Consider the following 72,089-nt stretch of genomic DNA (forward strand, 5'->3'; position numbering starts at 1 on the left):
CAATTTATTATGAGCAATAGGGGCACTTTTGACATAATGGCATAGTCTATGCCCATCAAGCAAACCACTAGGGAAGATATTTGCCTGGATAAGGTGCTGAAATCTGGAAACCTTAGCCTTCAGGGGCTCAAACTTAATCATAGGATTCATGGTGAGTTGACTTCTTTCACTGCATGTTCTGCTTAAAGTGAATCACAATACTGGACAATATTTATACTTGCACATTTTAATAATGCTTTATTTTTTAAAAAATAATTGAATGAAAAAAAAGGACATTTTCAGTTACTATTTTTAGCCTATGAGAAGCTCAAATGAAAACAAAGATAGATACATTATTGGATGACACAGTATGTCTTAATTCCTGCCAAAGTAGTTGGAAGCAAATGTCCTCCCAAGCATTTGCTTTGTAAACCCTAAAATAAAAGTGATTGTGAGGGTCACCCTTTCTTCTCTGCCCATCCCAGGGTAAAAAACACCTTTCTCTTTGGGGGAACAAGATAGGAAAAACAGACATAAAGATAGTTTGAGGATTATGAAAGTCATTAGGATGACAGGGAAGATCAAGACACAAACTCAAGAGGGCAACACCTAAGGGTAAAATCCACAAAAGAAATGGGAAGTGGTCTCAAGCCCAGAAAGAACTCATGAAAGAGGTCAATGAAGGAGCATAAAATCATATGAGAAAAAAGAAAATTGGGAAAAAATGAGTGATTGCAAGACAGTTATGGAAAAAAAAGAATAAGCAGCTTGGAGAAAGGAAAAAAAAACTGCTTACAAAAGTAGAATTGGACAAATGGAAAAGGATATAAAAATCCACTGTGGAAAATAACTCTTTAAAAAGTACAATTGGCAAGCTGGAAAAGGAAGTACAAAAGATAAGGGGGGGAAAACAACTCTTTAGAAATTAGAATTGGGCAAATTCAATCATACAAGTTCAAAAGAAGGAAAAATAGAAGAAAACAAAATACATTATTAAAACACCTGAAACTCATAGCTGGACACTATCTTTCAAGAAATTATCAAGGAAAATTGCCCTGGTGGAATGGGTCATTAAGGGGGCTGAAGCAAGTGCTGTGGGGCACTTAAAGATTGGTTAAAATCAACAATGCTAAGGTTAACCATTATATCTCAAGCCATCTTTATTTTTTCTACTATTGGGGTTAAACCAGATAATTGTGTTGTCATATGAAAGAATTCAGGACTCAGACCATTCCAAATCAAATAAAGGCTTTTATTAAGATTTATTGAGAATCATGTTCTCAGAACAGGATGTGTTCCTTTAAGAAGTTAGCTGCCCAACAAAGCAAGACAAAAATATTTATAAAATGTGATTATATCATATAGATTTTGAAGTTTCAGGAGATGTTTGCTAACATGGGGAGGTTCTAAAACCTTAATGGAAATGCATATGTCATCACCCAGAGTGTACACAGAAAAGACCATGGAGTGTGTGTATGGTAGTATCAAGGTATGGTAATAATATAATTAGCCTGATTTATCATAAATTCATTCACAGGAAAACAAAGAAAGATAGTACCATGTCAGGGAAAGGATAGTAAGATTTGCAGTTCCATGATCCTTGAGATCAAAAACTATTTACTTTTTGTCTTTATACTAAATTCCTAACATTGCTCCTTATAAATAGTGGAAAGTGCTTAATTTTTTAACCATTAATTTTAATTTTTTAAAAAATTTCCCCACACTTTATAGTATTTTATTTTTTCCAATTCCAAAACCAATTAGTTTTCAACATTCAATTGCATAAGATTTTAAGTTCCAATTTTTTTCTCTTTTCTCTCCCACCTCCCTAAGATAGCAAGTAATCAGATATAAATTATATATGTATAATCATATTAAACATTTCCACATTAGTCATGTTGTGAAAGAAGAAATTAGAACAAAAAGGAATGACCACAAGAAAGAAAAACAAAATAAAATAAATTGAAAATTCTATGCTTCACTTTTTATTTGGACTCCATAGTTTTTTCTCTGGATATGGATATTATGAGTCTTTAGGAATTTTCTTAGGTCATTGTATTACTGAAAAGAATTAAACCTATTAAAATTGATCATCACAGAATGTTACTGTGTACAATGTTTTCTTGGTTCTGCTCATTTCATTCAGCATCAGTTTATGTAAGTCTTCCTAGGCTTTTCTGAAATCCTCCTGCTCATTATTTCTTATAGCACAATAGTATTATATACCAAAATTTGTTCAGACATTTCCTAATTGATGAGCATTCCCTCAATTTCTAATTTGTTGTCACCACAGAAAGGGCTGCTATAAATGTTTTTATATGTGGGTTCTTTTCCATTTTTATCAACTCTTTGGAATATAGATCCAGTAGTAATATTGTTGGATCAAAGGTTATGTCCACTTTTATAGCCCTTTAGGTATAGATCCAAATTGATCCCCAGAATAGTTGGATCAGCTCACAACTCCACCAACAATGCATTAGTGTTCCAATGAAAACTGGATGTGGGAAACCCTGTCCTCCCCAACATCTATCATTTTTTCCTTTTCTGTCATATTAGCTAATCTGATAGATGAGAGAAAGTGCCTTAGAGTTATTTTAATAATTTTTTTTTTCCTGAGGAAATTGGGGTTAAGTGATTTGCCCTGCATCGTACAGCTAGGAAGTGTTAAGTGTCTGAGGCCAATTTGAATTCAGGTCCTCCTGACTTCAGGATTGGTGTTCTGGAGTTTTTTTAATTTGTATTTCTCCAGTCAATAGTGATTGAGAGCATTTTTTATATGACTATAGAATGTTTTAAACCATCTATTTGAAAATTTTCTGTTAATATACTATAACCATTTATTAGTTTGGGAAATAAATTTTTATTATTATTATTGTAGCTATGGATAAGTCATGGTCTCTTTTGATGGATTACCCAATTTACAAAATGATAATAATAATAATAATAGCAATACCTACCTTTCAGAAGATGATCAAATGAGAGAGTACATATATATTTTGTTAGCTATAAAATATTATCCTATGTATCTATTTATCCTATCCTATCTATTTTTCTTATGTTATCTATACTTCTGCTCTGGAGCAGCTAGATGGTACAGTGGATAGAAAGCTGGGCTTGGAGTCAGGAAGACCCCAATTTAAATTCAACTTTAGATATCTACTACCTGTGCGATTCTAGGCAAGTCACTTCATTCTTCTATAAAGTGGGGCTAATAACAGTACCAATTTTCCCAGGGTTGTGGTATTGATAAAATAAGATATAATCATAATTCACATGGTAAATTAAATTAAAATTGTGTATATATTAGATTTTTTCCTAGTATTATTATTACCAACCCATTTTTAAAGACTTTCTGCATATGGATTGAGATGCCAGTCCTTGGACTATTGGTATGAATGATTTTCAGGACTTTTTATGTCTTTTCTCTTTCGGGAGTGCTTTCCAGAACAATAGTTCTAGAAAAGGCACAAAATTCTCAAGAAGTATGTGCATAGTTTTCAGATGGTCTATATACTTGGATGTGAAAAATAACATTTTCATTTTCACTAACCTTTAATTGAAATTTAAAATCTCCTTCAGTTATGAAAGCAGTCAACAAACCACTATTCTGAGAAAGATTCCATGGCCTTCACCAGACTGCCAAAGACACCCATAAAAGACAGGAATCCCTTTCTAAAAGAAGTTGGATGAGGATTTTGAAAATGTTTCTACTTCAAGTTACAGTTTATTGCAATGTCATTCCTAGTGAATTATCTAAGGATTAATTTTGACTGGTTTTAATTTATTTATGGAGTATTTGTATTCAAATTAGGTATTTATTATGTATGGTACAAAGGACATTGGTTTTGTACTCAGAAAAATCACTTATAATCTCCATAATCTTGGTCAAATTGGTTAATCTCCCTGAGCTTCAGTTTCCTCATTCATAAAATAAAAATATTCTTAGACCTATAGGTCACTTCCAACTGGAGTTGAATAAATCTATGAATCCCTCTGTTACAAGTTTGACTTGTAAAAACAGCCAGTAATCTCTTGTATATTTTTCATATACCCAGAAAATAGTTGTAATTATTATATGATAATTGTTAAATTCTAATTTTAAAGATCTGAAAGAGCTTATTGAGATAGAAATGTTTCCTGGGAGACTGAAAACTTGGAAATAAAGTCCATATTTAGCTCAGAACTGTATAAACTATAGATAATGATAGTTTAAAACTGGACCTAATCCACAACCTTATGGTATTTCTCTGATGATGAATATGGACAAAGATAGTCTCTGGTTATGTATCAGGCATCATTAGCATAATAGCTTAAGACATCATGCTTGATACATAACCAGAAACTATCTTTGTCCATATTTTGCCATGAGGGAAAAATCTCTTCCTACAAAGAGCTTACAGTTTAATGGGGAGATGACATGCAAATAACTGTGTATATAACTTTGTGTGTGTGTGTGTGTGTGTATATATATATACATATATACATTTATGTGTATGCAAATAATAGTCTTTGATAGCAAATAAATAATAAATTGGAGAAATATACTCATATTGCACATTTTGTATCTTGAGAAATTTTTCTGGTCAATCAAGCTTATAGGAAGTTGCTTTGTGTTAGAACACACGTGATGAGGTATTTTGGGTACCTTTTTATCATTTTGCCTGTTATAATTGATCTGTGACATATTATAGTCTAAAGTTAAATGAGGAATCTTAGAATCCCTGGCTTTCAATGCTAAGGATACATTGAGTTTCCAAGAAAACCACACAGTGATGGGGGAAAAAAAAAGGTCGAGATGCCTTGAAAAAATGGTAGTTTGAATTTTTGCCTTTCTTATTGAAGATAAGGATGACAGAATTATCTTGTTCTGTCCATTATATCCTTCCTAATTTCTAATTTCCTTAAAGTGACTACTATTCTACAGTACAATTTGTCCTTTTATAAGATGCATTTTCCTCATGACTATTATTTTCTTGTTTTTAAAATAGTTTGATTTCCCTTCAAACTATAATTTTTCCATTTTGGGGGAGTGATACTAGAAGTTAAGATAATTTTTGAGATAATTAATTTTGTCCTTTTAAAAAAATATGTCAGATTGTGAGGCAGCTAGGTGGCACAACAAATAGAGAAATAGTCCTGGAGTCAGAAAAACCTGAGTTCAAATCTGGTTTGAGACACTTACTAGCTGTGTGACCCTGAAAAGTCTGTTTAACTCTGTTTGCCTCCAAAAAGAAGAAAAGAAAAAGAAAATTATGCCAAACTGGATTATTTTATCTCTAATTATTTTTTTAGCAGTAACATGAAAATAATGAACAGAAAGTAGATCTTAAATTTAGGAAGATCTAGGTGCAAGTCCTGATTCTTTCTATTGTGTGCTGGTTGTATAGAGGATGGAGTTTTTGTAGTATCCTCACCTAGTATTACGATTCTCTCCATTAAACTATGAATTCCTTGAAAGCAGGGGTTTCTTACATTTCTTAGCATAGTACCTTTTTCATAGTATGTGCTTAATAAAGGTTTATTGAGTGACTACCTGATGCTTTTCAAGTGGAGAAATTATATCTCAGAGCACTAGAGCCTGACTTGAGGTCATAAATCTAATGAGTGATACTAACAAATTTAAACCTGGAAGTACAGAAAAGCTTTATGGACTAGGATAAAGGAAAAGAAAAACACATTTGACTCAAACTTTGATATCTTAACAAGGGTTGTCATTATGGTTTTATCCCTGCCTTTTAGGTATTGAAAAAGAACATTGGAGATCTACAAATGGAATTCTCTGAGATGTTTTTGCATCTGAGGAAAAAGAAAGATAACTCATGTAGTTGTATTTAGTTCCATCACAATTCTTAAATGCGAAGATGTATGCAAAAGATGCATAGTACTTTTAAAATCTAGTTTTAATATTAGTTCATTTTCATTCCAAAAAAAAATCCTAGAACACATACCTTTAATTGAAATGGAAATAAGAAGATTCATTCACTTAAACCAAGCATCAAGAATTTTTAAATTCCTTGTATAATAAACCTAATCCCTCAAATATTCAAGTCTCTTTTATAATAAAACATGAATATCATGAATGGAATACAAGAGCCCAATTTTAATTAAAAAGTCAATTGAGAAGTCTATTCAGACTCATAATCTGGCAGAACATGTAACCTTTGAATTCTTTTTTGAGAAATTTTAATGAGAAGCAAGACATCTGCTGAAGGTTGTTTGTGAATCAATAGGGCACATTAGCTGAAACCAGTTCAGGCTGCCCCAGCAGCAGATGGTTGTGTGAATGCATTCTTATAATGCCTTATTAATGATAGCATGCATGTAGTAGGGAGTAGGGCTCTTGTTTTACAACTAACAAAGATGAAAGAGAGGGAAGTTCTTATTGGTTCAAAAAAATGAGGATCTTTCATAAAATGGAATGGTGATCAAAAAGTAATGATGTAATAGCAAAATAAGGTGTTTTTTTTAATATGAAGAAAGAGTTTCATAAAACAACAAAATGAGAAAAATGCATAAATCCCTAAATTGTCCTTATGACACAGAAGAAGAATTAACTAAATAGGAAAGGGTAATGAAGAATTGAATAAAATTTCATAGCAATTGAAGAACTGTTCATTTTACAATTTAATATATTATATTTTTAACATATATAGTTAATGATTTAATAATTGGCACAGATTAATCATAATGTATTACTTGACTTAGTTCAGTAGTCTAAGGATGGATAGTCTCAATTTTGTTTTAAGGCTATAAAGATGAGTAGCAATCTTTCCCTCCACAGATAATTTCTGAGTGCTTCATTATATTATCTATGATCATTAATCAATTTTGAGAAATTATTTAAACAAATGTGTTAAAATCCCTGAAGGACTCAGCTTTAGAATGTCTAGAATGGTTTGGTAAAATTGCTTTAAAACTATAGTTCTATGAAATCAACTATGATTTATTGACTGCTAATTAAAATTTTCCAAATTAATGTTGTGACATTCTGTGAGTTGACCAGTCTGAGCCATGTTTTCTCATCTAACAAGTAAGGATAGTTCTTGAAGTATCTTCACTCCAGAGTTGTTAAAGACTCAAAGGAGATATACATAAAATGTTTTTCAAATTTAAAAACACTACAGTCTGTTGTTATAATAATTTTATTCTGTTAAAATTGTATGATCACAAAATGCTTACATGGTTTGATTCAGTTCAACAAATATTATTAAAGCAATAAACAAAAAATCCGAATGTATTTTGTCAACATGAATTATAGCAATGTAAAAATCATTGAGCTTTTCTAAATATTACCTCAAAATACATATTTTTATAGTGATAGCTTTTTATTTTTCTAAATACATCCAAAGACAATATTCATCCTTGCAAAATCTTGCGTGGCAAATTATTCTCTGAATCACCTAGACAACAAGTAATCCAATACAGACTAAATATGTGCAATTCTTCTAAATATATTTCGACCTAATTTCATGCTACGCAGGACAAATCAAAAAGGAAAAATGAGAAAGAAAAAACAAGCAAACATCAACAAAAAAGGTAAACATCCTATGTTGTGTTCCACATTTAGAGCCCACAGTCCTCTCTCTGGATGCAGATAGCCCTCTTACAAGTCTATTGGAATTTCCCTGAATCATTTCATTGTTGAAACGAGCCACATATGTCACAGTTGTTCATCACATAATCTTGTTACTGTGCATAATGTTCCACACTTTCTCATCTTGCATATGTACATAGTGTTTCTTCCAATAAAATGTAAATTTCTTGAGAGTATGGTCTGTTCTCTTTTTTTTCTGTATATCACATGCTTAATACAACATCATGGCCCAAAATCTGACCACAGAAACAGTAAAGAAAAGTAGCAAAGATCCAAGATTTATCTCTAAGAATAAATCTCTGCAATTTGGAATCTTGTTACCTCCTGGTATGTGTTCTGCTATAAATGACATGGCTTAGTCTAAATGTTTTTGTATTTAACTATTTCCCTATTAAATAAACATCAGATTTAGGTCAAATCCCCTTTAAGCAAAATATAGCCCAACAAAAATTTGAACCTTGAAAAAATTTCATAGTGGAAAACAACCTCTTATTTGAAATTTTAATGACTTCTGTTCATTCAATGATAAAATGTGGGATCTGAAGATCAAATATGAAGAAAGCAGCAAATCAAATTGTTCCATGGACATTTCCCTAAGCTTTCCCTAACAAAGTAAAACAAAATTCAGAAGGAACCATTATTTCTGCCTAGTTCTCTAAGCCAAACTGCCCAGCTAGTGGGTTCTGAGCACATAGGTACTTCTGAGAAACTAAGGAATTTCCTAAGATCTCTTAGACAACAGTGTCTGGAAGAGCAATTATTGGACTATTGTCTGGTTGTACTTATGGAAAGCACCTGTGCACAGCTGTTGAAGGAAATCACTCTCAATTGGCATTTGTGATAATTACCTTCACAGTCAGCCCTCTCTGGTGGCTAAAATCTGTCTGGTTTTGGTCAAAACTAATTTGAAGAGATGGCACACATTTCTCATTCCAGTATTTGAGTAAATTTTTTTTCCTTCTGTGATGAGTAATAAAAGACAGGACCTAACTAATGAAAGGCTTAATTGAGTCTAAAGGCAGAGAGAGCCCAATTCTTGCCTTAGTTTTTTATTACTCAGCAGCAGTTTTATCTCAATAGAAAAATTCAACCATCTCAGAGTTGAAGCTGACATTTACTTAAATCTGGAAGTAGGAATGAAGGGTGGAGGTCATGCTATAAAGGTATTCCCCATATTCACATCCCTGGAATCAACTATTTGAATAGGGGAAGTAATGAATAAGGAAGACTTGTTAGTCACCATGTGCAAAAATATTTGTAGCAGCCATTCTGGAAACTTGGTGAATGCCCATCAATCGGAGAATAGCTGAATAGGTTACACTATATGAATTATGGAATATTATTGTTCTATTAGAAATGATCAGCCGAATGACTTCAGCTAGTCCTGGAGAGATTCACATGAACTGATACTAAGTGAAATGAGCAGAACATGGCAACAAGAAGATTAAATGATGATCAATTCTGATGGACATGACTCTCTTCAATAAAATAGTTCAGACCAGTTCCAATGATCTTGTGATGAAGAGAGCCATCTACACCCAGATAGAGGACTGTGGGAACTGAATGTGGTCGACAATATAGCTTTTTCAACTTTTTGTTGTTTGCTTGCATTTTTTTTCTTTCTCATTTTTTCTTGTTTGATTTGATTTTTCTTGTGCAGCAAAATAATTGTATAAATATGTAAAATTGTATAAATATATATTGGATTTAACATATATTTTTACTAGGCTTAACATATATTGGATTACTTGCCATCCAAGCGAAGGGGTGAAGGAAGAGGGGGAACTGGAACACAAGGTTTTGCAAGAGTTAATGTTGAAAAATTATCCATGTGTATTTTGAAAATAAAAAAGCTTTAATAAAAAAGTGGGGAAGAATAGTTGGGCACTGTGGTAAGATATAGTGATTAGGAGAATAGAACTCCAGAAATTTCTGCCAATAAAGAATTCAGTAAAACTTTTCCAAAACAGGAGCATTGTAAACCAAGTAAAAAAAACAAACAAAAAAACCCCACATATTTCATTAAACATTTCCTAATTACATGTAAATTTTTAACAATCAATTTTTAAGATTCTAAGTTCTAAATTCTCTCCCTCTCTCTGGTCTTTTCCCTCATCTTGAAAAGAAAAGTAATTTGACATCAATTATACATGTAAAGTTATGTGAAATGTATTTCCATATTAACCATTTTGCAAAAGAAAACATAGAAAGCCAAGAAAAATGAGTAAAGAAAAAAAAAGTATGTTTCATTCTACATCTAGAATTTATTCATTCTCTTTCTCTAGAGGTATATGACATTTTTTTTTCATCAAGGACACTTAAATTGTCTTGGATCATTATCTTGATCAGAGCAACAATGTTTTTCCCAGTTGAACATCTTATAATATTGCTGTTACAGGCTATAATATTCTGGTTCTTCTCACTTCTCTTTGCATCCCTTGGAAAAACTTTCCAAGTTTTTCTATATTCATTCCACTCATCATTTCATATACAACAATGTTTCTGTACAATTTCTGTACAAAATATACAACATGTTTCTGTACAAATAAACTTTTTCTCCCTCTTTCTCTCTCCCTTACTCCCTGCTTTGTTTTGAATTTTTTAGGGATGTAGACCTAAGAGTGGTACAACTGGTCAAAAAGTATGTACAGTTTTATAGCTTTTTCAGTGTATTTTCACATTGTTCTCTACAATGATTGGACTAGTCTTCAATTCTACCAACAGGGTATGACTATCCCAATTTTTCTACATTCTCTTTAGCACTTGTCATTTTTTGGTCATGTTAGCCAATCTCACAGGTGTGAGATAGTATCTCAAAATTGTTTTGATCTTCATTTCTCTAACTAGTAGTAATTTAGAGCATTAAAAATGTGGCTAATTCTCTACTTAATAAATGGTCAAAGGATATGAACAGACAATTTTCAGATGAAGAATTTGAAACTATTTCCAGTCATATGAAAAGGTGCTCCAAATCATTAATGATGAGAGAAATGCAAATTAAGACAACTCTGAGATACCACTACACACCTATTAGATTGGCTAAGATGACAGGAAAAAAATAATGATGAATGTTGAAGGGGATGTGGTAATACTGAGACACTGATGAATTATTGGTGGAGTTGTGAATGGATTCAACCATTCTGGAGAGCAATTTGGAGTTATGCTTAAAAAGTTATCAAACTGTGCATACCATTTGATCCAGAAGTGTTACTACTGCACTTATATCCCAAAGAAATATTAAAGAAGAAAAAGTGACCTGTATGTGCAAAAATGTTTGTGGCAACCCTTTTCATAGTGGCTAGAAACTGGAAATTGAATGGATGCCCATCAGTTAGAGAATGGTTAAGTAATTATGGTATATGAATGTTATGCAATATTATTATTCTGCAAGAAATGACCAGCAGGATGAGTACAGAGAGGCTTGGAGAGACTTTCATGAATTGATGCTAAGTAAAATGAGGAGAACTAGGATATAATTACACACAATACTATATGAGGATCAATTCTGATGGAAGTAGCTATCTTCATCAATGCGAGGATCCAAGTCAGTTCCAGTTGATCAGTGATGAACAGAATCAGCTACACCCAGTGTAAGAACACTGGGAAATGAGTGTGGAGCACAACATAGCATTTGCACTCTTTCTGTTGTTATTTGCTTGCATTTTTGTTTTTCTTCCCAAGTTATTTTTACCTGCTTTCTAAATCTGATTTTTCTTGTGCAACAAGATAACTGTATAAATATGTATACATACATTGTATTTAACTTATACTTTAACATGTTTAACATGTATGGAACTGGCTGCCATCTAGGGAGGGGGAGAGGGAAGGAGGGGAAAGTTGGGAATAGAAGTGTTTATAAGAGTCAATGTTGAAAAATTACCCATGCATATGTTTTGTCAATAAAAAGCTATAATAAAAAATGTGGCTATTGAAAGTTTTAATTTTTTCTCCCCCAAAATGCCTGGTCATATATTTTAAAAAAATATATCAACTGAAAAATGGCTCTTTTTGTTTTTTTTTATAAATTTGATTCAGTTACATTCACATTTGAAAAATGGAGTCTTTGTCAGAGAAACTTGTAAAGGGCTAAAACTCTTAAGAGGTGTGCTTGAATTAGACAACCAAACACTTAAGGCTAATTACCTATTGGACAATAACTCTACTAGAATATGCTTGGAAAAATGACCCTTCTCACTATTGCATGCTGGCTCTATCTTTTGGTGTATACAGATAATCATAGGAGGGATTAGAGGGTGGAGTGAGACGAGCCAGACTCACTTGGTTGCAGGAGGGAGAGGAGAAAAGTGTGGAGATTCTGAACTCTAGATCCTTGGCAAAAGTCCTGGAATTTTTGTCCATCTACTTCACTCCTCCCTCTAAAGACCAAGGACTTTTACTTATCCTGACTCTGGCTGATGCTGAGGCCTCCAAGGTGTTAGAACGGATTTCACAGAAACTTGCTATCCTTTCCCCCAGTTTCCTGTTTTCCTTTTAATTTTTGTTGCATCAGCTTTGCACCAAAGCTTTTTAATTTTAAGTAATCACTATCTATTTTTAATTTTATGTATTCAATATATATTTTATTTCACATACATAGTCCTATCTAGTTCTTATTAGGTTATAAACTCAGATCCAGCATGTGCATTTTTCTATGGTTTCCTAATTTTGAAATCATTCTTTATGTCTAAATAATATCAGTTTTGACTATGTATCTGCTAAACTGTTTTCCAGTTCACCCAGAAATTTTTATCAAATGTTGAATTCTTACCCTCAAAGCTTGTTTTTCTAGATTACTATGATCATTTACTACTATGTATTATATACCTAATCTATCTCACTGATAAACCACTCTATTTTTAAATCAATACCAGATTGTTTTGATGATTACCACTTAGTAATGTGATTTGAAATCTGGAACTATTAGGCCACCATTATTCTCATTTTTAAAAATTCCCATGGTATTCTTGACCTTTTATTCTTCTAGATGAATTGTATTGCTATTTTTTTCAAGTGTATAATATAATTCTTTGGTAGTTTGTTTGGTATGACACTGAATAAGTAAATTACCTTAGGTAGAATATTTTATTATATTGGCTTAGATTAATCATCAGCAATAAAATCTTCAAATGTTTAAACCTGATTTTATTTGTGTGAAAAGTATTTTATAATTATGTTCATATAATTTCCACAGTTGTCTTAGCAAGCAGACTTTCAAGTATTTTATATTATCTATAGATATTTTAAATGGAATTCCTCTTTCCATCTTATTACTTCTAGATAGAAATTGATGATTAGTTTGGCTTTATTTGATATCCTGCAATTTTGTTTTTATGTATTTGATTATGACATCTTATTTTATTTTATTTTATTTTTAATTTAATAGCCTTTTATTTACAGGATATAAACATGGGTAACTTTACAGCATTAACAATTGCCAAACCTCTTGTTCCAATTTTTCACCTCTTACCCCACCCCTCCCTAGATGGCAGGATGACCAGTAGATGTTAAATATATTAAAATATAAATTAGATACACAATAAGTATACCCGACCAAAACGTTATTTTGCTGTAGAAAAAGAATCAGACTCTGAAATATTGTACAATTAGCTTGTGAAGGAAATCAAAAATGCAGGTGTGCATAAATATAGGGATTGGAATTCAATGTAATGGTTTTTAGTCATCTCCCAGAGTTCTTTTTCTGGGCATAGCTAGTTCAGTTCATTACTGCTCCATTAGAAATGATTTGGTTAATTCGTTGCTGAACTAGAGATCATTACTGATCACAAAATAGAAAATTTCAATTATACCAAACTGAAAAGTTTTTGTACAAACAAAACTAATGCAGACAAGATTAGAAGGGAAGCAATAAACTGGGAAAATATTTTTATAGTCAAAGGTTCTGATAAAGGCCTCATTTCCAAAATATATAGAGAATTAACTCTAATTACACACCTGTCAGATTGGCTAAGATGACAGGAAAAAATAATGATGATTGTTGGAGGGGATGCGGGAAAACTGGGACATTGATGCATTGTTGGTGGAGTTGTGAACGAATCCAACCATTTTGGAGAGTAGTTTGGAACTATGCTCAAAAAGTTATCAAACTGTGCATACCCTTTGATCCAGCAGTGTTACTACTGGGATTATATCCCAAAGAGATTATAAAGAAGGGAAAGGGACCTGTATGTGCACGAATGTTTGTGGCAGCCCTTTTTGTAGTGGCTAAAAACTGGAAACTGAATGGATGTCCATCAGTTGGAGAATGGTTGAATAAATTGTGGTATATGAAAATTATGGAATATTACTGTTCTGTAAGAAATGACCAACAGGATAATTTCAGAAAGGCCTGGAGAGACTTACACGAACTGATGCTGAGTGAAATGAGCAGGACCAGGAGATCATTATATACTTCAAGAACAATACTATATGATGACCAGTTCTGATGGATCAGGCCATCCTCAGCAATGATTATGACATTTTAATACCCTAACACATATTCAATCTATGTGAAGGTACCTGATTTAGTTAGGGAAAAAAGGCATATATATTTTTTTTCCTCATTCAATTTCCTACAGAGGTCTATCTCATCTAACTTTTCTGAGATTCTATTCATCTTATTAACTTTTTTCTTTACCTACCTAGGAGAGGAGAAAGTTGAGGTCCCTCACTAATACAACTTTATTGTTTATTTTCTCCTGTAATTAATTTAATTTTTCTTTTAAGAATTTGGATGTTATAACATTTGTTTCATATATGTTTAATATTTATATTACATCATCGTCTCTTGTTTCTTTTAGCAAGATGTAATTTCCCCATATATCACTTTAAATTAAGTTTATTTTTGCTTTTCTTTTGCCTGAGATGATGATTGCTACACCTGCTATTTTTTTTAACTGCAACTGAACCATAATAGATTCTGCTCCAACTACTTATTTTAACTGTTTGTGTCTCTGTTTTTAGGGTGTTTCTTGTAAACAACATATTGTTGAATTTTGGTTTCTAATTCATTCTGCTATCCACTTCTGTTTATTGGTGAATTCATCCTATTCACATTCTTAATTGATTACTAACTATATATTTCCATCCATCCTATTTTCTTCACTTTATTTTTTCTTTATTTTATCCTGTCTCTTCTCAAAAAGTCTATTTTTATTCTAACTACTATATATATATATATTTTTTTTCCTTTCCTTTTATCACCCTATCCTTTGTCTTATCTTCTTCCCCTCCTACTAATAGATTTCTATTAGCAGAGGAGTATTTATATACATACTCATATAATATATGCATACATATGTGTGTATCCAAGACATACTTTGTATACATATATTTTTTTCCTTTTTCTCCTCTCAAGGTTTCCCTGTTTCTCAACCATTCATTTTTTTTTACATTATCTCAACATAATTGATTTCTTCACATACCCTCTTCCTATTTAAAATCCTTCTGTCCTATTAATGATAAAATTTTTAGAAGATACATGTATCATATTCCCTTATAGAAAGATACATGAAGGTTGTAACAGAGATGCACTTTCTCAAGCTTCAGGCTCTTTCTCATGGCTATTTTCAGAGCTAGTTCTGGAGATTGGGAAGTTTTTTTGTTATTCCAATGTGTTGTGATTTGGAGAAAGGTGCAATTACTTACTATCTTCTGCATAGTGATCCTTAATCAGGAAGGGCCTCTGATTCCTTTGGATTACACTCATACTTATCCTCAGCAAAGCATATTTTGTTATCTTGGGAGTAGAAATGATGCTATTCCTCAGGGGCCTTGATCCCTGGTGACTGAAAATAATACTGTTCTTCAGGGTTTTCATACTATCTTGACTTAAATTGTTCCTTTCCACCCCTGAACTGTGATGTAGGAGTGGATATCTGTTGGAATCCTAGTGTTAACAGAACCTGAAACAAGGTACTAAGTACAACTGATAGAAACAATGCTTGGGTTCATATCTTTAGAGAGCTCATATAAGCAAGAAGTATTTAAGTACTCATTGGAGTTCACACATTTGGGAGATTTGGGGGTTTAGTATGAGATATCTGAATTCACACCTCCCTTGAAGCTCTCAGGGCCAGATAGCACTCTGGGAGAAACCCATAATCCCACTCTCTCAGAAGAGATCATATATAAGAAACAGACAGAGGCTCTCTCGGGGATTTGAGCAGAAAACATTGAGAGAGGAGTGTCAAGTCAGTTCAGGAGAAGCCCTCTCTCAGAGGTGCAACCAGATTCACTTCATCTCACATAGCTGTGGTGGCTGGGCTCCTGCACTTCCCCCACTGAGACCAATGCTGGTCTGAAAGGCTCTCCAGAAAGCTGCCCAGGCCCAGGCAAGGAGGTGCTAGCTGGAGGCTGAAGAAAGCAGAGGCAGAAGCAAAGGACTAAGCTGCAAGAGCTCTTGGAACCAAGCAGAGAGATAGGCCTCCAAGAAAACTAACGGGGCTATATTGGAGACAATAAAACATCTGAACTTTTAGCACCCGGCTGCATTTGGGTGATTATTACTTGTAGCTGAAACTAAGGTTGTCTCCAGAAAACTTCCCCAAGAAACCTTCTCCCAGAGAGAACCATTATTATTTTAAAAAAGAAAAACACCACAGATATCAACAATGGAGTTGTCATACAGTACTTGGTTCTACATCCATGTAATCTTTTGACTATTTGCCAAATCCTCTTACTATATCTGTCTTGAGAGTTCCCCAAAATGTTGCTTCTTTTGTCAGCCATCACTTGGTCCCACAAATGATATTTCATCCATGGGAGCTTTGGGTCACCTTCAAGCTTTGTGTCATAGATTTCTGTTTCTAATTTCCTAAATTACTTTGAGGTAGGAGAATGTCTCATTCTGAATTTTTTTTTTGACTCTGCCATTCCAAAGTTTGATTTAAGATGTAATTTTGCATCTTAATGTAAATTTTGGGAGGGGTATATTGGGAAAGTTTAGCTGAATAGTCCATCATCTTTTGCTCATATCCATCAGATATTAGATTCTTCTACACATAGGTGGTTCTCAGTAAATAATATTGTTTAAACTATTGTTTAACAATATTGAAATATTGTTCTCGGGAGGTTAGTTTTGCTTATTCCAGTGAATAGAGTGTTGATGACAGATATAAATGATTATGATTTCAGTGTATTTCATATATTAATCAATCAAAAAGTATAAATTAATCTCATACTATGTACTAGACATTTTGCTAGTCCTCAGCAATTAAAAAATGTCTTTGTCATTATGAAGCTAACCTTCTATAATTAATAAATATTGTCCATTCTAGTGAATGGGGGTCCCTTCTGTGTTGAATTTTTGAGAAGACATGAATAAAAATAAAAATCACATATCATATCAGATAAACATAGATGTGTTGTAATCTGCACTTTGGATGGGGTATTTGGATGGATTTGGATGGAATTTGGATAGAATACTAATGGATTTACATAAATTCATTGTAATTTTGGAGCTTAGGAGATAGGCTATAAGGACATGTGATATGTGGAGAACCCACTGAACTTGGAGTCATGAGAAACAGATTCTGATCCTGGCTTTCTTACTAACCATTATATAATTTATGCTACTATCATATTCTTTCTCTAAAAAGTAAAGCTTTTAGTCTCAGTTTTCTGTGCTTCCCAAGCAAAATGAGAAAACAGTTACAAAATGTCATTATTAGTGATAGCTTCTTCACTTTTTTCTTTAAATTTCTATTACTGATAAATGTCAGAGAGCCCAGTCTACTTCCATATAAAGTCCATATAAAAATATATTCTGACAATGATTTTAAAACACTTCAAAAAGACTATTTTAACCATATCTATTTATGAATCTATTATGTAAAATCAGGAAAGCTGTAAATTTAGAGGTCATTAAGGAGCTATTATTGGTCTCTGAGATTTTACTGGGATAGAGCTTTTGCACATGTCATCAGTTTGGCTGCTGTACACTAGGCAAACATATGACTGTGTTAGCTTCTGATAAGCCAGGTGGTATGTGGGCATTTATTTTGGCAATCCAAATCTATTGGTAATTGAGTTGGTCAGCATGGTTCCAGGCTGGACACTTCTTGACCCATGAGGAAACAAACCCACTGACTTGTCAGCTCACTATAGAGATTTGTTTATTAATCATTACTTCTATGTAAACAACAATAGGTCAACATAAACTTGGCCTTTTTTATTTAGGTTAGCCAATGCCCTCTAACCTTTAATTCTTCTTTAATAGGTCAAGGAGGCAATAAGGATTGAGTTGAGGATCAGGAGAGGAACACAGACAGATGGGCTGTCAACCCTCATACTTAACAACGTATACACAGGCCTAATGGACCTGCCTGCTAGTAAGGGTCATGCTTATAAGTAAATAATTTAGAATTTGCATATTAAAGATGTCTTGGAGATCAGTTAAATTTCCATCTGTGCCATGACAGCTTGTAGATGAACATCCTGTTTTTAAAAACAGTTTACTCATTGCATATGATGCATATCCATGTCTCCTGAAAGATAAAAATCTTTTAGAGTGGTCTCATCATTAGCATAATTGAGAATCCATTTTTATTTTCCTATAATATAGTCAAAAAGGTTTAATCTTTCTTTAAGTAAATGTTAGGAAACCTCTCTCCAATATACGTTTTCTGGCTAAATGAAAAGAAATTTCTGTGGTGCTTCTCTTTCTGAAAAGAAATAATGCTTAATGATCTTTCATAATATGTCAATCTTATTTGTTTAATGAATATGCTTAATAATAATGTTAATAAGCAGGATATAAATTATTTTTAGCTCCTAATGTGCTTACCTTATTTGTGTTTCACATGGGTGCTGAATCAGCATTGTCTTTTCCCTATCATAAAAATGGTTTAAACTAGAATGGGCCTCAAACATCATCTAATCTATTCCTGTTACTTACAATAAAACTGATAATCTAAGAGGTGAAGTGACTTATCTAAAGTCACACAAGAGGCAAATGGTTGAGCCTTAAATCCAGATACACTGACTCCAAATTCAGTATTCTTATTTATCAAAGTCTTCATTTTCCCATTACTCAGGAGATGATGAAATTAAGAGACTGAAGACCAATGCCAGTAATGGGACCAAAAATGAAACAGAAGTCTATTGGCTTCAATCTAGTGTTCTTTCAAAGCCAATACCATATTGGCTAGAAGGTTGGATTTGGAGTTAGGAAAAAAGTGTCTTATTTGAGGCACTTACCTGGACAAAGACAAGCCATTTAGCCTCTTTCTGCTTCAGCTTTCTAATCTATAAAGTAAAGAAAAATGTGCTTAATTCTCAAGATCATTTTGAGGATAAAAATAAAATTATGTAAAAAGCAAACACTAAACCTTTATAAAAATATTGGCTATTTTTATATTTAAATATTATGGATGTATTGGCAACTTAAATCACTGAAAAATAATGGCAACTCACAATGTAATTTATTATAGACTGCAAAGTTGAGATGCATCTGGATAGTTATGAAGTTAAAATTCACCAAAGGAATGTATGAGCTGGATTTTTTTCATCATTGCTGATTTCACAGAATGTCAAGCCTGTTGACTAAAGCAGTGGCAAAAAGAAAAACAAAAACAAAACAAAATATTCAATTTTAAAAGATTAAATTGATTTCCAGAGATTAACATTTCAATTTATAAATGGAATTTATAAATGGTGCTGAATCATATGACAAATCTACTTCAACTTTTAGTATAGAATTTCCTAAACAGTGTCCCTTAAAACCTGGTAAATAAGGGTTCAATTGATCCTATACAATTTTCCTTCTTTCTTTTCTTCCATCTTTTCATTTTTCCTTCTTTTCATTTTTTCCCTTCCTTTCTTCCCCTTTCCTCCTCTGTCCTCCCTTCCCTCCTTTCTTTCTTTCTTGAAAATTGCAATTTCATGCAAGAGGACACAAAACAAAATATTCTTACCATTAGAGCTATTCAAACTAGAATGGTCTTCCTTAGATGATAGTGGGCTTTCCTTGTCACTAGGGCCTTTAAAAAGAGGGTGGACTTATGTTATTTGGGCATCATCTAGATGAGATGGTTGTTAAGGTAAAGGTTAGGATAGATCATCTCTGAGATTGTCTCTAACTTTGAAATTCTGTAATGAAAATCTACCTGGGGTACACTGTATTTGGAAAATTACTATGTGAACTTGAGTGGTTTTTTTTTTTCCCTTCCACTTCCATCGTCTTCATATTCCCTCATGCTTTGCTCTGAAGTTTTCAAAAATCAAATGAAATTGCTAAAAGCAAGGATTTTATCCTCAAATGTGGCTAGTTTGTTTCTATCATTTATGGCTCATCTGTTGCCCATATTTAGAAGTTGAATAATCAGAGCCAGAATAAAAACTCCCAGCTCTTTATGCCAGAATGAATACTTCCAGCTCTTCATTTCAAACATTATGAATCAGATCAGGGGAAAAAATAAGGATATCATTTTTTAAAAGTTGATTCAGAAAATTCAAGAGCAACAAGAGGAGATCTTTTCTAAATCTTTCCATAGTGTGACAGAAGTAAAACTGCATATTAAAAATCTGGACCTTTTAATATCCCATAAAGAGGTGGTATTCCTCTCCCAATAAAAGTTATTGTTATGTAGAATTTCAATTGAAATTCTAAGAACAAAAAATCTTTAATATCATTTTTCTTAATTATTTTTTTTCATGTGGGTAAGCACTTAAATAGATATAAATGGTAACTCTTAAGGCTTTCAATCATTTTAAGTCAATCAATGAATAAGTATTTAAAGAGTGTTTAGTCTTTCCCAAGGACTACTTTTGCCAAGTACTATTGAGGATGTAAAATAATTTAGTTCAATTTGACAAACAAGAACTGATCATTTTTCATGTATAAGGCACCACCAGTAATGTTTCTGTTGTGGGCTGCTTTTCTATCCAACAATCCACAAGGATTCTTATCTCCCTCCAGTGGGACAACTCCCCCTCCCACCCTCTTTTTTTTTTTTTTTAACAGTTCTTCATTATCACTCCTTTGACTCCTTAGTCAATTAGAAGAATTTTTTAAAATCAGATATTACCAGTTTTTTTTTTATAGTGACCATTTTATTTTTTTTACCTTAAATTTATTTATTTTTAATACACAATTTTCTATGAATCATGTTGGGAAAAAATTAGAGCAAAGGGGAAAAACATGGGAGAAATTAAAAGAAAAACAGAAAACAGAAGTGAATATAGCATGTATTGATTTACATTCAGTCTCCTTAGTTCTTTTTCTGGATGCAGATGGCATTTTCTGCCAGTCTATTTGGATTGCTTTGGATCACTGAACCACTGAGAAGAACCAAATCTTTCATTGTTGATCATTGCACATTCTTGCTGTTATTGTGTACAATGTATTCCTGGTTCTTCTTGTTTCCCTCAGCATCAGTGTAAATCTTTCCAGGCCTTTCTAAAATCAGCTTGTTTTATCATTTCTTAGAAAAATAATATACCATTATCTTCCTATATCACAATTTGTTCAGCCATTCCCCAGTTGATGGACATATACTCATTTTCTATTTCTTTGCTATCACAAAAAGAGCTCCTAGAAACATTTTTGGACATGTTGATCCTTTCCCTCTTTTATGATTTCCTTGGGATATAGACCCAGTAATGGCACTGATTGGTCAAAGCACAATTTTATAGCCCTTTGGGCATAGTTCCAAATTGTTCTCCAAAACAGTTGGATCATCACTATCAGTTTCTTAATTATACATGGTTAAGAATGGGCTTCTCCAATTTTTCATTTAGCTTCTTAGAGAAGAAGCTGAGAGTGAAATACCCGTTTATACTTTAAGGACAGTGCACCATTTCCTCATGTGCTCTCTTTTTCTGAAGCTCCAGATTTTTTCTATGTTTCATATCATAGCCGTCAAAACTAGATTATGTTGTCTTCATTTATTAGATTAGGAAGTGCTAGGGAAGTTCTATATCTCATTAAATTTCATGGGGTGAGTGAGGACCACTTTATTTCCCATTATTATCTTTATTCATATGAGGTATTCCACAGTGAAAGGGAAACAAACTAAAAAAAAAAAAACTGTCAATGTATAGAATGAATAAATTTAATGAAGATACAGATGTTCTATTCTACTCTATTTGAAAGGACCTCTTTAAAAATGACCTCTAAAATGTTATTTATTTTATTATTATAGCTTTTTATTTACAAGATATATGCATAGATAATTTTTCAGCATTGACAGTTCAAATCCTTTTGTTCCAACTTTTTCCCTCCTTCCCCCCACCCCTTCCCTCAGATGACAGGTTGACCAATACATGTTAAATATGTTAAAGTATAAGTTAAAAACAATATAAGTATAGATGTCCAAACAGTTATTTTGCTGTATAAAAAGAGTCAGACTTTGAGGGCCATGTCCATCAGAATTGATCATCATATAGTATTGTTGTTGAAGTATATAATGATCTCCTAGTCCTGCTCATTTCACTCAGCATCAGTTCATGTAAGTCTCTCCAGGCCTTTCTGAAATCATCCTGCTAGTCATTTCTTACAGAACAATAATATTCCATAATATTCATATACCAAAATTTATTCAGCCATTCTCCAATTGATGGGCATCCACTTAGTTTCCAGTTTCTGGCCACGACAAAGAGGGCTGCCACAAACATTCTTGCACATACAGGTCCCTTTCCCTTCTTTAAAATCTCTTTGGGATATAAGCCCAGTAGTAACACTGAACTTTGTTATTTTTTTCTAGGTCATTAAAATAGTTTTTTGGGAGTCTGATTGGTATAGTGCTAAATAAATAGATTAGTTTAGGTAGTATTGTCATCTTTATTATATTTTCTCACCCTATCCAAGAGCATTTAATATTTTTCTAGTTTCTTAGATCAGACTTAATTTGTGTGGAAAGTATTTTGTAGTTTTGCTCATAAAGTTTCTAATTTTCCCTTGGCAAATAGATTCCTAAATATTTTATACTATCAGTAGTTACTTTAAGTGGAATTTCTCTTTGTAACTCTGTTGGATTTTGTTAGTCATATATAAGAATGCTGGTGACTTATGTGGGTTTATTTTGTATCCTGCAACTTTACTAAATGTGTGGATTATTTCTAATAACTTTAGTAGAATTTCTGGGGTTCTCTAAGTATATCATCATATCATCAACAAAGAGTGATAGTTTGGTTTCTTTATTACCTACTCTACTTCCTTTTATTTCTTTCTCAGCTTTTATTGCCAAAGCTAGCATTTCTAATACAATATTGAGTAGTAATGGTGATAGTGAGCAACCTTGTTTCACTCCTGATCTTATTGAGAATGGTTCCAGTTTATCCCCATTACATATGATGCTTACTGATGGTTTTAAAAAGATGCTACTGATTATTTTAAGGAAAAGACCATTTACTCTTATACTCTCAAGTGTTTTTAATAAGAATGGATGTTGGATTTTATCAAATGCTTTTTCTGCATCTATTGAGAAGATCATATGGTTTTTGTTAATTTGATTATTAATATGGTCAATTATACTAATAGTTTTCCTAATATTGAACCAGCCCTGCTTTCCTGGTATAAATCCTACTTGATCATGGTGTATTATCCTGGGGATGATTTTCTGTAGTCTTTTTGCTAATATCTTGTTTAAGATTTTAACATCATTATTCATTAGGGAGATTGGTCTATAATTTTCTTTCTCTGTTTTCAACCGATCTGGTTTAGGTATCAGTACCATGTCTGTGTCACAAAAGGAATTTGGTAGTACTCCTTCATTCCCTATTTTTTCCAAATAGTTTATATAGCATGGGGGTTAGTTGTTCTTTAAATGTTTGGTAGAATTCACATGTAAATCCATCTGGTCCTGGGGATTTTTTCTTGGAGAGTTGATTAATAGCTTGTTCTATTTCTTTTTCTGAGATGGGACTATTTAAACAGTTTACTTCCTCCTCTGTTAATCTGGGAAGCCTATATTTTTGGAGGTGGTCATCCATTTCACTCAGGTTATCAAATTTATTGGCATAAAGTTGGTCAAAGCAACCCCTTATTATTGCTCTAATTTCCTCTTTTATTGGTGGAAAGTTCCCCCTTTTAATTTTTAAGACTAACAATTTGATTTTCCTCTTTCCTTTTTCTAATAAGATTTACCAAAGGTTTATCTATTTTATTGGTTTTTTTCATAAAATCAAGTCCTAGTTTTATTTATTAATTCAATAGTTATTTTTACTTCCAGTATTGTTAATTTCTCCTTTTGATTTTAGAATTTTAAGTTTTGTATTTGATCGAGGGTTTTAAATTTGGTCTTTTTCTAGCTTTTTAAGTTGCAAGCCCAATTCATTGATCTTCTCTTTCTCTATTTTATTCAAGTAATACTCTAAAGATATAAAATTTATCCTTATTACTGCTTTGGCTGCATCCCACAAATTTTGACATGATGTCTTATCATTGTCATTATCTTGAGTGAAGTTATTAATTGTGTCTATAATTTGCTGTTTCACCCAATCATTCTTTAAGATGAGATTATTTAGTTTCCAATTACTTTTTGGTCTATTGACCCCTAACTTTTTGTTGAATGTAGTTTTTATTGCATTGTGATCTGAAAAGAATGCATTTACTATTTCTGCCTTCCTGCATTTAATTTTGAGATCTTTATGTCCTAATATATGGTCAATTTTTGTATAGGTTCCATGAGTGGCTGAGAAAAAAGTATACTCCTTTCTGTCACCATTCATTTTTCTCCAAAGATCTATCATATCTAATTTTTCTAATATTCTATTTGCCTCTTTAATTTCTTTCTTATTTGTTTTGTGGTTTGATTTATTTAATTCTGAGAGTGCAAGATTGAGATCTCCCACAATTGTAGTTTTGCTGTCTATTTCTTCTTGCAACTCTCTTAGCTTCTCCTTTAGGAAGTTAGATGCTATACCACTTGGTGCATATATGTTTAGTATTGATATTGCTTCATTGTCTATAGTACTCTTTAGCAAGGTATAGTTTCCTTCCTTATCTCTTTTAATTAGATCAATTTTTGTTTTTGCTTGATCTGAGATAAGGATGGCTACCCCTGCTTTTTTGACTTCACCTGAAGCAGAATAGATTCTGCTTCAGCCTTTTACCTTTACTCTGTATGTATCTCCCTGCTTTAAATGCGTTTCATGTAAACAACATATTGTAGGGTTCTGATTTTTGATCCAGTCTGCTATCTGCCTCTGCTTTATGGGAGAGTTCATCCCATTCACATTTATGGTTAAAATTACTAAATTTGTATTTCCTACTATCATAATATCCCCAGATTATGCTTTTCTTTTTCTTGCCCTCCCCCCTTCCTCTTTCCCAGTTTTAAACTTATGGGCCCTACTTGTATCATGTCGCTCACTGTCTTTAGGATCCCTTCTTCCCCTCTTTGAATCTCTTTCCCTTTCTTGTTCCCTTCCCTTATTACTCTTTTCCTTTTTCCTCTCCCCCTTTTTAATGAAGTGAGAGAAGATTCTCTGTAAAACAAATATGTCAGTTTGTCAATTATTTTCTCTTTGAGCCAACTCTGATGAGAGTAAGATTCACACAATGTTCCTCTCCCTCTCTAAGTTCCCTCAGATATGACAGGTTTCCTTTGCCTCATCATGGAACATAATTTCCCTCTTTTTATCTCTCTTTTTCCCTTTTTCTGACACTATCCCCTTTCCATTTCTACTTCCCTTTTTATGTTATATCAGTAAAATCAAATTATACATATGGTCTTTATGTATATCCACAACAGAAATACAGTTCTCAAGAGTTCCTTTTACCTTTTTCTGCTTCTCTTGAGTCCTATGTTTGGAGATCAAATTTTTTATTTAGATCTCATTTTTTCCTTAGAAACAAATGGAATTCCTCTGTTACCTTAAATGTTCATCTTCTTCCGTGGAAAAAAATGCTCAGTTGGATAGTTTATTCTTGGCTGCATTCCAAGTTCTTTTGCCTTTTGGAATATCAGATTCTAGGCCCTTCGATCCTTTAATGTTGAGGCAGCCAGATCTTGAGTGACCCTTATTGTGGCTCCTCGGTATTTGAATTGTTTTTTTCCTGACTGCTTGTAACATTTTTTCCTTAGTCTGATAGCTCTGAAATTTAGCCACAATATTCTTTGAAGTTTTTTTTAGGGTCTTTTTCAGAAGGTGTTCAATGAATTCTTTCAACGCTTATTTTACCTTCTGATTCTATTACATCTGGGCAGTTTTCTTTGATGTTTCCTGTAAAATAGTATCTAGATTCTTTTTTTCATCATAATTTTTGGGAAGTCCAATGATCCTCAGGTTATCTCCCCTAGATCTATTTTCAAAGTCTGTTGTTTTACCAAGTCAATGCTTAATGTTTGTTTCTAATTTTTCATTTCTTTTTTTTTTTTTGGTTTTGCTTGACTGATTGTTGATGTCTCAATGAATCAATCAGCCAGTTCTATTTGTTCAGTTCTGATTTTTAATGAGTTATTTTCTTCATTAACTTTTTTTAAACTTCTTTTTGTATATATCCAATTGAGTTTTTAAATGAGTTGTTTTGCTCTATGGAATTTTTTTTCCATTTCACTATTTTTTTTAGTGAGTTATTTTCTTTTCCAATTCACAAATCCTACATTCTTGGGAATTCTTTACCTTTCCAATTCACAAATTCTGTTTCCCTGTACTTCTTGGGAGTTTTTTACCTTTTCCAATTGACATTTCAGGAAGTTGTTGCTCTCTTGCATATCTTCTCTTTCCTTTCCCCATTTTTCTTCTAGTTCTCTTTTAAGGTTTTTAATAGTCTCTTCTAGAAGAGCCTTTTGTGTTGGGGGCAAACAATTGTCTGGAGACTGTCTGCTATTAGTCTCTTCAAGGTTGAAAACCTGCTCTCTTTCTGTATAGAAGCTACTGATTGTCCTTTTTGATTTTTTTTACTCGTTTTTAAAAAGCCTGTAGGGTCTCCCTTCAGGGCCAGAATGTTACCAGCTTCCTCTGCAGAACAGGGATAAGCGTATGGACAGGTAGCTGTCCTGACAACCAGCTACAAAGAGCAATGAGGTACAGAAATTCTCTGGGAAAGAGTCCCCTCCACTCCATGTAACTCAAGCCTGCATGGCCAAACTGTGGAAGTGCTCTGCAAAGAACCCTTTTGTGTGCATTAACAACTGCCCTGTGGCTAGAAGCTGAGCAGTGAAAGTGTCACTACCCCAGGTCAAAGCCCTCTGTGGGGTTGTAGGTATTAGCCGCTGACCAGCGAAGCCCTGCAGGGACTGGAAGTGTCCTTGTCCAGGGAAGCAAGGTTGCCCTGCGAAAGTTCTATTGCTCTAAGTTAAACCCCCCTCACTGTGCAGATTAGAGGCTGCCCCAAGCTGTGCCCCAGTGTTGTGAAGATTTGTAACTGCCTGCAGGATGCAACTGCACAGCTCTGTTGTGGTCTGTGTTAAGTCACTTCCAGTTTTGGGTAGTTATAGCCAGATCTAGTTAGGATCTGATGTTTTTTAGGGTACCCTCTGTCTTTGGCTTTAATTTCTTTGCTGGTTTACTGCTTTGCAATCAAGGCAAAGCAGTTAGCCTATGGGAGAGTCATCACTATAACTTTTCTAACCACAGAGGTCACCCCTACCCCTGGTCTGCTCCAGATGCTAGTCTCTCCTACCTCCCTGCCTCCATTGGTCCACTCCCGTCCCTCAGGACAAACCTGCTCTGGTGATCTTCCAGATTATCTTCAGCTGGTAAGTTGTTGTGCTTCTAAACTTTGTGAATTTTAGCAGTCAAGCACTGTTTTTGAGGCTAAATTTAATAGTTGGTCGTGATGGCATGAGAGGAGCTTAGAAAGTCATGTGTACCTTCTCTACCATCTTGTCTCTGTACCCTGGGTTTTTTTTTTTAATACTATATTTGGGTTGATTTTTTCAAATACCTATGTTAAGAAAGGTGTTTTTTCTGGTTAGAATGCAACCGCTTCCCGCCAAGGTAAGGACTATTTCACTTTTATCTTAATATTCAGCAATAACAAGCAGCAAAAAAAAAAAAAAAAAAAAAAAAAAAAAAAAAAAAAAAAAAAAAAAACATTTAAATACCGAGGTGCCACAATAAGGATCACCCAAGATCTGGCTGCCTCTACATTAAAGGAAAGAAGGGCCTGGAATATGATATTCCGAAAGGCACAAGAACTTGGGATGCAGCCAAGAATAAACTACCCAGCTAAGCTGAGCATTTTCTTCCAGGGAAGAAGATGGACATTTAATGAAACAAATGAATTCCATTTGTTTCTGAAGAAAAAACCAGAACTAAACAAAAATTTTGATCTCCAACCATATAACTCAAGAGATGCAGAAAAGGTAAAAATAACTCTTGAGAATTGTATTTCTGTTGTGGATATACAAAAAGAATACATGTATAATTTGATTGTACTGATATAAAATAAAAAAGGGAAGTAGATATGGAAAAGGGATGATGGCAGAATAAGGTGGGAAGGAGGGATAAAAAGAGGGAAACCACATCCCACAAAGAGGCTAAGGAAACTTATCATATCTGAGGGAATTTAGAGAGGGGGAGGAACATTGTGTGAATCTTACTCTCATCAGAGTTGGCTCAAAGAAAAAATAATTGACATTTGTTTTAGAGAAAATTCTCTCTCGCCTCATTAAAAACGGGGGAGAGGAAAAGGGAAAAGAAAAAGAGTAATAAGGGAAGGAAGGGGGAAAGACTCAAAGGGGGGGAGGGAGGGATTATAAAGAGGATAAGTATCGTGATACAAGAGGGGTACATAAGTTTAAAAGGGGGAAAGAGGGTTGGGGGAGGCAAGAATAAGTAAAGCACAATCTGGGGTTATTAGGATGGCAGGAAATACAGATTTAGTAATTCTAACCGTAAATGTGAATGGGATGAACTCCCCCATAAAGAGGAGGCAGATAGCAGACTGGATCAAAAGTCAGAACCCTACAATATGTTGTTTACAAGAAACACATTTAAAGCAGGGGGATACATATAGAGTAAAGGTAAAAGGCTGGAGCAAAATCTATTATGCTTCAGGTGAAGTCAAAAAAGCAGGGGTAGCCATCCTTATCTCAGATCAAGCAAAAGTAAAAATTGATCTAATTAAAAGAGATAAGGAAGGAAACTACATCCTGCTAAAGGGTAGCATAAACAACGAAGCAATATCAATATTAAACATATATGCACCAAGTGGTATGGCACTCAACTTCCTAAAGGAGAAGTTAAGAGAGTTGCAAGAAGAAATAGACAACAAAACTGTAATAGTAGGAGATCTCAACCTTGCACTCTCAGAATTAGACAAATCAAACCACAAAACAAATAAGAAAGAAATTAAAGAAGTAAATAGAATATTAGAAAAATTAGGTATGTTGGATCTTTGGAGAAAATTGAATGGAGATAGAAGGGAATATACTTTCTTCTCAGCAGTTCATGGAACCTATTCAAAAATTGACCATATATTAGGACATAAAGACCTCAAAATTAAATGCAAGAAAGCAGAAATAGTAAATGCTTTCTTTTCAGATCATGATGCAATAAAAACTACATTCAACAAAAAGTTAGGGGGAAATAGACCAAAAAGTAATTGGAAACTAAAAAATATCTTAAGAATATTGGGTGAATATAAATTATAGATACAAAAAATTTCATAAGATAAACAATGATAACATCATACCAAAATTTGGGGATGCAGCCAAAGGGAATAAGAGGGAATTTTATATCATTAGAGGCCCCTTTGAATAAAAAGAGAAAGAAAAGATTAATGAATTGGTTAACTAAAACAATAAAAAGACCAAATTAAAACCCCAACAAATACTAAATTGGAAATTTAAAATTGGAGAAATTAAAATATTAAAGAAAAAACATTGAACTAATTAATAAAACTAAGAGTTGGTTTTATGAAAAGCCAATAAAATAGATAAGCCTTGGTAAACTGATTAAAAAAGGAGAGGGAAAATGAAATTTGTAGTTTTAAAATGAAAAGGGACAACTTTCCACCAATGAAGAGGAAATTAGAGAAATAATAAGGAGTTATTTTGCTCAACTTTTAGCCAATAAATTTGATAACCTATGAAATGGATGAGTATCCAAAAAATATAGATTCCCAGACTAACAGAGGAGGAAGAAATTGTTGAATAGTCCCATTTCAAAAAGAAAAGAACAGGCAATTAAAAACTCCCAAGAAAATCCCCAGGACCAGATGGATTTAATTGAATTTTACCAAACATTTAAAGAACAACCCCCAATAAATTATTTGATAAAATAGGGGAAAAAGGAGTCCCCCAAATTCCTTCTATGACACAGACATGGTATGATACCAAACCAGTAGGCTGAAAACAAGAAAGAAAATTATAGACCAATTCCCTAATGAATATTGATGCTAAAATAAAAAAGATATTAGCAAAAGACTCAGAAAATCTCCCGATAATACATATGATAAGTAGGATTTATACCAGGGAATGATTGTTCAAATTAGGAAAAACTATCAATATAATGCCATATTTATAACCAAATTAAAAAAACCAATGATCATCTAAAAGATAGAAAAAGTTTGATAAAACCCAACATCCATTCCTATTAAAAACACTTGAGGAAGGAAAAAATGGACTTTTCCTTAAAATAATCACACCATTTAAAACCATCAGTAAGCAACATATGTAATGGAGACAAACTGCAACCATTCCCAATAAGATCTGGAGTGAAACAAGGTTGCCCACTATCACCGTTACTATTTAATATTGTATTAGAAACGCTAGCTATAGCAATAAGAGCTGAGAAAGAGATTAAAGGAATAAGAATAGGCAATGAGGAAGCCAAATTATCACTCTTTGCCGATGACATGATGGTATACTTAGAGAACCCCAGAGATTCTGCTAAAAAGTTATTAGAAATAATCCACAACTTTAGCAAAGTTGCTGGTTATAAAATAAACCCACATAAGTCATCAGCATTCTTATATATCACTAACAAAATCCAACAGTCAGAGTTACAAAGAGAAATTCCATTTAAAGTAACTACTGATAATATAAAATATTTAGGAATCTATCTGCCAAGGGAAAATCAGAAACTTTATGAGCAAAATTACAGACCACTTTTCACACAAATTAAGTCTGATCTAACCAATTGGAAAAATATTAAATGCTCTTGGATAGGGCGAGCAAATATAATAAAGATGACAATATTACCTAAACTAATCTATTTATTTAGCGCTATACCAATCAGACTCCCAAAAAACTATTTTAATGACCTAGAAAAAATAACAACAAAGTTCATATGGAAAAACAAAAGGTCAAGAATTTCAAGGGAATTAATGAAAAAAAAATCAAATGATGGTGGCTTAGCTGTACCAGATCTAAAATTATATTATAGAGCAGCAGTTACCAAAACTATTTGGTATTGGCTAAGGAATAGATTAGTTGATCAGTGGAATAGATTAGGTTCAAGGGATAAAACAGTCAACAAATATAGCAACCTAGTCTTTGACAAACCCAAAGATCCCAGCTTTTGGGATAAGAACTTACTGTTTGATAAAAATTGCTGGGAAAATTGGAAACTAATATGGCAGAAACTAGGCATTGATCCATACTTAACGCCGTACACCAAGATAAGGTCAAAATGGGTTCATGACCTAGGCATAAAGAATGAAATTATTAATAAATTAGAGGAACATAGGATAGTTTACCTCTCAGACCTGTGGAAGGGGAAGGTCTTTATGACCAAAGCAGAACTAGAGATCATTACTGATCACAAAATAGAAAATTTCGATTATACCAAACTGAAAAGTTTTTGTACAAACAAAACTAATGCAGACAAGATTAGAAGGGAAGCAATAAACTGGGAAAATATTTTTACAGTCAAAGGTTCTGATAAAGGCCTCATTTCCAAAATATATAGAGAATTAACTCTAATTTATAAAAAATCAAGCCATTCTCCAATTGAAAAATGGTCAAAGGATATGAACAGACAATTCTCAGATGAAGAAATTGAAACTATTTCTAGTCATATGAAAAGATGCTCCAAGTCATTATTAATCAGAGAAATGCAAATTAAGACAACTCTAAGATACCACTACACACCTGTCAGATTGGCTAAGATGACAGGAAAAAATAATGATGATTGTTGGAGGGGATGCGGGAAAACTGGGACATTGATGCATTGTTGGTGGAGTTGTGAACGAATCCAACCATTTTGGAGAGTAGTTTGGAACTATGCTCAAAAAGTTATCAAACTGTGCATACCCTTTGATCCAGCAGTGTTACTACTGGGATTATATCCCAAAGAGATTATAAAGAAGGGAAAGGGACCTGTATGTGCACGAATGTTTGTGGCAGCCCTTTTTGTAGTGGCTAGAAACTGGAAACTGAATGGATGTCCATCAGTTGGAGAATGGCTGAATAAATTGTGGTATATGAAAATTATGGAATATTACTGTTCTGTAAGAAATGACCAACAGGATAATTTCAGAAAGGCCTGGAGAGACTTACACGAACTGATGCTGAGTGAAATGAGCAGGACCAGGAGATCATTATATACTTCAACAACAATACTATATGATGACCAGTTCTGATGGACCAGGCCATCCTCAGCAACGAGATCAACCAAATCATTTCCAATGGAGTAGTAATGAACTGAGCCAGCTATGCCCAGAAAAAGAACTCTTGGAGATGACTAAAAACCATTACATTGAATTCCCAATCCCTATATTTATGCACACCTGCATTTTTGATTTCCTTCACAAGCTAATTGTACAATATTTCAGAGTCTGATTCTTTTTGTACAGCAAAATAACGTTTTGGTCATATATACTTATTGTATATCTAATTTATATTTTAATATATTTAACATCTACTGGTCATCCTGCCATCTAGGGGAGGGGGTGGGTGGGTAAGAGGTATAAAATTGGAACAAGAGGTTTGGCAGTTGTTAATGCTGTAAAGTTATCTATGCATATATCCTGTAAATAAAAGGCTATTAAATCAAAAAAAAAAAGAAAAAAAGAAAAAAGAAAAAAAATTCAGCTTGATAAATTAATCCCCCTTACAAATACCCCACAAAATCTTTAGTGACTCCCTCTTTGCCCCCTTGACTATATATAAAGTCCTTTGATACTTAAAGGTCATCATAAACTGGACTTTTCTTCTTTTTCAGTTGTTGTCTGATTTAATCCCCTCCAGACACATTAGAATCAAGCTCCACTGTTTTTATCTGTTGTTCCTCATACAAGACGCTGCCTCCTTGTTTTTGTTCTAGCTATTACCTATACCAGATTTGTACTTTGTATTCACTACTGTTTCTTATAATCTTTGGCTTTCTTCAAGATTTAAGTCTAATCCCACCTTTTATAAGAAGACTTTCCTGTCTTTCTCATCGCTTGGAGACCTTCCTTGTAAAATTATCTATCATTTACTCTACTAAATATGTATCTTAAAATGCATTTATTTCCATTTGTCTTCTCCATTTGAATGTAAACTTTTTGAGAGTTCATTATGCTATTCTTGATATTGTTGATGCTTGGTATATAGCAAACACTTGATAAATCTAGTTTGAGGCAGTAGGTGTTCTTACCCACCTTATTTTGGTGAATTGTGCATACTAGAATTCTGGAAATAAAAAATATTCTGACAAGGAACATTGAGAACACAGTAACAGAGCATTGATTACATTCTTTATTTTTTTCTGTACTTGTTGCTTATAGTTAAAAAGTAAGGCTAATGGTATTTATAAGCTAGCCCTTCAAAAGGTTTGTGTCTTGCCACCATTAACTTTGGTGCTGCTGAATCTCGTTGTCTAGATGAAGCAGATGGAAAAGAAGAAGGAGCTTTATTTTGATGAGGAAAGGAGAGCAAGAGAGAGCAGGTGGCTTCCTCATTAATATTCCAAATAGGCATATTGAATTTTGGGACCTTAGGGATTGAGAGGTTAGAAGGTTGGAGGAAATTGGAATGTGAATCTCAAAGGACCTAGTGGGTGTTTATACTCTGGCATTTCTCATATGGATGATGCAGTGATGTAGGAAAATGGTTTATCTCTGTTCTTCACAAATTGGGGAATACTATTCTTAATATATATTAAGAATGTTCTTTCTGTGAGTTCATTTTAACCTGTTTGGTATATGTAGGAAGTATAGGGGTTTGTCTTTGTATTATTTATTTGTGGTGCACAACAAAAATATAGAATCACTCTGTCAGTAAGAACCTTCAGATCTTCTGACATAATTTCTTTTCTTGAGGGAAGGTTTAGTTTAAATCATCCAATAAAGCCTATTTTCTTTTTGAGAGAAAGACTCTAGTATCTCCCTTGCTAATAAAGTCTATTTTTCTAGGTCTTGAAAATCAGATGATAAATTATCAGGATAGCTAATGCAAATTATTTTCTGCAGTTTATAATTAGAAGACAAATCTCCATCCACCCCACTTCTTCAGTTCACTAATGTTTTCAAATATTGTTCACTGTTTGCTAGGAAAAAATGATGCCTTTATTCCTTTGCTAGCTCCTGCTTGCTTTATGGATTATAAACTTTTTGAGGGCTTCATTGAGAGATTCATTTTTCATCTCTTCCAATGCCTGGAATAATGCATTTTGCCAGATATACAGATGGTAGGCATTTATCGGAAGCTAGAAAAATGCTTAAAGAAAACGAACTAATTAATTAATTAATTTTTTTGTTTCAGTTTCTCTAGAATGTAGCCCAGTACATGGATGTGGAATGTGTTTTATACATGTTCATTGAGTTTTTTAAGTTTTTTCAAAAACCTGGTTCCCCTAATCTGTAAAAGGGGAAATCATCCTAGTTCTTTTGCCATGACATGACAGAATGGAGAAGTTTTAAAGATATTAAAAGATAAAAAGATATTAAAAGAAATCTAAAACATATACATTCATATGTTTATTGATTTTCATGGAATTTTCTGAATACTAGATACTAGGTTATCATACATGTGAAAAAAATTGCAAAATAACTAAACCCCATCTATCCTTTTATATATATTGATTGCCACTTCCAAAAAAATATAAACTCCTTGAAAGACGAAAATTTTCATTTTTATTAATTTTTTTGTCTTAACTTAGCCTGGTACTTAGCATACAGTAGGAACTTCCAAAGGATTTATTTGATTGATTAATTGATGAAATGTAGGGGACATTAAGAATAGGTCTACCTTCATCCTTTCTGTAATAGTAATCATAAAAATCTGTGTTCTTTAAGAAGTAACATTTTAACAATTTTAATCAAAAAGAATTTTTGGCTCTTAAACTCAAATGCAAGTAAGAACATAAAGTCTAGGAAAAGCCCTTTAAGAGGCCAGACTCCACTCCCTTCTAGAATCTAAGATCTAATTACCAACATATAAACCCTAACTTATGTTTCTGCATTTACAAATGGCCTTGTTTATTTTTCTTCCAGCCTATAATTTTACCCAGATGCTATCTATTTCTAAGAGAGATTTAGTCATTTTAATCCTGCAGTTTCCAAAGATAATGATTTCCCAGAGCAAGGGAATCATTATAAATGAGTCCATAATGCTTTACTCTGATATTTTGCCACAGTTAAAATGAGGTCTTATACTAATGGGAGTGAAAAGTAAACTTTTTGAGGCATTACAAAAACCTTTAAGGCTTTACATAGATATCGTCCTTCCTTATTAGTGAGGAGAGCTTTTTAGAAGGGAAGTGGTAGATTCCAATATAAAGCTAAAACCAAATTAATTTATTAGTTGAAGAACTCTAGTAAGGCTATCAGAGTCATACACTATATCTGCTAATTACACCCGAGTTGATACAGATCAAATGCTTCCATTATATTATTATGGGTAGAATTTGCTGTTCTGTTGACACTGGCATAGAAATATGAAATCTGAGGAGAGAAATCCTTCAGTGCAATAAACTAAAATTTCACAAGAGGGAGAACAAAAAAACGAAGATAAAAATAATAATATATTCTTCATGGGTCATAAAAGCATGATCTGGGTGCTTAAGAGACAAGTTGGCTTCTGGACAGGTAGGAAGGATGCAACTCAATAATAACTATTGCTTAGAATGATGCAGACAATTTTGTCTTTCCTATTTATTTTGTGTTATTGTTTTATATATAAAACAACATTTCTTTTGAAAAAATAACATTGAATCAAACTTCATATTTGCTCACTTTTATAGAAAATTAATGTAACATTTTCTATATGATTCTGGAGGTCATCACTAAGATAAATAATCTTATACATTTATTTAGCTTATTAATAATAGTTCTTTAAAAAATCTTGGTAGAAAGATGGTATGATGCAATGAAACATGAAAAATGACTACAATATAATTTACCCCTTATATCTAAAACTTTAATATTATGAATATATGTAATGGAAAAGACTTAGTCCAAGGGAAGAAAAGCTAGATGATTTTCAAGTACATATACCTTATTCTGTTTAAATTACTTTTATTAATTAGAAATATTTGCTTTATTGTTCTAATGATTAGGATTATATAATACAGTAAAATTATTATACTGATTGGCTCTTTTTCAAAGGAGTCTATGAGACAGGTAATTTCTACATCAATCTCTAACAAAATGGTCAATAGAGCAATATATAAAAGAGGATAGAGATGCTTTGTTGCATCATTGCTTGAATTTAACCTAATATCATTCTCAAATATCTTTTGAAAAAGACAATCTTGTTGTCAGGAAAAGATAATGTTGAATGTTGGAGGGGATGTAGGAAAGTTGGTGGAATTGTAAACTGGTCTAGCTATTCTGGAGAGCAATTTAGAATTATGTCCAGAGGACTATTAAACTGTGTATAACCTTTGACCCAGCTGTGTCCTTACTACATCTGTATCCCAAACAGATCATAAAAGAGATCATAAACAATCACAAAACACTTTTCACAAATAAAGTTTGATCTAAACAAACTGGAAGAATATCAAGTCCTCATGGGTAGACTGAGCTAATATAATAAAAATGACAATTCTAACTAAATTAATATGAATAAGTATTCAGTGCCATACCAATCAAACTGCTAAGAGATTATTTTATAGAGCTAGAAAAATAATAGCAAAGTTCATCTGAAAGAACAAAAGGTCAAGAATATCAAGAAAATTAATGGAAAAATGTAAACAAAAGTGGCCTGGTTGTGCCATACCTAAAACTATATTATGTAGCAGCAGTAATCAAAACCATATGATAATGACTAAGAAATAGAGTCATTGATTAGTAGAATAGATTAGGTTCACAAAACTCAATAGTCAATAACTATAGCAATCTAGTTTTACCCAAAGACCCCAGTTTTTGAGATAAAAACTCACTGTTTGACACAAATTTCTGGGAAAATTGGAAAATGGTATGGAGAAACTAGGCACTGACCAACACCTAATACCCTATGATTTAGACATAAGGTATAATGTTATAAGCAAATTAGGAGGACAAGGGATAATCTCTCAGATCTCTGGAGGAGGAAGAAATTTGTCAAAGAAGAACCAGAGAACACTATGAACTACAAAATGGATAATTTTGATTACATTAAATTAAGATATTTTTTGTACAAACAAAAACAATGTAGACAAAATTAGAAGGGAAACATAAAACTCAGAAAAAAATTATATCCAAGGGTTCTGATAAAGATATCATTTCTAAAATATATTTTTCAATATGAGTCATTCTCCAATTGATAAATGGTCAAAGGAAATGAACATTTTTCAGCTGAAGAAATTAAAATCATTTCTAAACATATGAAAAAGTGCTGCAAATCACTATTGATAAGAGAAATGTAAATTAAGACAACTCTGAGATACACACCTCTCATATTGGCTATGAGAGGAAAAGATAATAGTAAATGTTGGAGATGTGGGAAAAGTAAGGCATTAATACATTGTTGTACCTGCATTTTTGATTTCCTTCACAAGCTAATTGTACAATATTTCAGAGTCTGATTCTTTTTCTACAGCAAAATAACGTTTTGGTCAGGTATACTTATTGTGTATCTAACTTATATTTTAATATATTTAACATCTACTGGTCATCCTGCCATCTAGGGGAGGGGGTGTGGGGGGGTAAGAGGTGAAAAATTGGAACAAGAGGTTTGGCAATTGTTAATGCTGTAAAGTTACCCATGTATATATCCTGTAAATAAAAGGTTATTAAATTAAAAAAAAATGCATTGTTGTGGGAGTAGTGAATTGATCTGACAATTCTGGGGAACAATTTGGAACTATGTCAAAACAGACATTCTGCTGCCTTCAGACTTTGAGACTCTCTTTAATCCCTAATTATTTAGCCGATTCAAAGTAATCTGGCTTCTAACTTCAAGAAAGAAGACAGATAATGTCAACTCCACTTGGAAATGACGTGAAAGAAGCATTAGATTCTTTCTGCCCTAAGATTCATTGGATGAAAATCATTTGACTTGCAGTTGAAACCTTCTCCCTGAGACTACATTATTAGAATGTGAGTTTCTTGGGAGCAAAAAATTGTCTTAATTTATTTGCATCTTCAGTGCTTAGCAATAGTAAACACTATATTGACATTCCATTATGAATATAGCAGTTGTTTAATAGGTATTGAACTTCACTTTTTAGAGAGTAGCCTCCAGTTGAACAATTTATAGAACTTGGAACTATAAAATTGGATAACATATATGTCCTAAACAAAGTAGGAGAAATTATTACTTAAGATCTATTCCATGCTGTGAAAGTACACCATAATGATTATGGAACTTGATCCAAGAGTACAAGTAATATTCTATTTGCTTAGATCGTGGCAGATGCCATAGATGGGACATCTGTGTTCAATGAGTTCAAATGAGAGTGCTTTTTAATCATAATATAAGTACCAGTAAGTTTTTGGAGCTTTACTTATATAGACTATACCTCAACGAATATATGAAAAACAAAAGTAACATCCCAATGGTAAATGATCATTTCACTGTTCTGGGCTGAATCTGATTTGTGTTTGAGTTTAGGTGTGGCCTGTCCTAGTTTAGATGTAATAATTGAATAAAATCAACTACTACTAGATAATTCAATAGGAAGAGGAGAAGGAAAGGAAGAGGGAGAGAGGGACACACACACACACACACACAAAGACGGGGCGGGGGGAGAGAGAGAGAGAGAGAGAGAGAGAGAGAGAGAAAGAAAGAGAGAGAGAAATGTAGAAGGAATGAAGGAAAGTGAAACAGTAAGAGATAAGAGAATGAGAAAAAATTACAAAGAGAGAGACACACAAAGAGAATTAGTTGGAGAAGCAGGATTGGCACTGGAAATCCCTTGACTTGATTCAACTGAAATAAACTTCCATTGCAATCCAATTACCAAATAGTTAGCCTTTCCAGCTCCTTGTGACTGCTATGTATTCAACAGATGAAGTGGTATTGATAAACTGATCTAATAGTCAACCAGGTCTTTAGAAATGTCTCTTCCTTTTAATGAAAAATTGATCCAACCTGTAGGGAGTGCACAAAAAGTTAGCATATTGTTCTTTACCACAATTTGGTATATATAGGCCTACCTAATTAAAACTCAGGCATAATCTAGAGTGGATATGACATTTTGTATGAAATATTTTTGCATGTCTTTCCTGGTTTCATCTATTCTTATCAAGGGCAAAATATTAAGAGCAGTTACTAGAAGGGGGAAAACTATATTTTATTACCCTCATGAATACCCATAGCTACCCAAGAATATCTCATTTAAATCCTACATTGCTGAGCATGTTTCAAACATTGAGGCTGGAATAAAAGGTAGAATGGAACTGACATGTGATTTTCCTATTTTGTATATAATAACCCTCCCTCATAATTCCTTAGACTTTAGTGTATAATTGGTGGAATTTGTGCAAGAACTACATATATCTATTTATATATTATGGAGTCTCAAAAGATGGAGGATATGTAGAAATTTGTAACCAGTTCATCTCAACTGAAAGATCAGTTGGAGGTGATCTACCACCTAACTGTGACCAGTCAGATAATTTGTCCTGTGTGAAATCTTGATGGGTACCAGTCAGGAAATGGACTCTGGAAAAGATCTCACTACCTGTTAAAGAAGGACTTTAGATGATGGTTCATATAGAGAAGATTTAGATTCTAATGCATGATGAGGAAATTGCATTATTATATCTTCTTGAGGGTCAGAAAAGCTACCAAAATTTTTCTGAATGGAGGATCATCTGCCTGTGCAAAGAAAACAGTGAATCCAAATACTACATATTTTTGACTAGTTCTTTAATTGTAGAAGCTACAAAGATGCCATCTATTTTATCAAAAATAGAGATAGGGATATCCCTTTTTGGGCCATTGATAGATATGAGATTTAGATGATGGGAAATATGCATGAAATACTAATGATATAGAATGAGCAGCAGATATAGCAACTTTAGATTAGACTACCTAAAACAAGAAAGGTGATCTGTCTTTTATAATTGTTTTTCCTCTTAATTCAATAGCTGTTTGGCAAATATTACCATTACTATCACACTATTAAAAATGGAAAACAAAGCATTCATCAAAAAAGATAGACACGGAATGATCAGGAAAATTGTTAGTTTGTGTAGACAGGGAAGGATAAAATGATAAGAATGAAGTGGGCATCCAAACCAGTTTATATCACATATAGAGAGGCCAATGAGAATTTTAAAAAGTCTCCTACAATTAAGTTTTGTAGTTGCAATAGAATGATGAAAATCTCTCCTGCTTTGCATGTTTTTGAATTCACAAATGCAATTAAAAAATAATTCATACAATATCCATCATTAGGAAAACTACATCCTTGGACATATTTTAAAATTAATTATTAATTATATTATGTGGGCAAAATTAACATTCTAGTTAAATCAGCAGGTATTAGTGAATGAATTTTATTTATTGAATATTATGGGTAAGAGCTTACAGCAGAACATGCAGTGAACAACCATGCAAGAAACAGATCATCCAAAATGTCTGAGGAATTTACATTCTAATAAGAAGCTAATGAATGACTTTCAGAAGCTGAAATTCCCTAATGAGAACTTTTGTGGTACCTTTAGTGTGACTCATTTTGCTTTGTATAATTGCCAAGGGGAACAAATAACAAGAGTGAGATTTTAAATAAATATCAGATTAGGGATAGAGACCTGGGATTTCATGGGGATAGGGAGCTCCTGGTGAAGGACAAAGTCTATGGATGCAAATTGGCTCCTTCTTGGCAATTTATTGCTTCAGAGAGCTATCCAAAGTACTGAGAGATACACTAAGGGTCATCCAGAAAAAATACTTTGGAAGTAGGGCTTAAACCCTGTTTTGCTACTTCTGAGGTAAGCTCTTTATTTTATTTATTTATTTATTTATTTTTATTTAATAGCCTTTTATTTACAGGATATATGCATAGATAACTTTACAGCATTAACAACTGCCAAACCTCTTGTTCCAATTTTTCACCTCTTACCCCCCCACCCCCTCCCCTAGATGGCAGGATGACCAGTAGATGTTAAATATATTAAAATATAAATTAGATACACAATAAGTATACATGACCAAAACGTTATTTTGCTGTACAAAAAGAATCAGACTCTGAAATATTGTACAATTAGCTTGTGAAGAAAATCAAAAATGCAGGTGTGCATAAATATAGGGATTGGGAATTCAATGTAATGGTTTTTAGTCATCTCCCAGAGTTCTTTTTCTGGGCATAGCTGGTTCAGTTCATTACTGCTCCATTAGAAATGATTTGGTTGATCTCGTTGCTGAGGATGGCCAGGTCCATCAGAACTGGTCATCATATAGTATTGTTGTTGAAGTATATAATGATCTCCTGGTCCTGCTCATTTCACTCAGCATCAGTTCGTGTAAGTCTCTCCAGGCCTTTCTGAAATCATCCTGTTGGTCATTTCTTACATCCATAATATTCATTTCCAAAATATATAGAGAATTAACTCTAATTTATAAAAAAATCAAGCCATTCTCCAATTGAAAAATGTCAAAGGATATGAACAGACAATTCTCAGATGAAGAAATTGAAACTATTTCTAGTCATATGAAAAGATGCTCCAAGTCATTATTAATCAGAGAAATGCAAATTAAGACAACTCTAAGATACCACTACACACCTGTCAGATTGGCTAAGATGACAGGAAAAAATAATGATTGTTGGAGGGGATGCGGGAAAACTGGGACATTGATGCATTGTTGGTGGAGTTGTGAACGAATCCAACCATTTTGGAGAGTAGTTTGGAACTATGCTCAAAAAGTTATCAAACTGTGCATACCCTTTGATCCAGCAGTGTTACTACTGGGCTTATATCCCAAAGAGATTATAAAGAAGGGAAAGGGACCTGTATGTGCACGAATGTTTGTGGCAGCCCTTTTTGTAGTGGCTAAAAACTGGAAACTGAATGGATGTCCATCAGTTGGAGAATGGCTGAATAAATTGTGGTATATGAATAGCTCTTTATTTTTTTAATGTTTCGTTTATTTTATGAAATATTTCTCAATCATATTAAAACAATTTAAAATTAATTTTCCTTAAATTTGAGTTCCAGATTTTTTATTTTCCCTTCTCCTTAGGAGGGCAAGAAATATATCTTCTATGCATGTGAAATTATACAAAAATATTTCCATCTTAATCATGTTGTAAAAGAACCCACAAAAAAAAAAGAAAAATAAAGTTTAAAATATGTTTCAGTTTGCAATTAAAGTTCAACTGTTCTGTCTCTGGAAGTAGATAGCATTTTTCATTATGCATCCTATTGTTTCAGATCATTGTCTTGATCAGAATGGCTAAATCTTTCACAATTGGTCATCCTTGTTGTTCAGTTGTGTCTGACACTTTGTGATCCCAGATGAGGTTTTCTTGGCAAAGATAGTTAAATGATTTGCCATTTCCTTCATCAGCTTATTTTACAGATGAGAAACTGAGGAAAACAGTGTTAAATGATTTGTTCAGGTTCATACAGATAACAATTTTTTGAAGCCAGTTTGAACTCAAATTTTCCTGACTCCAGGTCCAGCTTCATCTGGCTGCTCTGTTAGTTATCCTCAAAATACTGTTATTACTCTGCACAATTTCTCCTGGTTTTGATCACTACATTTTGTATCAGTTTATATAAATCTTTCCATGTTTTTCTAAAATCATTCTACAAGGCAAGATTTTTATCTACTATATTATGGTGCTTCACAATGCTATTTTGGGAAATTAAAGACAAAGAGGGGACTACAAGAGACTGGATAAATTGTGGCTTCTATGACAGCATAACCAAAGTGTGGAGTACATGTGATTCCTATATTTGCAAACACATGTTTTGAGAAATTCATTGCATTATGCAAAATATTTGATAGTGAATGTCAAGGGAAAAAAAATACTTAGATGGTTCTCCATTGTAGAAAGTGGGCATAGATAGTGGAGAAGCTGCTATTTATGAATGCAACAAGACTGAAAATATATTGGTTTTAGACTTTATAAATTGAAGCAGAGTTATAACTAAATTTCTTCCAATCTCTCTGTAATCTCCAACGTCTCTACTGCCCACAAAATTCACATGTGTGTTGTGTTAAAGTGATTACAATTGGGAGTGTTGATTTGTAATGGGTTAGGACTTCCTGACTTGCAGGAAACTAAACTGCATCTAAAATGGGGATTCAATTTAACTTAGGGGAAGAAAAAAAAGTCAAGGAAGCAAGAAGAGAAAGAAGGAAGGAATGTCATTAATATAACTATATCTCTTTTTGCTCAATATTTTTGCCAGTGTGGAGATGTGACATATCTTAAGCTGACAAAGAGAAGAATAGTGAGTAAGCTTTCCAGCTTTAGCACCTTGCATATAGTTTGTTGCATTTTTTCTGAGACTGTATTTAAAAATGAATTTCAAAGCTAGAGGCATTGGGAACCATCTAGTCAAATTGTTGTCAATTTACAGATGAAGATATAATTGAGTTATAGTGATATACCTGTCATCTATTTATTAAACTACAAGTAGGGCAAAGGGAATAAGACATCCCAGAGATGTCCTCATCCCATCTGGTGGGACAGCCATATTCTTCTCCAACTTCAGCTAGATACTTCCTGGCCCACTTTGATCATTTCATATTTGCAAAATTATATGAAAGTCCTAATTCTTTCCTAGGCATCCATCTTTCACCACAAATATCTTGTCTTCTTCCTTGCCTCTGTCTTATGTGAGTCTGCTTACCCCTTAGTACATAACTTTTAGGATGTTTTCTGAAAGGATTATAACTCTTTTCAATGTTTTCTTTTGGGGGGGGGAATTTCTGATAAAACTATAGGATAAAAATTATTTCCCCTATGCCCTTCCCTTCTGCTCTTGCCATCCTACTGTAAGACTACCTGTTTTGACTCTCTTATGCAATGGTGCCCTATGAACTTTGTCCTGTTCATCAGAATTTCTTGATATTACTATACATAGAGGTTTTCAGAGCCAGGAATATAGCCCAATTCTGTGTCCCATGATGTCTCCACAATATCATCCACAAAACCTTCTAGAAAAACTTGGTAAATTTGACGCTGTTAGATGATGGCAGATCTTCCATAGGACAATGACAAAAGCACACAAAAAAGTAAGCTGTTGGCATAATACTATGGAAAGTTATTCTGGGAAGGATAACATCTTTCCAGGGGTTCTTATAACTATTCTGAAAGAAGAGAGAATAAGAGGAAATGAGTTTCTGTGGGAAGTATTCTGTGGTGAGCATAAAAAGACCCCCGCAAAACACTATTTCTTACTGTAAGGATTGTTAAAGTGAAATGAGTCACCAAATTAAGTGAAACCATCTTTTCACCTACTGATGTTTAATAACAGGAAAGATTAGGTGCCCTCATTTCTAAAGGCTAGAGGATGATTAAGATTATTTCTGGAGTTTGCTCTTAGAGCTGCGATTCTTAGCCATATCTACTATGTTATCATGAACCTAATATATATTCAATTAGTATTTACTGTTGCTATTGCTGCTGAAAAGATTTAGGAATTTCCAATTGCATTGATATCTAGGGGCAAAAATATTGATGATCACTTGATTCATTTGGAAGCACAATACAAATTGCTAACTATAGCTAGCCCTAATTATTGAATGGGTATTCATCAAATACAGATTGAGTGACTGGCCTACTGATGTAGCCTCTTACTCAGTCCTCCTTACTTACTACTTTTGATGGATGCAAAATGGAAGAAATATATTTGCCTGTTGGAAGTACAAAATTAGAGTAGAAAAGAGGAATGGCAACATAAGAAAGGGGATGATAAGAATATTTTCTTTCTCCCTTGCATGTCCCTACTCCCTTTATCTTGCTAAGTTTACCATGCTTAGTGTGAATATATTTGGAATTGTTCCTAAAATTTTCCTTGTGCAAATGAATTATAGAAAATGGAATTGATCAGTTAACTTTTAGCACTTTCCTCAGCTGTGATCACCTTGCTTGTTTCTGTCCATAGGGAGCACTTTTCAGTAGGTGAAATGCTTTCTGGTACATGATAAAAATGAAAAATTACTTCTGTATAAAACTGTGTGTTGAGATGAATATATCTTTCTGTGAAGTCAAGAAGACCAAGTCACCCATTTTTCCTTGCCTGTTTAAATGTCAACACAGCCCTAAATTCCTACAGTCCCATTTATGCTTATTGATGTCCATCTAGATTGGATGGAAAATTTGGAAAAATTGCTTTCAATTTGAGGCTTTGAATGACTTTTTTGCTTGTGCCAAAAATGTAATCTTAAGCAGTAAATTTTAAAATAAGTACAATGTATGCACTTACCTATTATTTAGAAGTTATAACTTGATGTCTAAAATACAAACATTCATTGAGCCTACACTAGAAACAATATATCTGGGCCTACAAGAAGTCATGTAGAAACTTGTAATGAACCTCTCCATGCCCCAGCCCCAGAAATCCCAGATACATGGATACAAAGCAGTATAATAGAATTATTTAGGATTGGAGATAATATATGCTTCTTTTTAGGTTATATTATGTTATATTATTTTACTTTATTTTGACGTATTCAGATTTAGGGCATCAAAAAACTAAAATATTAAAAATTCCAGAAAGTAAGTAAGTAAGTAGTGCCTTTGCATTAGAAAGAACAATTTCAAACAGATCTCATTCAAAAATACAAAGCAAAAACAATCATGTATTTTCCACTTTTTTTCTTTTTAAATCACTCACTGAATAAAGTACAGAAACTTCCTGAAGCATTTTTTTCATATACTTTCTTTTTCTGACAATGGTTGAGTCGTAAGCACAGATGCCTGTACAAAAAGTAACACCTTTTCATTTTTCAAAAGTTTTGGATGAATCACATAGCACAAATTGATTGCATTGTGAACAAGGTGACAGTGTGATAAGAAAGAGGAATATTTGTGAGAAAGAAGATAAAAAAAACTATAAAGAGCAAAATTTGGAAATGTGTTATTTGAGTTTGACTTTTAAAGCCTTTGTCCAGGAGTATTCACTGGATATTTTGCTTTGAAATATTTCTCCTAAAGATTTGAGCTTTATGAAACTTTAAAAAAGATCTGAGGCATGCTGGAGGGCATATATCGACAACCCTTCTAAACTATCTGAATATAATAGAGCAGTAACTAACAAGAAAGCATTCTTTCAGCAACTCCATCTAACCATTCATCTATTCATCCTTCTATCCATTCATTTAATAATAAGACTGGAAAATGTAAAACAAAAACAAAAACAAAAACCCTGAGACATAGGCCTCATTAAGCTTATCATTTATCATCATAAAAATGTACAATATTAAAATTATTATAATGTAGAAAAGAACATTATTAAACAATAATGGAATTTCAGATACAGAAAAGGTTGTTAGCAAAGGTCTGTTGACAGACAAGCACTGACTTTATATAAAAGATGGAAAGCAGAAGAAAGGCAATTTACCATGTACTGGAATCTGTAATTCCCAACTACCAATCCAATATCTTTTTCTGCAAAAGTATCATCAAGAAAGTAGATGAATAATGCAAATGAAGAGTGTATCAATATTGAAAGCTTGATGTAAAAGGAACATCCAAAGACCAGATAATAGAACAACTGGAAGATCTGTAAGGGTAGGACTAGAAATAGGAAGCTGAATTATCAATCAAGAATAAGGAGTTAACAAAAGGGAAGAAACTGAAGCAGAATTACAAAATATTTATATGGCATTAGGAACAAAGGGAGTAATTTACATGTGAACCATTTTCTATCTTGGTTTCTGCCCTTTCTATTCTCTGTCACTTTGATGAGAATAAAATCATAGTCAACATTTCCTGCAGAGATGATGAAGATTAAGACGATGACGACAACTGGCAGGGAATGAGTCAGGGAGACATCAACAAATAGAGTCATTTCCATATCAGCCCAGACAAAGATTTTCTTAGAAGAGAAAAGCAGAATGTTTCAGTGGAAAGAATACTGGATTTGGGCTCACAGGATCTGAGTTCAAATCCTACCTCTGCTATTTACTGCCTGTGCGATGTTGGACAAGTCATTTAACCTCCCTGGGCCTCATTTTGTGAAATAAAGACCTTGAACTAGATGGCCTTTAAGGTAGCGTTCAGCCCTAGATCTTTGATTCTATGGTCCTTTTGAGTTCTAGTAGGAATGAAGATCCTGAAGCACTTAGCAATTCCACTTTCTAGAATGAAACAACCTTTCTTTTATCCTATATCTTTTTACCCATCATTTCTTATCTTTTCTGCTCTGAGACAACCATAGTCTATCCTGGAATGGAAATAATAACTTGCTTCCAATACTTCTCTAGATTTTCCACTTTGATCATCATTGCTTCTCCTATCTTCAATCTCTCTTTGTGTTGATGTTACCTTATTATTTCCTAACAAAGATGTAGATATGCTGGTTACAGAGATCCACTACTCCCCAGTTCATCTTTCCTTCTTTCTCAGAAAATTCAGCAACTCATTCATAGTTTTGCTTTTCTCTCCAAACCTTCCTTTAATACTTAGGGTCATTAGTATTTATAGTGATGTTCTATCAAATAGTCTACCTTATCAATTCAATCATGTCTTCAAATCCTAAAACCCACAATTCAGAATTACACCTCAACTACATACAGATGGATCTTCCTAATCTAGTTCTCATCATCACCTATTGCTGTTCAGACGCCATAATTCTGAGTTCTAACCGCTCTCTCATCACTATATCATATCCTTCCATTTCTTCCTCTGCCTTAAAATCTTAAATCAACTCTGAAATTTTCCCAAAAGCTACAGAAACGTTATTTATCTCATATTACTGTTATGTTTCCTCTATTCACTATTAACATCTGATTTTACTCACTTATTATTGAATACTGCCAGAGAAACTTTCTTACTGAGTTCACTAGCCATGCTGACTGGGTCCATTATTCATCTGAGCTGAGCCTTCTTTGTGGCAAGACTTTACATTCTTGTTTTTATTTTCTATTGTGCTCTCCATAACAAAGTTCTAAATCTCTTTTCTCCTCAAGTCACCCTATCTCTTCCCTAACTGGACATAAGACTTTGTCTTCCTCTATACTGAGAAAACAGAATCTGTTATGAATTACTCCTTTTTACTCATTCCATAGCCCAGCAGATGTTCAGTTATTTTTCCTTCATTATTTTATGAAAAGATACCTTTCTTGCCAACCCAGTCTCTTTGCTTGTGTCTTTGGCCTCATTCCTTACTATCTCCTCCAAATATTTGTTGCTCGGATTATCTCCCATCTTTATCCTATTCTTATTTATAGGTTATTGTACTGTTGCCTACAGAGAAATCTAGTTTTCCCCAACTCTTAAAAATATTCACTTGGGTGTGCCTTCCTCTCATGCAATAATTCTATTTCTTTCTTCCATTCCCCAGAAAACCTATATATCATGTACTTGCACCTATTTCCACTTCCTTATCTTAAACTAACTGTTTAACATCTTGGTGTCTACTAACTCAACTTCTATGCTAAAATTTTTCCCTTCAAGGATACCAATGATCTGGTAATTTCTGACTCAAGTAGGCTTTAATTAACTCTTTTTTTTTCATTGAGTTTCAGTCTTATGGATTATCCTATACTCTTGTATATTTTCTTCTGTCTTTGACTTTGTGGCACTGCTTCTCCTAATTCTATTTTTACCTGTTTGAATACACAATTCAGTCACCTTTTCTTGATCATTAATATTAGTCTAAGCCTGGGTACTCTCTCTCTCAACTCTCTTTTCCTATTCCTTCTATCCCTCCTCCCTCACAAATCGGATTTAAGTATCCAGCCCTCAAATTCTCATCCTCTTGAATATTCTCTGTGCAAGTCCTGATGTGTTGTATAGGAAATGACGATTTTGGTGGGTGGAGGCAGAGGGGCAGGAAGAGAGGCAGGGAAAGAAGGCTGGCTGGGTTTTGCTCTGGTGGCTGCTGGTCTCGTGGCTTCTGGTCTGGCTGGCTTCTTAACTCAGCTGAACACATTGCTATTGGCAATTCCCCTTTTACATTCGACCCTTCTTCACATCTACTGAAAATAAAGATCGAAGATTTTCTCTTAACCTGAATTCCTGATTTCGACTGATTTTAAAATACACGGTCATCACATGTATGTATGTAAAACTATTCTATACCGACTTCTATTTACCAGTTTTCTTTCTCTGGATGCAGAGAATATCTTTCTTCATATGTCCTTTATAGTTAATTTGGAAATTTATAATATATATTTGTATATAGCTTAAATTTGTTCTTGAAACAATATCATTGTTACTATATACAACGTTCTCTAGGGTCTGCTCAATTCATTCTTCATTATTTTATAAAGTCTTTGCATGATTTTCCAAGAGCATTAAGCTCATCATTTCTTATAGCATGGTAATATTCCATTGTGATCATATAATGCAACTTGTTCAGCCATGACTGTGTTGGTTGACATCTCTGTAATTTTCAGTTCATTCCTGCCACAAAGAGAAGTACCGGAAACATTTTAGAACATACAAATTATTTTCTTTTTTCCCTAATCATCTTTGAAGATAGGACTAGTAGTGGTATTGCTGGGGAGAAGGGTACAGAAGGAAAACAGATCTTCTATAACTTTTTTGAACTGAATATGTTTAAAAACTATCTTTTCCTTAAAACCTTCTATTTGCTTTATTTCACAAGCTACAGATGCCTCTTCTAGGAAAGTTGACCTTTAGTTTTGTTCATCAGATTACACATTTCTAAAACCTTCCCCATATTTTATTGGCTTTGCCACTCCAGAATTCCTTTGAAGAATTATTTTAAAGTTATTTGAAGGGGAATTTGTGAGGGCTCATGTGAATCAGGTAGAACTGAGTTTATCTCCTCCTATCTTGATCAGTGATTTAACTGAGATCTGTGGGAAAAATTCATTCATTCAGTTACTTCTGTACAACATTTGTTTTCTCATAGATTTCTTCCTTTTAAAGAGACCCTAAACACTTTCCGATTAAAAACTATTTAAAAGATACTTAAGATAATTTTAAAGATTTTCAAGGCAAATTTTAATTGTATGTATTTTTTTGCTTCCCCCCTGACTTTGGAACCCCATATAAGATGCAACCCACTGTATGAAAGGGCAGAAAGGCTTCCATCTACTAATAGAGAGTGCACCTATATTGATGGAAGGAAAGATCTTTTGAAGATCTTGGTGTATATATGTATGAGTGTGCATGAGTATATGTGTATTTAAGTGAGGATGTTTTTGTATCTGTATAGAACTGCAAAGGCAAAGTTAGAGCAGCTAATTGGCGCATGCTTACTTTGTTAAAATTCTAGTTCATAACAATCATCACTTGCCTTGTTCTCAGAATTAGTTATTGACCACTCACAGAAAGAAAAACAGAAAGATTAATAGTCTTGCTGTGATAGCAAGAAGAGAAAGAATGAATTAATGAATGAGTGAAGTAAAATTTATTAACCTCTTACTCCCTTTCTGTCACTGTGTTAAGTTCTGAGGATAAAAATACAAAAATAAAGGTGATTAATACCCTAAAGTTTAAATTCTAATAGGAAAAGATAATTGCATCTGTATACATTATTGATAGCTATATCTAAATCTTATAATTAATATACATTTAACAGAAACAGATAGAGAGAAACATATAGGATTGATGGCCTTTTGTTTGTTTGTTTGTTTGTTTTTTGGATCTGGAAAGTTCTATGGATGGTACATGGAGTCAAAGGAAAATTGATTGATATTATATCTATTTATGTAGTTTTATTTGTTTATTTATTCATTTACTTGTTTATTTATTTTGCCTTAATAAATCATCTCACTTTTCAGTTCTTTAAACTGAGTCAATGTTCTCTTCCCACAAGAGTCCCAGCAGTAATCTTGTTTTCAATCTGTAACTGAAATAGAAATCCAAATAGTGTTTTTGTTCATTTCTGGGGTTTTAGGTTCTAACAATCTCAAATATGAGTAGCTAAGTTGCTTCACATAGTTGAGCAAAATATTTGTTTCTATACATTAATAATCCTTTGAAAGACAGAAATGTAAAAAAAAATTAGAGTAGGAAATAAATTTGGTTAGAAGAAATAAAAAAAATAGTACATTAAAGAAACCAATCAGATTGAAATGATGCTACTTATAATAGTTTTCTCACTAAATTTATCAGAGTGGATTGGTATGTGTTTAAGGAAGAAGAAAAAAATGACCAAATAATCATCTAATGAATGTCTAAGAATCCATAGACTAAAAACCACAGATTTAAAAAGGCTTACTTATGAAATAATAATGGAGGCTAAAATAAATGAAAAGCTAACTTCTTTTTCAATCCTTTATTCAAAGGTGATTCTATTGAGATTAGTAGAATTTGAGAGTCGAGGAGGAAGAGAAGCAAACATTACATGCCTTTTGCTCAATTTGGTCAAATCAACAAGAACCTTTTCCTAATGAGTCTCTTTCATGGCTGTAACTTTATCAATTGCTGAGAAGTACATTTTCTCCCATCTTGTCTGGTCTTTAAAAAGAGAAGTTTACCATCAGATTTTATTGAAAGAGATAGTGAAATATCACTAGAGTAGAGTAGTAAGTTATCTCTTCAAAGGGAAGGAGCTTTTTAAAGGAAGTTTTCTTGGACCTTGTTCATTACACAGCTCATCAGATAGACACAATGGCAAATGGAGAGCATCTAAAGACTATTAAAAATACTGGCACCTACATAGACAAAATTATCATGGGTATTTGATGGAGACTTTTTTTTCTTAATCTAAAATAAAACCATCTTATTTTTCCCCTAACAGTCAACAATTCCTTAATTATTTTACTACTTTTATTATAACTGTTTTATTTAACAGGTTATATTATAACAGGTCCTCTTTGGTGTCTCTGGGATGAGAAGTCTGGAAGCCACAATTATTGCCACTGTTTCAGAGGTCAGGCTGGGCCAGGACTGAGATTGGGCTGACAATGTTCTACTCCATCTTTTCTGATGTCCTGATGCTCTAAAATTTGTGTAGAGGCATTATTTAAAGGAATTTGGAGCAGTTTGGGGAAGAAGTTGGGCAAATTCCTGCCTTTACTCTATCATCTTGGCTTTGCCTGAGCCACTAAATGTCTGAAGAGATTGAATTTTGGTTCAGTGCTCTATCTAGCTATAATTTCATTTATTGACATTCTGTTTAACTCCATCATCCATTGACAAAATTAATATTCAAACCTATGAACATCCTCCCTATTCCAGCAAACAATCTATAAGATGCACATTGAAATGATTCCCTCAAGCACTTTATATAATAATAGTTCCTTCACTAAATTTCTAAAGATACTTTAAAAATGGGAGTTTGTATTCCTCTAGGCAAGATGAAATCTACCCAAGTAAATATTTCTAACCATGCCAATTTAAACTAAAATTCTAAACTAAAAAAAAAAAAAAGACAGACAAATCTATTCTCAAGCTATGAACAAACACACATCTTCTAATAGCTAAATTACACTGCAAAAAGCAGTTTTCAAGCATCAATGCTACTTAGAATAGGATAAGGTTCTTTAATCTTTGTGATCTCGATTGAACTTAACAATTGTTAAATGATACTGTAGTAATTTACCAGGCAATTAATTAAATAAGATAATGTTTAACATTATGAATGAATGTAAAATTAGTGAGGAATAGTTCCAGTCATGTGCTTTGAATTGGAATTAAAATAATCTGTTTACCATTGAGTGTGGAGAATGGGGCCTTCTATATTCTAATATATAATGCCACCACTAATAACTCAGGAGAGGTTATTAATTTAGTTTCTGAATTGGAATTAATTCAGAAATTTGAGATAAATGAGATGTCATGTCTGGGTACCACTGTTTGAGTTTTTGCGATCCAGAGAAGGATTGGGAGCTCAGTAGTTGATTTTTTTCTTTTCTCTTTTGCTCATGTAACCAACACAAAGAATAAAATAAAATAAAGCCCACTGAGAACAACATTTAAAGGGACTCGATGGGCATTTACTGGTCATTACCAGTATTTTATAACACTTATAAAATTATCTTTGTGAAATAGTTAGCTGCCTCAAAAAAGACAGGAGAAAACTAAACACATACCAACACATACCACTACCAGAAGCACCACCACCATCACCACCAAAAAACTTTTGAGATGCTCCTTGAGCTTAAGCCTCTCTTCTTGTTTAGAAGTCCATGGAGTGAACTTGTTCCAATGTAGCTCCATTTTCATGCTTCCCTTCTCCTTTCTTGCCACTAATATACTTGGTTTGTGATTGGAGAGTGGTGACAGGAAGGGAGACAGATAGACTACTTTGTTAAAGAAGTACTGAGTGTGACTGAAATTCAATAGCAAAAGGGATAGTAGAACCTTTTGTTTTGCTATACTAGCCTCTGAAATCATTCATTCTACTCTGTGATGGCTTAGTTGGGGGATCAGAGGAGATATGAGGTCCCCAATCAGTGATTAGAACATGGAAAGCAAGGAGAACATCAATCTTCTAATTCAGGCTATTCAAACGTCTATTATTCTCTATACTGTGAATTTCAGTATTACAATTCATCTAGAATTTTTACCTCTTCCTCTAGTAAATTGGGATATGATTTTTGGATCTAGAATTATCCAGTATCTTGAGGAGATTCTGTGGTTTAGGAGAGAAATGGATTGGTAGTCACTTGGGAGGCATTTTCATATAATTATTATACATTTTCTCTGTTTATCATGAATTATTTATTTGCTTACTGATGCTATTTTAAGAGTAAATGTTTTTGTATCATATCCAAGCTAGTTTGTCAGTTTCTGTGTAAAGCCCATTGTATTATGTCAAGGTCACAGTTTTAGTGTTCAGTGAAACAGAACAGTTTTAGGAAGAAGGCAGGGTTAATCATTGGGTAATGATAGGAACTACGTTCATAAAATCATAGAATTGTAGATGTATTATTGAAGGAAACCTTAGAAACCCTTTACTTTTACCCTTATTTTACTAGGTGAAGAAACTAAGACCTCTGAAAGTTAAGTGGTTTAATCAAGGTAAGAAAAATAGTAAATTTTAGGTGAGAAATTTCATTCCCATTCTTTTGCTTCCAGAGTTGTTGCTCTTTCTAATTGGTAGAAGCACAAATCCACATGCCACTGACAGAAGTCTGGGAAGACTAGATGATACACTTTAGGGAAGACTAGAACTAAGAGATGAATAAGCTAGAAGGATAGAAAGTCACAGGCTCAATGCAATCATGGGGAGCATGGTATTTACACAGTATTTCTGCTCCAGTAGGACCTCTGAAAACAGCTTAGGGTGAGTATGGGACTTCCTACCAAATGTCTTTATTAGCACCAACAGGTGAGATTAAGTAAACTTCCTGACAGCAATGGGCATAGGCAGAAGAATTTCTTTCCTTAACATTTCTGCTTGCCTTGAACCACTATTTTCTTTATGCCTATACTAGAAGGATTAGGGAACAAATAGACACGTCTGTCTTGGTTTCATCAGAAGCAGTGCTTTTTAGTAGTAATTGTAGGTAAATAATGAAAGTGGTAAAGTAATCTAACAGTACAGTTCTCAGGAAAAGAAAATATGTCTACCTATTGTTTTATTTTTTTTTTTTTTTATTTTGATCCATACAATCCCAACACCTTTCTTCTCAACATTATACTTCTATTAATTCAGTCTAAGATCCCATTGAATATTTTGGGGGTACCAACCTATTTGAAGTTCATGCTCCTTTTGCTCAAATCCTAAATTCAAATTTATTTTCCCATTTCCTATTTCTCTGTCATTTCCTTCCTATAAAAAAAAATGCTCTCAAGAAAAGATCCTGAAATTCATTCCCTATAAGGTGCATTTGATCGACAATAACATGAAGTGCTATGGCTTTCTGAAGGATTTTCATTTTAACAGGAAGTAAAGTTTGAATTAAAACAAAAAACCAGCATGTCAAAGGCTGGACTTCTCAAAGTTAGGCAATCAAAACTCTTCTGCATTTTCCCCCTTTCCCAGATCTTTGATGGTACACAGTGAGACAAGGCCTTAAATCCTCAGCCATTTACAAATGGTAAGATGCAGTAGGCTAAAACCAGGTTAAGTGTTTCTAGATGATTATTGATTCATTTAAGGTACACATGCAATTTAAATATTAATATCTACATTTCAGGCCAAGTGAAGTTTAAGGGTAATAGTATATTCCTGGCCACTCTAGCTGTCAAACTTTGCGCTGGATCTCTCCAATTCTCAGTGTTTAAGAAAATAGATTATCAATTGCTGAACAGTTGCCAATCAGAATTGATAGAAATTTCCTTATCAGGAGTTCCCTATATAATGAAATCACATGATGAGATTAAAAAAAATGACAAAAAAAGGCAGTCTCTGAAGAACTGAAGGGAAGGCCTCATAGAAGAACAAGCCCAAGATCTAAACTGATATTATTATCATAGTCCACCCCTCCCATCTTCTTTTTCTTATTAAACTATTTTCTAATGTCATCAGAAAGGACAACTTGACTTATGTGAATTTTTTTTTTTTTTTTTATGCAGGTTGTTAGAATTGCAAGAGGCAGGCAACGACAAAAATCAACATGAGTGAAAGAATTCTATGTATGTCAAGAATTTTCAGGCATTTCAAACCTTCTCTTAATGATTTGGCATACAGGGATTTTTATACAAAAACATTTTTAGTGTATAAATCTGTATAGTTAGGAAATTAAAAAAAAATCACATTCTTAAAGTCTATAACTTAAAAACTATTTAATTGATCTTTTGTTTTTACATACTGTAATGGGTTGGAGCTCTTGAAGCTCACTGAGGTCCCAAGCACTTGAGGCTAATTAGCAATTGGACAATACCCTATTAATATATGCTTGGAGAAAGAATGGCCCTGCCCACTCTCTGTGCAAGTTTGATGTGTTGTATAGGAGATTGTGTAGATAATTTGGTGGGTGGAGTGTGAGAGCCAGAGGACCGCTGGCCGGATTTGTGCTCTCACTTGGTATCACCATTCCCTTTCACCTCTGCAAAGAATAAAGATCAAGGATTTTTTCTTATCCAGACTGACTCTGGCTGATCTTAAAATAAGTGGTCATCACACATATTAACTATACTTCCCCTATTAATTTTTTATTACTAGAAAGTCGTTCAATATGAGAATTTAAAAAGAAGAATTAGAGAAGGAAAAAAAAAATTACAAGATAAATCAGCATATCAAAAATTCTGATATAATTCTTGTATAATATTTCACACCTATGACCTTTAACCTGTGGAAAAGAAATTGGGGAGAAAAAAGATGTCTTCTGACATCTCTTTTTTGGGGACAATCTTTCAGTTTCTTGCATAATCTTGCTGTTTGTTTTAAATATATTTTACATATAAATTTTATTTTATTTTTCTCAATACCAAGTAAACAAAAAAAATTTAACATTCATTTTTAAAAATTTTAAATATGAAATTCACTTCCTCATTCTAGTTTTCCTTCCTTAAGAAGGCAAGCAAATTGATATGAATTATTCACGTATAGTCATGAAAAACATTGCTATAATAGTCATATTACAAAAGAAAATGCAACTCCCCAAATTCAAGAATAATAATCTCCCAGTTTGAATTGTTTTATAAATGTTCTTTCCCTTTATAGTACTGTAGTCATATATCTATATTGGTTTCTTGATCCTGCTTACTGCACTTTGTATGAAGACTTCAGGGCTGGAGCCAAGATGGCAGAGTAAGAACAAGAAGCTGCTCTCCCGGTTTTCCCTTGCAAACCACCTGAAACCAAGCTTCTGAACAGAGTCTGATGGAATGAAACCAGTCTCCAGCTCAAGATACACTGAAAAAACTTTAAGAAAAGTCAATCTCACTGGGGTGAAAAGGGAGTGCAGATCAGTTCAGAGAGACTCTGAGAAAGCAGTGAGAGGGTCTTAATCACAGCAAATCCACAATTAAGACTCTAGGTCCTGGCTCAGCAGAGGAGCGCAGGAGGAGGACAGCTTCCAGTCCCATGTCAGAAGATAAACTCTGGGAAATCAGACTGTTTCCTAAAAAGAAAAGTCAAAACTAACCCCTGTAAATACAAAGCCACCCTGTGCTCAAAGGCTCAAGAAGCTTGGGACAGAACCCCCTTTACCCCAAGAGTAGAGTGCAACCATAAAAAAGAGGAAATATCAAAGGAAAAGGAAAGAAAGTGAAACAGAAATGAACCTTGACCATAGAAAGCTACTATGGTGATAGGGCACACCAAAACACAAACTCAGATGAGGACAAAATGTACAAGAAAATTCAAAGAGTGTTATGAATTGGTCTCAAGCTCAAAGAGCTTTCTTGGAAGTGCTCATAAAAGACTTTAAAAGGCAAATAAGAGAGATAGAAGAAAAATGACAAAGGAAATGAATGGTATGCATGAGAAAGTCAACAGTGGAAAAGGAAGGAAAAAATGTCTGAAGAAAACAACTCTTTAAAAACTAGAATTAATCAAATGAAAAAGAGATACAAAATTTATCTGAAAAAAAATCACCCATTAAAATCTAGAATAGGGCAAATGGAAGCCAGTGTCTTTGTGAGACAGCAAGAATCAGTTAAACAAACTAAAAAGAATTTTAAAAAATGGGAGAAAATGTGGAACACCTCATAGAAAAACAGTCAACTTGGAAAATAAACACAGAAGAGATAGTTAAAAACATTTAACCTATCTGAAGGCCAGGACCAAAAAAAAGAGCCTGGTTATCATTCTTAGAGAGATCATTAAGGAAAATTGCTGCATTATTTTAGAAACAGAGGGGAAAATACTCATTGAAAAAAATGCATTGGAGCAACTATATGGTGCAGTGGAGAGAACACCAGCCCTGAAGTCAGAAGGACCTGAATTCAAATTTGACCTCAGACACTTCAAGCTTCCTATCTATGTGATCCTGGGCAAGTCACTTAACTCCAATTGCCTCAGCAAAAAGAAAGAAAGAAAGAAAGAAAGAAAGAAAGAAAGAAAGAAAGAAAGAAAGAAAGAAAAAGAAAGAAAGAAAGAAGGAAAGAAAGAAAGAAGGGAAGGAAGAAAGAAAGAAAGAAGGAAAGAAAGAAAAGAAGAAGGGAAAAAGAAAGAAAGAAGGGAAGAAAGAAAGAAAGAAAGGAAGGAAGGAAGAAAGAAAGAAAGAAGGGAAGAAAGAAAGAAAGGAAGGAAGAAAGAAAGAAAGAAAGAAAGGAAGAAAGAAAGAAAGAAAGAAAGAAAGAACTGAATTGATTATCTTTGGAAAGAGATCCCACAAGGGAAAACTTCAAGGAACATTGTTGCAAGATTCTAGAACCACAATCTCAAGGAAAAAATACTTCAGGCTTCCAGACAAAAACAATTCAAATAACACATAACAGTCAGGTTTACCCAGGATCTTGCATCTTCTACAATAAAGATTCAGAGATTCTAGGATACCATAATCCAGAAGGCAAAGGACTTTGGGGTTACAACCAAGAATTAACTACCCACCGAGACTTAAAATCATTTTTCAGGAGAGGCGATGGAGTTTCAGTGAAGTAAAAAACTTCCAATCACTTCTATTGAAAAAAACCAGAATGAAACAGTAAATTTAATCTACAGATACATGACTCAGGAGAAGCATAGAAAGGTAAACAGGAGAAAAATATATATTATTTAAAGGTTAAACTGTTTACATCCCTAGATGGGAAAACAATATATATATATATATATATATATATATATATATATATATATATATATATCTTGAGAACTGTATCTGTCACTTGGGCAAACAGAAGAGGGAAAGCATGAACTGGTTGTGAATGGACTCTAATGTGATGACATCAAAGAAAAAGACATTAAGGGGTGGAAAAAAGTTTGTAGGAAAAAAGGGAAAGGGAGGGTATAATGGGACAATTAGTTCACATGAAGAGGTGCAAAAAACCTATTTCAATTGAGGGGGAAAAGATCTCATTAGTTTTGGTTCTAAAAAGGAATAACAATCATATGGTTGGATGTAGAAATTTATTTAATCCTATAAAGAAGTAGGAGGAGAAAGAGGAAAGAAAAGGGAGAAATAGTATAGAAGGAAGGGCAGAAAAACTAGGGAAAAAGATAAGAGAAGGGAGAAAAGGGTGATAGAAGATAAGGTAGTGGGTGGAGTGGATTAAAAAACACTAGTAAGAGAAGGGAGGAGAGACAATAGGAGATAAGGCAGTGAGTGGGGTAGGTTTAAAAAATATAAGATTAAGAACAGGCTGAAAAATATTAACAGGGGAAAAAATGGGATGGGAGGAAATATAGTGCTGGTAATCATAACTGTGAATGTGAATGGGATGAACTCTCCCATAAAATGAAAGCAAATAGCAGAGGGGATTAAAAAACAGAATCCTACAATATGTTTTTTATAAGAAACATAATTGACTTAGAGAGATACATTCATTGTAAAGGTGGTAAAAATTCTGGAACATAATTTATTATGCTTTAGCCAAAGTAAAAAAAAAAAAAAAAAAAAAAAAAAAAGCAGGTGTAGCAATTCTGATCTCAGATAAAGCAAAAGTAAAAATAGATCTTATAAAAAGAGATAAGAAAGGAAAGTGCATTTTGATAAAGGGTACCATAAACAATGAAGTAATAACAATACTAAATGTGCATGTGCAATAGTAGAATAGCCAAATTCCTAGAGAAGATTTTAAGCCAGTTACAGGAAGAAATAAAAAGCAAAATTATAGTATTGTAGAATCTCAGCCTCCCTCTCTCTGAATCAGACAAATCTAATCACAAAATAAACAAGAAAGAAATTAGGGAGGTTAATATAATACTAGAAAATCTAGATATGATAGACCTCTGGAGAAAATTGAAAAGGAACAAAATGATATAGCACCTACACAAAAATTGACTATGTATTAGGACAAAAAAAATTCACAATCAAAGGCAGAAAGCCAGAAATAGTAAATGCTACCTTTTCTGATCATGATGTAATAAAAATTATTTTCAATAAAGAGGCAAGGAAATTAAATTGGAATTGGAATTGGAATTTAAATTGGAGATTAAAAAATGAGTGGGTCAAACAACAAATGCCAGAAACAATTCCTAATTTCATCCAAGAGAATGACAATAATGACACAATATATCAAAATCTATGGGATGCAATGAAAGCAGTTCTTAAGGGAAATTTTATATTTCTAAATAACTACATGAATAAAATAGAGAAAGATGAGACCATGGATTGGCCGTGCAACTAAAATATCTAGAAAAAGAACAAATTAACCCCCCCCCAAATTAAATACCAAATTAGAAAATCTTCACTTTGTGTCAGTTATCAGGCTTTCCATGCTCTTCTGTATTCTTCATGCCCATTGTTTGTTACAGCACAGTATTAAGATTCCATTATCTCCATGTACCACAATTTATTTAATTATTGCCCAATTGAGGTAAAATGCATACAGTTTATATGCTTCCCCATGTGTCTGATTTGATTGTCACCAAAGACTCAAATTTTAAAAATATAAATAGTTCAGTGCTTGTTATTTTTTAGCTTGAATCTAAAATCTCATTTCCTTCCAGAAGTAGAAAAATGAAATACAAGAAAGTGTTGACATATTGTGAGGGCATCTGTCCACAGCATGCTCAGGTGCTTTTTTTTTTTTTTTCTTTTCTTTCAGCTGTCTTCACTATTGACTGTGTCCAATCTATTGACCCTCATAGTCTAAAAGACTTAACTAAACTATGGGACCAGCTGAGCCCCTTTCCAGGTATTTTAGTTTTAAAAACATGGGTTGTAGTGAAATAGGTTAATGTATAACTGAGCTGTTTTTCTTTCATTGATTTCTCCCTTTGAACAGCATATATTTTGTGAACTGATTTTTAAAAATGCCATAGAAAATCATTGATTTATAAAGGTGGAAGGGGCCTTTGGGATTTTAGAATCCAATTGCTTTATTTTTGTAGTGGATGGTTATATTCTCACTTTTCTATAAAATGGTTAGTAACAACTAATTTGTGACAGTAAAGACTAAGTTGCAGGTCCCTTATGTCTAAAGTCAGTTCTTAAGATGTCAGCAAAACTACCTCTTCCATGCTGCCTGAAAATTGGAAGCCTGTTTCACCTATTCCCAAAATATACTCCAAAATTAAATGTTTTATATGTGCTAATAATGTTGACTGTTACTTGTATTTACTGAAAATTCTAACTTCATAAAGGATATGAGAAGCTGACAAAAATATTCTTATTCACACTTAAGGAAAGTACAAAAAATCTGTTTACACATTTTTATAAAAAATCTTCTTGTTTCTCAAATTACACATTATCTAGTATTTTAGGGAATAGCATCTTGTATTGAAAGAAAATCATTTTTCACCATTTACATGACAAAGTTGAAACTGAACAAATACCTCAAAATGTAAATACAAAATCAATTTGAGTTACTCTGGCTCTAAGCAGGTACAGCTTCCCCTATTCCTTATTAACAATTAAACTTTTTCCTAGCATGGACTATTTCTTGGTATCTCCAATTTTGGGTATAGGAGAGAAAGGCATCCATTTATCTTGGCTTAGATTAGCTTCTAAAAATGGAAGTCTTCTTGTGTTGTGTTGCTTCCTCATTTCTCTAACAGATTGAATTAGAGGAATGTGAATGTTTCTTGTGGTTCATTGCTACTTTGAGAATATCTGTTTTTTAGTATTATTCAAGAGTACTTCTTCTTTTGAAGTCTACTTTTAGATTCACTCTCTATATCCCAGTGTACTGATACTTTTTGTAACCACTTACTGACCCCTAAATTACTTTCTCTTTCCTTTTTGATAATTTCTAAAGTGCTCTACCTCTTTAATCTATACTTTTAAAATTCTCCTCTTGGATTATAATCTTTGATTTTTCCATTTCTCCCTGTTCCATTTTTTTCTTCTTCTTAGTTCACTTTATTTATTTATTTTTTGGTTCTCTACCTTCTTTGGTCTGATCTTTCCATATTCTTGACCATGTTGTCATTTTTAACAATCTTATTGGTGTGGCAGCCCTCTTTGTAGTGGCCAAAAACTGGAAACTGAGTGGATGCCCATCAATTGGAGAATGGCTGAATAAATTGTGGTATATGAATATTATGGAATATTATTGTTCTGTAAGAAATGACCAGCAGGATGATTTCAGAAAGGCCTGGAGAGACTTACATGAACTGATGCTGAGTGAAATGAGCAGGACCAGGAGATCATTATATACTTCAACAACAATATTATATGATGATCAATTCTGATGGACATGGCCCTCTTCAACAACGAGATGAACCAAATCAGTTCCAATAGAGCAGTAATGAACTGAACCAGCTACACCCAGGGAAAGAACTTTGGAGATGACTATGAACCCCTACATAGAATTCCCAACCCCTCTATTTTTGTCCGCCTGCATTTTTGATTTCCTTCACAGGCTAATTGTACACTATTTCAAAGTCCAACTCTTTTTATACAGCAAATTAACTGTTTGAACATGTATACATATATTGTATTTAACTTACACTTTAACATATTTAACATGTATTGGTCAACCTGCCATCTGGAGTAAGGGGTGTAGGTAAGGAGGGAAAAAATTGGAACAAAAGGATTTGCAGCTATCAATGCTGAAAAATTACCCATGCATATATCTTGTAAATAAAAAGCTATAATAAAAAAAAAGAAAAGAAAAGAAAAGAAAAGGCCATTAGGAACTTCAAGGGCAAATTTAAAAAGTAATTTAGAATAAATTGTATTTAGCCATGGAATACCTAATCAGTAAAATGAATCAATAAAATTAAAAAAAAACATTTGAATTAAAAAGAAACCAAAAAACCCCAATCTTATTGGTGTGAATTGAAACCTCAAAGTTGCTTTAATGTTCATTTCTGCAATTATTACTTATTTAGAGCAGAAGTATAAACTATGAATTGTGACCCATAATATTCCTAATTGAAGCATAACCATATTAAAATTGGGAATTTTTTAAAGAAAATACTAATACAATAGAATGCACACACATATAATATTAATATGTGATTCTCTACATCAATTTGTGGGCCTCAGGGATCTTTATATATCATTTAGTGGCACATTTATATTTGAGCATGACATAAGTATTCAGAGAATTTTTATAATTGTTGATAATTTGGATTTCTTTCCTTGAAAGGAACTTGCTTATATTTTTTGACCATCTATCTATTAGGGAAAATTTTTAGTCAGGTAAATTTGAATCAATTTCTTATATATCTGGGATAAGAGACTTTCATCAGAAAAAACCTATTTGTAAGAGTTTTCCTTCCCAGTTAACTCTTTTCCTTCTAATTTTTGCAATACATAATTTTATATTACTTTTGTTTATGAAAAATATTTACGTGATCAAAAGTGTCAGTTTTATTCCATATGATAATCTATCATATATTTAGAAATGAAGTCTTTTGCTGTTCATAAATTCTTCTTCCCCTGCCCTTCTCTCCTCTATACTCCTCTGTTCTCTTTCCTCCTCTCCTTCTTTCTGTCTCTCTCTTTTCTTTTCACTGGTACCAAGTTTTTTTTTTTTTTTAAGTTTTCTCCTTTGAAGTACAGTTTGAAAGCTTACTGTTCCATTCTCCATCCCCCCAACATTTTTCTACTTTATTACCTTTGATATTCTTGAGCTTTGTTCCCCAAAAGGAATTTTATTTTATTTTTTTAGATCTAAAAACTATTTGGGGTATACAGTAAATAAGTAAATTAATTTAGATATTGTCATATTAATTATATTGGGTCAACCTGTTCATGGAAAATGAATGTTTCTCCAATATTTAGACCTGTATATCTACAAAGATATTTTATATTTAGACTCACATAATCCATAGTCAAATCTTATAAATGTCAAATATTTCATAGCTTTTATAATTGTTCTGATTAAAATTTCTCTTTTGTTAAATTTACATAAAAATGCTAATGATTCATGCACATTTATTTAATATCTTAAAGAAAGTTATAATTTGCTGAATTCATTATTTAAATTAATCTTATTTGACTTTATGTATATCATCATATCATCTCATTCATTATAAATTCACCTTTCTCTACTTTTTCTACTAGAGTAAATTGTATGATACCAAAGTATTGAAGATTCTTTGCATCTTGACACTTAAAAGCTGGATGCTGGATACTTGTTCAGTGTCTTTTATGTCCCTACAAGCTTTCCTGTCTTTTTTGTGTGTATTTTTAAAATAGCTTTTTTATTTTCAAAATACATGCAAAGATAGTTTTCAACACTCAACCCTGAAAAACCTTGTGTTCCAATTTTTCTCCCTATTTTCCCCTTGCCCTTATCCCCTAGATAGTAATCCAATATAGTTTAAACATGTGCAATTCTTCTAAACATATTTCCACATATCATGTTACACAAAAAAATCAGATCAAAAAGGAAAAAAAAATGAAAAAAAGCAAGCAAGCTTTATTGTATCCACATTCAGTACCCATAGTCCTCTTTCTAAATGTAGATGGCTCTCTCTACGACAAGTCTTGAAATTTGCCTAAATCACCTCATTGTTGAAAAGAACCAAATCCATCAGAGTAGATCCTTATATAATCTTCTTGTTGCTGTGTATGATTTTCTGTTCTACTCACTCATTTAACATCAGTTTATCTAAGTCTCTCCAGGCCTTTCTGAAATCATCTTTTAATTGTTTCTTAAGAAAAATAATATGCCATAAAAATCAGCCATTCCCCAACTGATGGGCATCCACTCAGTTTCTAGTTCTTTGCCACTATAAAAGGAGCTGCTACTAACATTTTTGTCCATGTTGGTCCTTTTCTCTTTTTAATAATCTTTTTGGGATACAGGCCCAGTAGATACACTGATGAATCAAAGGGCATGCACAGTTTGAAAGCCCTCTGGATATATATCCAAATTGCTCCCCAGAATGGTTGTATCAGTTCACAATTCCACTACTAATGCATTAGTGTCCCAGTTTCCTCACTATCTTTTCACTATTTATCACTATCTTTTTCTGTCATCTTAGTCATCTGGGAGGTGTGTAATATTACCTTAGAATTGTCTTAATTTGCATTTCTTTAATCAATAGTGATTTAGAGAATTTTCTTCATATGACTAGAAATGGCTTTAATTTCTTAGCCTGAAAATTGTCTGCTTATATCCTTTAACTATGTATCAATTGGAGAATGTCTTATATTCTTATAAATTTGAAATCAATTCTCTATACATTTTAGAAATGAAGCCTTTATTAGAGCACTTGAATGTAAATTTCCCCTCCCCCCCCAAGTTTTCTGTTTCCCATCCCTATAAACTAATCCGACTTGCCCAGGGTCATGCAGCCAGGAAGTGTTAAGTGTCTGAGGCCAGATTTGAATTCAAGTCTTCCTGACTTCAGGGCTGGTTCTCTATCTACCACACCATCTAGCTGCCTCAACACCAATTAGCTGCCCCGCCACCCCATAAGCTTTAAATGAGGTTCTGAGTTGAATTTCTCCTGGAGGACTTGTAAATTGATATATTATTTATAGATAAAAGATGGAGAGATAAGGACTTTAGAATGGTATAGCTAGGTATATTTGAAACTGAATAATTAGACCCAACAGTAGGGACTAATTATTTATTGCTAGCTTTGAAGGAAGTTTCTAGGAGAATAGTCCATAAAGCTATTTATGTTAAGTAAACATTTTTTACCTATGACTTACATAGTCAGAAACAGTATGTTTATCAAATATGTAGATGAAATAAAGCTTGGAGGCAAAGCTAAGACCTTGGGTAACAGAATCCATAGTCCAAAAGTTTTTAACAGGCTGAAGCATTGGACTAATTTTAAAAACTTGAAATTTATTGGAGGAAAATGAAAAAGCCTTAAATTTGAATTCAGATAATCAGCTTCACAAGTTCAAGATGTAGAAGACATGGTTAAATAGAAAAAAGCTCTGGAAGTTTTAAGGGAATTCAAGTTTAGTATGAGGCAATGGGGTGATTTGGAAGCCAAAAAACAATTAATGTTCCATTGGACTTAACTGAGAGACATTACTTTCAGGAAGAATTGTAATAATTTCACTATTCTTTGCTCTGATTTGACCTCAGCTTTTTTTGTTATGTTTTTTCCCTTGGAACCAAGGTTTAGGAAAGGAACTGAAAAGAGGATCCAGTATAGTACAAGACAAATAAAGTATAGACACTATAGACAAATGTAGTATAGTATAAAACAAAGAGTTCAAGACAAATCTGTTAAAGAATTTGAGATGTTTCATCTGGAAAAGAGAAATAATTGTTAACTTGAAAAGTATCATTTGAAAGAAGAATCAGACTTCCTAGAATCAAAGAATTTTTTAATTGAAAAGGAATGTTCTGGCCAGTCCAATAAAAGAATCCTTACAATAACAAACCTAATAAGTGACCATTCAGGCTCTTCTTGAAGTCTTTCAGAGGAGAAGGAACAATCAGCTTCCCAAAGTAGTACATTCCAATTTGGGATAATTCTAGAGGAAAATTTTTCCAACATTAAACCTATATTTGACTCTTTTCAACTTCTTTCCAATTGCACCAAATTATAGCTATTTTGTTCAACTAAAACAAGCCTAAATCTTTTCTCTTTATATTCTATCAAAATGATCTGATCACTTCCCATGGATTCAATGATTTTTTCTATTAAAAATTATTTTAAAAGCTAATATAGCCATTTCTAGCTTCTTCTCCTGTCTTATATCACTAGCTTCCTAATAGAAATATTCACCTAGGTATTTCACTGATATTATAAACTCAAAGTATCCAAAATATTTAACTCTAAATTTTACCTATTCTCTAAATTTTCCTCTTTCTCTTTAGTATACCATCATCTTTCCTTAGCACTTATATTCACAACTTCGGGGTCACCTTTACTTTCTTTTCTTCCCTGCTCTCCTTATTCAACAAATTTCCCAGTCTTACTGATTATCTCTCATCAGCCCTGCCACACCATTCATATGGCCACCATTCTTAGATTCTTTTTTTTTTTTTTTTTTGACTGGATGATTGAGATAGCTCTATGACATAAATAATCCCATTCTCCATACTTTGCATTTCACTTCTCTCCAAAGCATTCTCAATAAATTGACAAAATTACCTTGTTAATAATTCACAGATCTGACAACATTCCTCTCCTTAAAATTCTTCAGTGTCTCCTGTTACTTCAGACAAAACATAGAATTCCTCAATCTGACACTTAAAGTCTTTTATATTGTGACTTTAATGCCACTTTCCATAATTGTTTTGCATTACTATTAATTGCACATTCAATTTTCTCCCTGACAGGCTTTTATACAGTGCTTTGAACATATATTCCTTTCCCTCCTTTTGAGACTTTGCATACATTTATCACATTCTTGGAATATATTTCCTCCTCATCTTTCTTCTTAGTATTCTTTTATTTCCTTTAAAACTTAGTGTATAGGGCATGTTCTTTCAGAAGACATTGTTGATTCTTTTTAGTTGTTTTTGCTCTCCCCCTTTAAAATTTATTTTTCATCTACTTAGCTGTCTGTATACATAGTAAAATGTGAGACTCTTAAAGCAAGACTGTTGCACTGTTGCCAGCAAAAAGTAACAGTAGTGATGTTATCTAGAAGTTTCACAACACTTTGAACCTTGTGAAACACTATATGTCATTTATCTCATTGTCATATGACATTTATATGTCATATATCTCATTATCTCATCTCCTTAAAGCAACATAGGTATCTCTGTATTTTATTTCTTCAGTTCTGCATAGAAACATCATGACTTACCCAGGACAAGATGTTTACCTAGAATCTCATCTCCAAGGTGATGAAATCATTTTTTTTTGATACTCAACACCTTGCCACTTCCCTCAGTTACCTCTCCCCTCTGGAGAACTAGAGAGTATAACAGTAAATTTCTCCCAAAGCCTACTTTTATAAAGGGTTCAAACTCTGCATTCTCTATTAGTATCTCTGCTTGGTTTTGAAGATATTCCCTCATAAGTATTTCCTGCTATTCTACTTCCCTCACCACTTTTCTATTTCTTTTTATATATTGTCTTCCCCATTATATTGTAACCTCCTTGAGAGCAGGAGTATCTTCTTTCTCCCAGGAGTGCTTAGCACAGCTTGTGGAATATAGTGGAAAAACATATCTTTAATAATATTTATTTAAATGAATTGAACAAGGTGAGGTAGGTATTATCCCCATTTTTCAGATGACATTATAGATGAGAAGCTAAGTGACTTGTTCAGATTAATATAATTAGTAAGTGGCAGAGGCAGTATTTGAACTTGGGTGTTCCAATCACTATGACACCTAGCAGACTCCAAGCTTAGTAACTGGAACATATAAGATGTTGGATAAATTTAGTTAATTGAAGCAAATTAGTTTTGGATATAATATGAGAAATTTTCTATCAATTATTCTTGTTCCCAAATGGAATTCTGTGCTTTTGGAAATAGTGAAATTCTATATATTGGAGATTGTCTAGGGAAGGCTGGATTTGTGGTTAGTAGGGATAATATAGATTAAAATTTTGCTTTGGGGAGCTTAGATCTAGATGACTTCTGAACTCTTTTCTTATTATGAGATCTTATAATTTCATATCTAGGAATGTCCATACCAAGTTGTAGATTATATTACAAAGGGCACTAGATTTGAAGTAAGAAGTCCTGGGATTGGATACTATCTCTACTAGCTGTGTAACAATAGGGATGTCCCTTTACTTCTCTTAGCTTTCATAAAGAACTATAATAGATCATTGCTTCTTAACAATTTTTTTCATTAACTTTTTTCAATTTTTAAAAAGTGTTGTGAAACAAGAAAGCAATTTAATGTGTTCATAATATTTTTAGATCTTTTCAGTAATTACTTATGATAACTATAATATTAACTTTTGCTCCCCAAGATCAAAAACTTTTCATTGATTACATTGATTATATTGATTTCCTTGATTACAATTATAAAATATGAAGTAGTATTTTCATTATAAATATGAAATAAAAATATAAGATTGTAAAAATCTAATTAAAAAGTCACGACTATTTTATGTGGGACAGTCTATAAAAATTAAAAGAAGCAATGAAGCAAGATCTAATATCCTTAGAATATTGGCAAGACTTCTTATCAACTTTGTTCATTTTATACATTTTGTTGAATATAAATATCATTTAAAATGAAATGTTATATCTTGAAAAAAGTTTGAAAATATAGTAATCACATATAAAATTCATTTTAATATAGAATGGTTTTTTATTTAACTAAAGTTTAGCAATTTTTGGCTTACTAGCAAATAATCACAGTCTTAAATCTGGTTCTTCCTCAAATTCATTTCTGTACATAATAATAAGTAACATTTATACAGCACATTCTGCACTAGGAACTATGCTAAGTGTTTTACAAACATTATCTCCTTTGATCCTCACAATAACCTGGGAAATAGGTGCTATTACCTTCATTTTATATATGTAGAAACTAAGGCAAATAATCACACAGCTATTAAGTGTCTAAGGCTGTATTTAAATTTAGGTTTTCCAGAATCCAAGCCAAGTGCTCCATGCTACCTAGCTTCTCCCTAGTTTAAATATAAATTTAAAAGAAAGATAATATAAAAATGCTTGCTCATATATATGTGTTTGAAAATTGTAGAAGCTTTCTTGTGAGAGAGGGAAATAAAAAAAACATTAATGAATAATTACAAAATATTTATTTTTCTAGTGGCTAATTAAAAACCCTGCATTAAATTATAAATGTATGCAAATTTCAATAGCATATATTGCTCCCTTTTTAGAAATACATTTATGTAAATTAATCTTTGTAAGGAAAAAATATCTTTCAGTGGACTTTCTTTTCTTTTAACACTTGCATGGTGCCTGTCCTCTCATAGAAATTCTACTGAATGATTGACCTCTATTGATAATTAATTCATTTTAAAATGAATATATATTTAAATTGGAAAATAACCCTAATATTACAGTAAGAAACTATATAAGATTAGTTGCAATGGAAGATTTGTGATGTCCAATGATGGTCTCAGGATGGCTTACAATGCAGTTACTAGTGACCATGGTTTTCAAACAGACTGATATTTGCACTGGAAAAGCACAAATATATTTAACATTTCAGTCATGTGGTAACATTGCAAATGAGGAACAATTACAGGATGGCAAAGAGGACTGAGGGAATTACTTTGGTGCAATGTAGAACACAAATGGGAAAGCACATGTCAGTTGGGAATTAGTTTGAGCTTAATATTATAACTTAGTGACAGTTTGGAAGAAATATCCTGATAGATTGAAAAACTGCAAGAATACATTGAGCTTAATCAAAACCTATAAAAATTGAACACATTAGTATATAAACACTAAATATCATTGTGTTCATGTGTAATGTCTGGACTAGCTCTCTGGAGGATCTCTGGATGACCCTTGGTCTTAGGTGGATGGCCTTAATATTTTTTTCTGTATAAAATGGTATTTCTACTAACCATGTATTGTATTTATTTGGAACAATTCCTACTAAGTGTTATCTAGGTGTCCAATGCACATATGATACATATCAAAATTAAAAAAGATTGAACTTACTACCAAATGAAGAGGAAACCAAAGAACTAATTAGTAGCTATTTAACCAGACAATTAAGTGAAATGGATGAATATTTACAAAAAATATAGATTGCCTAGACTAACAAATGAGGAAAAAATACTTAAATAGTCATATTTTAGAGAAAAAAAGTAAATTGAACAAGGCTTTAATGAACTTCCTAAGGCCAGGACCAGATAGACAAGTGAACTCTACCAAACATTTAAATAATAATTAATTCCAATACTATATAAATGATTTGGAAAAGCAGGAGAAAAGGAGTCCTACTGAATACTTTCACAATCCAATTATTGTGCTGATATTTAAACTAGAAAGAGCTAAAACAGAGAAAAAACTTTATGAATCAATTCCCCTGATAAAAATTGATCCAAAAATCTTAAGTCAAATATTATCAAAGAGATTACAGCAATATATCACCAAGATTATACACTATGCCAAAATGGGATTTACATTAGAAATGTAGGACTGGTTCAATATATATATGAACTACCATATGAATAATTACATAGAGTAATCATATCTCAGTAGATACAGAAATAGCATTTGACAAAATACAGCACCTATTTGTAATAAAAATTCTAGAAAACAAAATAATTTTCTTTAAATCATAACTAGCATCTATCTAAAAACAACAGTAAGCATTATAAGTAATGGGGATAAACTAGAAGAATTCCAAATAAGATCAGAGGTGAAACAAGGATATCCATTATCAACACTATTATACCTTATACCTATCAGGTTAGTTAATGACATGCAAAAATAATAATAAATTTTGTAGGGGTTATGTGAAAACCAGTGCATTGTTAGAGAAGTTGTGAACCAGTACAATATCCTTTGATTCAACAGTATCATTACTTGATCTTTATTTCAAAGACATCATCAATGAGGGGAAAGAATACACATATGCGGGGGGCGGAGCCAAGATGGCGGAGAAGACACACGCGACTTTCTAAGCTCTTCTCTTACCCTCTTTATCAATATTATATCGAGCCTCAAAAATAGTCTTGACTGCTACAATTGTAAAGATAAGAAGTAGAACAACTCACCGGCCGAAGAAAATCTGGTCTCTGCCAAAAGGTTGGTTCCGGGGCCAGGGGGGAGATCGGTGCAGACGGGGAAGAGAAATTAGGTTCCGAGGAGAGTCTCAAACGGAGGGTGAAAGCACAGATCTCAGCACAAGCGCGCAGCCCCAACCCGCAGTACGGGCTTTTCCTTGGGCAGTTGTGATCCTGCACGGCAGGAGGACGCAGCCGGTTAGCCTCCAATCTGCACAGGGGAGCTTCGGCTGGGCCATAGAGCTTCCAGGCTGATTTGCAATAGAGACACTGGGGCAGAGTTCGGGGGTCTGCGGTCTGAGGTCTGCACTCAGCTGCTAATACTCACAGTCCCACAAGAGGCTCCGGCCTGGGGCAGTGACACTTTCACCACTTAGTCTCTAGCCCAAAGCAATCGCTAATCCACTCAGCCCTACTAAGCCGTTTGATAGCTCCGCCAGTGCTGAATCCACTTCCTGTTGGGGGAAGGGAAAACTCTCACTCAGAGCACTCCCATACCTTGGAGCCGGAAATCGGTTTACATCTTCCCTGCTCTGCAGAGGAAGCTGGTAACCCCTGCCTAGAGACCTACCCTAAAGGCTTTAAAACATGAATAAAAGATGAAAAGAACGATCAACAGCTTCTATGCAGAAAAAGAGCAGGTCAGCAAACCTGAAGAACTCAAACAGCAAAATGCAT

The sequence above is a fragment of the Sarcophilus harrisii genome, chromosome 1 (genome assembly GCF_902635505.1).
Source record: "Sarcophilus harrisii chromosome 1, mSarHar1.11, whole genome shotgun sequence".
NCBI classification, from domain to species: Eukaryota; Metazoa; Chordata; class Mammalia; order Dasyuromorphia; family Dasyuridae; genus Sarcophilus; species Sarcophilus harrisii.